Source organism: Stenella coeruleoalba, assembly GCF_951394435.1.
Source record: "Stenella coeruleoalba genome assembly, chromosome: X".
Lineage (NCBI taxonomy): Eukaryota > Metazoa > Chordata > Mammalia > Artiodactyla > Delphinidae > Stenella > Stenella coeruleoalba.
Window position 1 is genome coordinate 10,262,309 of NC_137152.1, and position 72,089 is coordinate 10,334,397.

Sequence of the window (72,089 nt, forward strand, 5' to 3'; positions counted from 1 at the left end):
CAGGAGAACTGCGGCTCATAAGAATGACATCTTGGATTACAGGTTCTGTTTAATCTTCATAAAAGCCTTTTGAAGTCTAAGAATCATTGTATCCATTTTACAAAGAGGAAACTGAAGCACAGAAAGGTCAAGTAACTTGCCTGAGGCCACAGAGCCATGGATAGCAGAGCCAAGTTCTTTCTCTTTCCCTCCCTTCCTTCCTTCTAGTCAACAGATAGAAACCAATGTCAAAGTAGACCCTATGGAATTGTTACCATTGCATGCCCTGGCTTAGATAGACAGTGTTTATTTCCGTGTTCCAAGGGAGAAGACTCTCAAGTTATACCCAATTGAATGTATAAATCCAAACTTGCCTTAGCTTCTTTATGCTTTAAGATTAAGAGACTTTTCATGTTTTTTATTTTTATGTCTCATAATTTTTACAGGATGCCGAAATAAAGGCAGAAAAGAATCACGAGGGAACTCTCTTTAAAGTTAAATCCAGTCACTTTCTCTGGCACATCCAAATTAATATGCTCCCACAGGCAGGTTGCTGTGGTCCACAGAGAGGTCTGCACTGTTTCCCTTTTCTTGTTAATGAAGGGTCATCGCTGATGTGAATGTGGGGGAATGTTGAGAATCAGGTGAGACTAAGTGTGCAGGGCAGGGTCTCAGTACACGCTGGCCACTGCTTTCCCCTGAACCCCCAGTCCCTCCAGGCTTCCAGGCACAGACGGCTCAGGACATCTTAGCATTTTGTGCCAGGCAAGAGCCTAAGACTCTCTCCAAATCTACATCATGTTGGAAATGTTTTTTTCCTTCAGATCATTTGAATGTTCCACATATCCAAATATCAAAAAAACACACAAAACAACAACAAAGAATCTTTCATTTTAAACTTTCTTGTTGACCCTAAGTGTTCTTAATAAAGCACTTTGAGAATGGGAGAAAATATTTGCAAATGAAGCAACTGAAAAAGGATTAACCTCCAAAATATACAAGTAGCTCATGCAACTCAATATCGATAAAACAAACAACCCAATCCAAAAATGGGCAGAAGACCTAAATAGACATTTCTCCAAAGAAGACATACAGATTGCCAACAAACACATAAAAGGATGCTTAATATCACTAATCATTAGAGAAATGCAAATCAAAATTACAATGAGGTATCACCGCACACCAGTCAGAAAGGCCATCATCAAAAAATCTACAAACAATAAATGCTGGAGAGGGTGTGGAGAAAAAGGAACCCTTTTGCACTGTTGGTGAGAATGTAAATTGATAACAGCCACTATGGAGAACAGTATGGAGGTTCCTTAAAAAACTAAAATTAGAGCTACCATACGACCCAGCAATCCCACTACTGGGCATATACCCTGAGAAAACCGTAATTCAAAAAGAGTCATGTACCACAATGTTCATTGCAGCAGTGTTTACAATAGCCAGGACATGGAAGCAACCTAAGTGTCCATCAACAGATGAATGGATAAAGAAGATGTGGCACATATATACAATGGCATATTACTCAGCCATAAAAAGAAACGAAACTGAGTTATTTGTAGTGAGGTGGATGGACCTAGAGTCTGTCATACAGAGTGAAGTAAGTCAGAAAGAGAAAAACAAATACCGTGTGCTAACACATATATATGGAATCTAAGGAAAAAAAAAAACCCTAGAGGTAAGACAGGAATAAAGACGCAGACATAGAGAATGGACTTGAGGACACGGGGAGGGGGAAGGGTAAGCTGTGACAAAGTGAGAGAGAGGCATGGACGTATATACACTAACAAATGTAAGGTAGATAGCTAGTGGGAAGCAGCCGCATAGCACAGGGAAATCAGCTCGGTGCTGTGTGACCGCCTGGAGGGGTGGGATAGGGAGGGTGGGAGGGAGGGAGACGCAAGAGGGAGGAGATATGGGGATATATGTATATGTAGAGCTGACTCACTTTGTTATACAGCAGAAACTAACACAACATTGTAAAGCAATTGTACTCCAATAAAGATGTTTTAAAAAAAAAGAAAAATAGCAGTTTGCTGATCATCTTTGATTCCTCAGTCTTCTCCAGATGATGAGCACCTCCTTCTTTCTAGATTATTCCTTGGGTCTTTTTGTATAGGCTTTGGAGAGGACAGGTCAGCTCTACCACTTGGAGCAAGTTACTCAACCCTTCTGAGTGTCAATTTCTTCCTCTCCAAGGGGGAAAGAATTCTAATATGTACCTCAAGGTGTTTTAGGGCTAAGCAAGGCAATACATTTAAGGGTCTCAACCAGGTAGGTGCCAAATCCAACCCACCATCTGTTTTTGTAAATGAAGCTTTCTGGAAACACAGCCCTGCTCATTCGTTTCCATGGTGCCCGTGGCTGCTTTCCTGCTGCAAGGGCAGAGAGCAGTAGCTGCAGCAGACGTTGTACGGACAGCAAACCCTCAAATATTCACCGTCTAGGCCTTCCCGGAAAATGTTTGCCGATTCCCAGTAAAACCCTACATAAAAATAAGCCCTCAGCTGTGCTCATAAGCCCCTTTGATTAATTCATTAGTTTATTTATACATCTGACAAGTGTTTATTGAGCATGTGGGCCTAGCATATGCCAGAGATTCACATATGCATCAGACATTCAAAGGAAGCTCGAGGAATTTGGGAGAGAGACTGCAATTCCTTGTGCTAAGTGCGAAGCTAGGTATATCCAGGACTCCTAGAGAGTGGGACGATGGGGCAGGGTGAGGTGGTGTGAGAGATGTGTGTGTGTGTGGAAACGGTGGCGGGGGGGGGGGGGGTTTGGAAGTTTCTAGAAATGGAAAACCTCTAAGTTGAATCCTGGGTCGGGAGTCAGTGGGAGACGGCTGGCCTGTGTGAGTTGCTATTTATTCATTCAATAAATATAGCTTGAAAAAGCCAGGCGAGATCTCTGCCCTTAGGAGAATAAATTCTCAGACAGACAATTAGCAGGTCAACCAAGGAATGAAGATAATATCAATGAATGTGATAAATAGATGGAGAAGGAAGGAATTAGAGGAGCGGTAGATTTGTTTTGAGTAGTCTGGGAAAGCCCTGCTTCGAGAAGGAAAGCTTGTGCTGGGACAAGATGACTGGAGTGAGCCAGCCATGAGATAACTGGGGGGCCAAAGTGTCCCAGACTGAAGGGCAGCAAGTGCAAAGGCCCTGGAAGTGGGAGGAGGGCAAGCGACTGCTCACTGCACTGCAGGGAAGGAGAGAAGACCTATGTGGACAGCTGGGTGGGCATGGGGTGCGAACAATGGGGAAGAAGCCCATGGGCCTTGTCTTGGCGCCGTCTGATTCTCAGGCAGTGGATGGCCAACAGCAGGGAGTGGGGTGATCTGATGCTTCGTAATAAGAATATTACAGTATAATGATTAGGATCATTTTTGAGATACCATCCTTCTAATAAGTTTGGGAAAGAGGCCTTGGGCTGGATGTCTACGTTGGGAGACAAGCTGGGAGCAGGTAGAGGTGATGGGTTAGCAAGGGAGGGTGGGGATTGAGGACCACAGATACCGCAGGCCTGGCCTGCTGGGTGAGAACATGTTCTGATAGCACGCTCTTGTGTTTGCTCTGCTTTACAGTCACCACTGCTCTGCCCTTGGCCTTGATAAAAGATAAGAGTAACTTGAAAGGAAACAGCACCCTCACCCCTCCCTGAACAACAGCTTGTTTACCTGAAATGGAAAATTCCTTGGAACAGGACTGATTCCCAGGGATTCTCAGGTTGTGAGGTCAACCTGCGTTTTAACCTGAGTAGGCTCAGGATAAAGAGACTCGGGTGCCAGTTAAGACTTGGGTGCCAGTTAAGGCTCCGATTTTCAGTGTTGATTCTTTCCAGTTTTGCTTTAGACCTTCGATAAACTGTTGCAGCTCTTGTTCTTCTCATCTCATGATTCCGTAATGGTTTGGGGATCAGATTTCCACGACCTGACTACCTACACAAATTCTGCTATGAAGCTGTTTCTACAGCAAAACCACAATGGATCGATTGAGTCAAAAACTGCTCCATAGAAGGGAATGGAAGCCAGTCAAATCAGGGATTTGGTGTCAAATAAACACAGTAACAGGTTTTTTTGGTTGCTGTGTTTTATTGGAGTAGAGTTGATTTACAATGTTGTGTTAGTTTCAGGTGTACAGCACAATGATTCAGATATATGTGTGTATGTATATGTGTGTGTGTGTATATATATATGTATACACACACACACACACACACACACACACACACACACACACACACTTTTTCAGATTCTTTTCCCATATACGTTATTACAAAATACTGAGTATAGCTCCCTATGCTATACAGTAGGTCCTTGTTGTTTATCTATTTTATATATAGTAGTGTGCATCTGTTAATCTCAAACTCTGAATTTATCCCTCCCTACCCCTTTCCCCTTTGGTAACCATAAGTTTGTTTTCTATGTCTGTGGGTCTATTTCTGTTTTGTAAGTAAGTTCATTTGTATCTTTTTTTTTTTTTTAGATTCCACATATACGTGATATCATATAACATTTGTCTTTCTCTGTCTGACTTACTTCACTTAGCATGATTATCTCTAGGTCCATCCGTGTTGCTGCAAATGGCATTGTTATGTTTTTTATGGTTGAGTAGTATTCCGTTGTATATGTACCACCTCTTCATCCATTCATCTGTCGATGGCCACTTAGGTGGCTTCCACGTCTTGGCTGTAGTGAGTAGTGCTGCTGTGTACATTGGGAGTAACAGGCTTTTAACTGAACGCATCTTTCCCTTTCTGGCCAGTCGCTTTGTTGTGTAGACAGAGCTCAGCCTGCCCAGGCAGGATTTTCCTCTTTCCCCAAGAACCCCTCTCTCTTCTCCTTCCGGATTGCTCTGCGGGCTCATCCATGCTGTGTTCCCTGGCCCCATGCCACAACCCATCTGAGATGTTGGAATTGCGGAAAATCAGAGGAAAGGGGAGTCTGGAGTACTTCTGTCAAACAGCTTTCTCACCCTATCACTGATAAAGGATGGGCCTGTGGGATCCATATGGAGAGAGGGTGTGAAGATGGTGGGGTGACAGGAAGTGACTGATAATGGCCCTTGGGTCTCCATGGTTCACTGAACAGTGCTGGGCAACTAGACAAAAGCAAATATCAAATCTCTTCAATTCGGGGGTATGAGTCAGCTGTTTACCAAGTCAGCAGATTCCCAGCTTCACACTCACCATTCTCAATGTGGGACCTTATCTTCAAGGGACGTAGCGGGTCCCTTCTAGTGCACTGTGGGCGTCCTTCCTTTTTCCTCTCCCACATTTCATCCCACCTGTTCTCTTTTCCTCCCCTCCAGAGGAGAATAGGAGGATACCCCGTGTGTTTCCAGTCTTAGAATAAGCAAGAGCCTTGGGTGCTGACACATGAAAAGGAATAGCACTCCTCAGCCTGTGCATCTGGGGGAAATGCTTGTTTTCCTTTGAATTCAATAGGCAGCTAATGAGTTTTCCATTCCTGCCCATCTCTCCGAGCTCAGCTCTTGTGTCCACTGGTGGGCGTTTGCAAATATAAAGTGGTTGAGTATACTTCCGCTGCCAAAGAAGACTTTCAGAACTTGTACATGGATGGTTGTTTCTGAAGGTTTGATTAGATTGCAAAAATAATTTAAAATTCTCTGTGTGTAAAAAGAAAACCTTATTGACGTGAAACCACGGGTGCTGGGAGTGGGTCTGGGTGCCAAATAAGGGTCTTGACTGGCCACAGTTAGGAGAGAGCCTGGGTTGGCAGGAAAGGGAGTTGGTTCCAACCTCTCTCTTTGGTCTTTTCAAGAATCTTCTTTTTTAATAGTGGAAAGGTGCACAGATTATATAGTACAGCAGGTCAAAAGAGTCACCTTTGCCATCTTCTGCAGATCATGAATGTGGGCCATTTTATTAAAAAAAAAAGACAGAGAAAGAGAGAGAGAGAGAGATTGATTTTGATGTAAGAATACATATAGGAACATAGCGAATAGACTGGTGGTTGCCAAGGAGGAGGGAGGGTGGGGGAGGGATGGAGTGGGAGGTTGGGATTAGCAGGTGTAAGCTATTATGCAGAGACTGGATAAACAGCAAGGTCCTACTGTATAGCGCAGGGAACAATATTCAACATCCTGTGATAAACCATAATGGAAAAGAATATGAAAACAAAAGGTATGTATATGTATAACTGAGTCACTTTGCTGTACAGGAGTAATACAACATTGTAATTCAACTCTACTTCAATTAAAAAATACATTTTAAAAATACATATGAGAAACCATTTTATCCGCAAAGCAATTGAATCTGGACCACAGCCATAAAGCACTAGTTAGGCTACTAGTAAGTGATTAGAGCGATGCAAAAGCGGACTTGAATGCAAGAACTTCAGTCACTTGGACACATTTGATTCCCTATAGGAAAGTTGCAGAAAACCCGTGATCTAAATCTCTGAACTTGGGTATTTCCAAGGAAACCACCAGACTTCCCCACTGTCTTAGATATAACACAAGTAATGAAGCGCCTGGCAGGCCCCAGAGGCTTTTGTGTAATTAGATCAGTAGCAGTAAAAGCCATTAGCATCTGAGATTTATCTGTCTCTCCAACCAAGACCCCCTTAGGCTTAGTAACTGTCCAAGTGGAAAGAAGTGGGGGAAACCCCAAGAAACCAAACAAAAACAAACTACTGATGAACCCAGGATTTTCCTGAAGGCAAATGGCTGAATTCACACCACCAGTGAGAAGGAAAGGAACCCATTAGTCAGCCTTTACTCAGTGTTGGGCAGAATTCATTCCTGCTGTTTTAATAAAACATGGGTTGGTAGCAGTAAAATCCTTGTACTTTAATACAATGCAGGTTAGTATTATGGCCTCATTTTACAGATAAAGAAACGGAGGCTCTGAGAGTCATCAGCAATCCTGAAGTGTCAAAGGTTACAAGGTCAGAACTCAAACCCAGGACCTGGGACTCTAGAACATTTGTTGTCTCTTTAGCAGTCACCCCTTAACTAACCCCACTGGGGAAAGATGATTTCACATAGAATTTTTTAAAAGTGAGGATGTCGCGGGCAATGGAAATGTGGCCCAAGAGTGTCTGAAAGAGAAAACAGCTCCCTGGTATGCCAGGTCATGAGATGACCAGGGCGTGAACATGAACTAGTAAACCACAATGCATATGGGAACGGCCCAGACGCAACTGACTGCACCATCTGGAAAAGTGGGGAAGCCTAGCAAGAAAGAATGCTGAGCAGAAAAGTGATAGAGGTTTGTGTCAAGCAAAGATCAACATCTCCTGTTTCTTTTCACTTTAAGTAGTTATTCCTACTTACACCATATCCCTTCTCCCTGAGCTGACGCAAGTTTATTGATTGAGTGCAAAACAAGGGAGAGCCAGTTGGGAACAGACCTTCTTTTTAGATGAAGCCTCTTCTCGTGAGACTCCAGCTTGGGGGCGAAGCTGCGCGATTTCAGTGACAGAGATTGCTTTCTTAGTAAACAACCTGGGAAATTCTTCCTCATCTTCCTGGTGTTCTGCATAGTTTTATCAATGATTTGGAGGTTGGAAGAGAAAACCCTAGATTTTAAAATCACTAGATGTTAAGGTAAGCTTTCTGGAGAGGCAGATGGCTGTGAAGATGGGTACCTAACAGCTTGGAAGACAGGCCACGAGTTCAAAACAGATCAGAGGAAATTGAAAATGAATTCATAAACAAAACAGTACAACAGATACTTGTTGAATGGGTATTAAAATGCAAGGCAGTTCTTCTGTTCGAGGTGGAGATGGAGAGGCAGGTTATAAAGCAAAAGGTCTATGGATCATAGTTATGGCACCTTTGCTTCTGAAATAGACACCTCAGATGTATCATGACAAGCATAAAGGTACTTCGTTTACACCGGTTCATTGAGTGCCTATTGGATTAATTCTGTTGGGTTACTTACTCAGTGGGTAGTTCTTGATTTTGGTACATTAGAATGTACTCTTTTTGCATTTCCAGCTTTATTGAGGAGTAATGGACATAAAATAAACTGCATGTATTTAAAATGTGCAGTATGATGAGTTTTGATTTATACACACACCTGTAAAACCATCTCCGCAGTCAAGATGCTGAACATGGCCATCATCCCTAAGTATTTCCCGATACCTGTCTGTAATCCCTCCCCCTCCACTCTCAGGATCCAGGCAACCACTGACCTGTTTTCTGTTACTATCAATTGTATTTTATATACATTAAATCATACAGTAGATACTCTTTTAAACCCAGCCTGTTTTACTCAGCATAATTATTTTGAAAGCCATGATGTTTCAAGTGTCAGTATTTCATTTCTCTTTGTTCCTGAGCGGTATTTCATATAGTTTATTTTTTGAAACTTAGTTGTTACTTCCCTGGATAGATAAGTCAGTGGACACATTCTTACTCTGTTTCTTTATATTATTTTTTTGTTTGTTTGATTCACCTCACAGACTCAATAAATACTTGTATTATTTAAGGATTTGCTGAAAAAAAATCTCTTCCAGAAGATTCTATGAGAGGTTATTAATTCATTCACGTATTCAATCATTCAGCAAAGATCGACTGAGCCTTTACTAGTGTTAAAAGATAAACTGAGATAAACTGAGTTTAACTGAGCAAAAGTTGATTTGATGGGGCAGCACCAAAACAGAAGTGGTCAGGAGCTCTCCACTGACAGCAGCTTAGGGAGAGACTTTTATAGTGAAAAGGCAGAAGCAAAATAAGGAAATGATTGATTGGTTGTAGCTTCAGGCCTAGATGGCTGTTTGGGATTGGTCGTCCTTAGGTTTCAACTTGGTAACCTTGAGGCCTTTACAGGCTGAGATTTTGTTTTGCTTATGTAGGCCACCAGGGCATTAAAGCCACCTCCATCTAAGGGCCTCCTTGTTTAATCAGTTCAACACTAGGTCTCAGGCACTGTTCTAGGCACTGGTGATACAGAAATAAAGGAAACAGACATGAATCCAGCTCTCACGCCCTTATATTCTAATGAGAGGAGATGGACATTTGGCATTTTTCAGCTTTACTGAGGAGTTATTGATTCTCGTGCTCATTTTGATTCTTATTTTCCTTTTTTATAAGCACAATTAAAACTTTTATAGTATGTTAGAAGTTAACATGTGCAAATTGGAAATAATAGAACAAGGTAAAATGTCATCAGACACCATCCTAACGATGCAGCACAGATTGGGACCGGCTTCCGTAAACTGCACGGAATGTAGACTTTGGTGTGATTTTCTCCGTCAGTCTCACAAGATTCCATGGAAATCAGCTTTCCAATAGGACTCAAAAACCAAACCAAACCAAACAAAACAAAACTAAGGCTGCCTTAAATGGCCAGGAGTCAGAGAATGTGATTTCTGCATTGCAACTGCTCGCAGGTATGCAGCTTTTGTGTCCACCTGGAGGAGAGAGGAGAGATGGGGCTCGCCGTTGTCTCCTTCCCCAACTGTGGGAATCAAGCCAGAGCATTTTAAATGGGGGGAACACTCTCCAAAAACTCAAAGTTGGTCACGCTATGTTAGTAAATGTCCCATTTCAGTTCCGGCTGTAAGTCTGGACCCGGGAATGTGTGTGCTTCGTTTATTCGGTTTGGGGGGAGGAGAGACAAGGCAGAGCAAACAAAGTTCAGCCAAGCCAGAATGTCTCGCTCGGAAATGGGTAGAACAGGGCCCCAAATCCATAACCAAAGAATGCTGGGCTCTTTCCCCAGCTGCAGAAAGGTTTTCGCATTTAAGCTCAGGAAGGTTTAAGGGAGGAATGTAAGGAGAGCGTTTCTGTAACCAGAGGAGGAGAACCTTCTATGTCTCCCTGCAGCGCTTTGATTCCAGCGCCATCTGGCACCCATCCAAGGCAACCTGAACTTTCTGAGAAACTTGACTTCCTGTTCCCACCACCTCTGGGAACTGCAGGACTGGGGTGACTAAGGTGGGGAGTAGGGCTGCAGGTTAGTTTCAAAGCAGGGGGTGGGAACTCTGCGCCAACACGCTTAGGAAGTCTCCCAGCAGCAACTGTAAAAATGAAACTTTGAGCTCTAGAAGCTTCGTTCTTTCAACAGCAAACTTCACTCACGCGATTCTTAAAGATCTTTGGGGAAGACTTTAAAACATAAAACTATGGACTTCTTAAAATCTAGAGGGGCCCTTACCAGCACCTAGCTCAACTCATGTTACAAAAGAAGCCACGCAGAGGTGAGAGCTATTAAGTGACATTGGTGGGGGGCGGGGGGGAATGGGAACAGGGTCCATGCTTCCTGACTCTGAATGTGGTGCAGTTTCCTCCAAGGATTATAGGAAAGTGCGATTCCAAATACGAGGCCTTGGTGAGTTTTACCATATGTAAGTTATACCTCACCACCTGACTTAAAAAAAAAGAAGTGTAAGTCACCCAGGCCTCCCCTGGAGCCTGAGTCTGTTTGACTCAGAGCCTGGGTGTTCCTGCGTTTTGCCTCTCAGTAGCATTGCTGTCACTATAGTGAATCCACAGTCCTTTTGTGGTTTTCGAAAGATAAGCTTGCTGAGTCCTGAGCCGGACAGGTCAAGAGCTGCTAGAGCACGTGCACATTTCACTTCCGCATGATATTAATCAGTCTTCGCCTAGAGGGGCCCTTATATCCGGGCCACTCCCTGCTTGGGGTTCAGGATAGAAAAACAAAACAGGGCTGGCCCCATGATGGGAAAGGGACATTTGGTATTCTTGTTCGCTTCCTGGCCAATTACAAAGTGTTAATGACATTCAAAGGAAACCTGTCTCCCTCAGTGATCTACAAATAAGGAAGGGCAACAGAAGGTTAGCCAAAGAAAAGACAGGGTCCTCCAGGGCAGTGCAGAGCAAAACCAGTCAGCCCCAGTAATCACCAGAGGGAAAAGCATCCTGATTTACAAAGGAAAGACATCCCAGTAAATTGGAAAAGCAGCGCAGGCTGAAATCAGGGGGGACGGAGAGCTCTTAACCTAACCATAGCTGCTTTCTAAACCTCAAGGATTTGTTACTGAGAACCATTTCTCAAACAAGGTGATAGAATGAATGGTAGTCTCCTTAACATCCATAGTAAACACGGAAACATGCAATACAAACAATGTGTGTAAGAGGAGTTAGGAAACAAGAAGAGAACAGAGACAATAAAGCTTTTTAACTTGGAATGGTAACAGAAAATGTTCTTTGATAACATTCTTTAGGAAGCTCAACATAAAATTTTGTTTTGTTCCTTATGAACACTTTTTTAAAAAGTATTTATTTATTTTGGTTGCGCTGGGTCTCATTTGTGGCAGGCGGGCTCCTTGGTTATGGCTTGAGGGTTCCTTAGTTGTGGCTCACCAGCTCCTTAGTTGTGGCACGTGGGCTCCCCAGTTGTGGCACGCAGGCTCCTTAGTTGTGGCATGCGAACTCTTAGTTGCAGCATGCATGTGGGATCCAGTTCCCTGACCAGGGATCGAACCTGGGCCCCCTGCATTGGGAGCATGGAGTCTTAGCCACTGCACCAACAGGGAAGTCCCCCTTCCGAACATTCTTGATGAATTTGGCTCTGGTGGTTAAAATGATATTAAATTCAAGATCGCAAATTTCTCCTTTGAGAGCATAGGCTTGCTGGTCAGGATCAATTAATTTTGATCCTTCCTACAGATTTTTGTTTTTTTTTTTTTAATTTATTTTTGGCTGTGTTGGGTCTTCGTTGCTGCACACGGGCTTTCTCTAGTTGAGGTGAGCGGGGGCTACTCTTCGTTGTGCTGCGCGGGCTTCTCATTGCGGTGGCTTCTCGTTGCGGAGCACGGGCTCTAGGCACATGGGCTTCAGTAGGTGGGGCACACAGGCTCAGTAGCTGTGGCTCACGGGCTCTAGAGCACAGGCTCAGTAGCTGTGGCGCACGGCTTAGTTGCTCTGCGGCATGTGGGATCTTCCCGGACCAGGGCTCAAACCCGTGTCCCCTGCATTGGCAGGCAGATTCTTAACTACTGAGCCACCAGGGAAGCCCCAGTTTTGGTTTTTATCAGCTATAAGTCTTGGCTTTCTGGGGGCTGAATCTTTTTATTCCCCAGCACTCTGAACTGACCTCCACTCCCAGCCAGTACTGCAATAGCTGAGCAGATGGGTTCAGCAACTTCTGAATTTCCCTTTTGGAAATTGCTGTGTATTTGATGACACCTATTCAATAGCTCTCCAGTTTCTTTTAAGAGTTGTTCATTTGTTTTCTCTTTTCTGCTGCTTTAGCCTTTCTCATCTCCACTTTGCTCTGTGGGCGTTTTTGCATGTTAGATGGCTTCTTTAAACACAGGATCGGGACTTCTCTGGTGGTCCAGTGGTTAAGGCTCTGTGCTCCCAATGCAGGGGGATGGGGTTCAATCCCTGGTCAGGGAACTAGGTACCACATGCCACAACTAAAAGATCCCACATGCCACAACGAAGATCCCGCACGCTGCAATTAAGACCTGGCGCAGCCAAATAAATAAATATTAAATAAATAAGTAAATAAACACAGGATCAAGATATGTTCCAGGGATGTCTTAGGCAACAATTTCTGGACATTCAAGTTCATGAAAAGAGGGGTCAAAAGATTATGAAGGGTGTTCAGCATGACAGTGGGATGAATGAAAATAATCACTTGGTTTGAGGCCTGGTTGCTTTAAGGTATCTATAAGGATATATTAATTCTCTGCTCTTAGAAATTCTCTAGTTCTAGAGATAATTCACAAATCTTGGGCGGGCTTGAGTACCAGGTTGGAGGACCTGCCACAGACTCAGGGCGCTTCATTTTGTCCTCTCCTACTTCGGTCACTCACTCCGGGCATGACATGATTCTCCAGTGAATCTGCGAAGCTGAAGAGTTGCCCAGCCAATGGCTTGCAGGAGCTTGGAGCAGGCAGAATGTTCTAGGAGACGTGCTCTCTGTCTGTTTGCAACCCGGCTTTGCTTCAGCCTGGTGATGAGTTTACCATGATATGAACTGCATTGCTTCAGGAGGAAACAAAGAACAGGAAACCACAACAGGGGCACCCAGAGCTCACCTTTTGCCCTGCCTGTCTCCTGGGCACGTCTCCTTCACCTGCTCTTCCACTGAGGAGGCCTTCCCCAACCTGTGCTGATCCTCTGCCTGCACCTTCACTGGAGCCCAGAGAGCACAGCCACAGGGCTCTGGTGGCTGAGGGTGCCCCCCACCATCTCATGTCATGCAGGAAGAAGCAACCAACCTGAGGCCCCTCAGCTGTAGACGTAAACCCATTTCTTCTGCTAAGAAACTCTCAAAATCCTTTTCCACCTTCTGGACCAGCAATGCTAAGGATAGATTTGAATCTATCCAGGCCTTTTGTACTCCATTGGGCAAAGTGTCTGTTCTGCCTAAAATGATGGGCTCGGAAATGTGAGAGTCCCTAGCCCCAGAGATCAGGAACGATCAATCATGTCTACGGCTCTTTCCCCATCTCCACGCCGGTCCCCAAGACTGCGCCTGTGCCTCCTTTGTCACTGTTCACTCCTAGCACTCGGACTCCCTTGCTCATCCCAGAAAAGCGCCACTCCCATGGCAACATAGGTTCCAGCCCTAAGCACAGGCACCCTGGGAAGTTCTGCCCCAACCTGAAACTCAACCTCTACACTTTTGTGTCAAGATTTGTCTCGACAGGATCATTTCCATTGCAGGGTTGGAAACCATCTTCCCCCTTCAAGTCAGCCTACCTTTATATCCGGGAGTTCTCAATAACCCGAAGGGAATCCCAGCCTACTGACACTAAACCCCACCAGCTCGTCCCATTTCCCCACCATCCACTTGACGCCCCAATTAGCCATTGAGACATCTTGGACAATTTTAAGCCATAATGGCCTCAGGTTTCTCTCTGTTTCAAGCTACAGATGTGGAACAGTTAAGAAAGAAGAAAAATCTTGCTGATTGCTTTGTGCAACCATTCTTACTATTTTATAGCCCATATGGAGAAATACAATTTGCAAATGCCTCATCAAGGAGTTTGGCTGAAAATGGTATTCCAGGCCTGTTCTGTAATCAGAAAAACACACACACACCAACAAGCGGTATTCAGCTAAGAATTCAATGCCAGCTCATTTCTTCTTTAAAGGAATGTCACATCAAGGAAGAATTCTCTGCCACAAAGCAGGATGAGATGTCAGGTGGAGACAAATGAGGATTACAGAGCTACTTCTCCGGCACAACCGCCTAGAAACAACCAAAAAAAGGATTCTGCAGTGTTTGACAGGCACAAAGCCTTTTTTTAAGAACTCCAAGTGTCCAAGCTAGAAAACCTTGAAGAAATTCTTCTCATTTCTCAGATGGGGCAATTTATCTCTTTTCTCAGCTGGAGTATTTGTGAGCTGTTTCTCAGAAAGAAACAACTCAATAGGAAAATCTTTAAGCCTTTGTAAAGGGAGGAAGTGTATTTGAGGCAACGCTGGCTTAAGGAAGCTAAAACACTTGCAAATGCATTTTTCACATACATTTTGTGAAGTAACCAAAGTGTTTAGGACGCACATGGTCACTTCAATTTTTTTTCCCACTACAGGTTATCTGCAAAGACCACAGGAAATGTTTAAGCAAATTTAAAGGCTATCTCTCAAGAATTATTAGAATAAGTACAGTAATTTAGTGACTTGGTTTCTAACAACTCAAGGCCTGACTCCTCCCACACCCAACATTGGTCTCCACATGGTTATGTGACTTGGCCAACAAATAATAATAATGCTGGTTAACAAATTAGGAATGGCTCTTTAAAATGTTCACTCTTTTATCACACTCATTGAGAATGAACTTAAAAAAATGTACAACTTGGATTAGTAGACGGACAGGGGGAAAGACGGGTGGATGGATAAGCAAGTATAGCAAAATGTCAATGGTGGAATCTGGGTGGTGGGAACATGGGTGTTCCCTATAGAATTCTTTCCACCTGGTATTATGTTTGAAATTTTTAATAAGAAATGTTAGACAAAACCTACCGCTCATTTTGAGAACATCTAGAAGTCTTAGATGTGCCTATGGGGCTAAAGGCTGGGAACATCCATGCTCTGTAGCCTGAATTAGTGATTTAAGCTCTGATGGCCAAGCAAACATTGCTGATTTATCATACGGGGCTGGTAGTGCAGGAGATGGAGGTTTCACTCCCAGGAGTCCTCTAGGTGCTTGAGTGTTTCATGTTCATTTAAATTTCCGCATTTTCTCCAATTCTTAGGCTCTTGGCAAAAGTTGTGGGGTTTTTTTTGTTTGTTTTTACCAAGTCTCTCTCTTCCCCCCCCCCCCCCGAAAGCAAACAACTTTTTATTGAAGTATAGTTGATTTACAGTGCTGTGTTAGTTTCAGGCATACAGCAAATTGGTTCAGTTATACATATATACGTATAACTGAGTCAATATGGTGTGTGTGTGTGTGTTCTTTTTCGGATTCTTTTCCATTATAGGTTATTACAAGATACTAAATTTACAGTTCCCTGTGCTATAAGTAGGCTCTTGTTTATTTTATTTATAGTAGTCTGTATCTGTTAATCTCAAACTCCTAATTTATGTCTCCCCACCTTGGCAAAAGTTTTTACTGGAAATGCCACGGCACATTTCAGGCTCTGACTGTTTAAGGATAATGTCTGCATTCATCTCTTTCAGAAAGCCTCCTCTCCCTGGCACCCCTCCCCGACTGATGCCCCTCTTCTGTGTGCTCCTTTGTGCAAACTCTGTCAGGGCCCTTCTCAGTGGGCTTTTCAGGAGTGTCTCCAGCTAGTAGATTAGAATTCCCTGGAGGGCAAGAACAGTCTTGGTCAACTTTGCTTCTCCAGCACTCAGTGCACGGCTGGCCCATCGTGGGCCATCAGCAAATGCTGCCTTTGTCTGTAGGTGGATGAGTGCTGTGTATTCATATAGGGGCGCAGGCCCAGGCTTTCCCATCAAATGGCAGTTAACCCACCCAGTCCTGAGAATGACACGTCTGCTTAGAGCAAGGGGTCCCCCCATCGCTGGCCCCCGGAATCACTGGGGGAATGCCAAATCACGCTGCTGCCTCCGTCCTACCTGCTGAGTTTCTGATCAACTGAGCTGGCATGTTTCCTGGGCCTCAGGACGTTAAAATCTCCCCAGGGACAGAAATGGGCCGGCTGCACCGAGAACCCCTGGGTTGGGGCTTTTGGGGCTACCAGATAGTTTCACTTACTCTCTGTCATTTGATTCTCGGGACGGTCTAACAGGTCACCAGGGCAGTGGTTCCCAACTGGGGCCGATTTTGCCCTCCGGGGACAGATGTCAGTGTCTAGAGGCTTTTTTTGGTGTCACATCTGGGAGTGAGGGCATCTAGTGGGTAGAGCCCAGGGATGCTGCTAAACATCCTACAGTGCATAGGACCGTCCCTCTCAAAGGATGACCCGGCCCAGATGCCACTAGGACTGAGATGGGGCCACCTTGGTCTGTGGTAACCTGCGTCCAGCTCAGGCATCTTAGACTCATTTCTTCGCCGTTATTCCTCCGTGCACGCCGTGCCCCTGCCCCACATAAGACAGACAACTGCGCAGCTGTTCGTTCCAAAGTATGTCTGAGTCAACTGTTGGTGTTACAGGTGGGATTGTCTCCAACGAATGAGAGAGCTGACATGTGACGCGTGTGCCCTTTGTGCCAGGCCCTTCCTCCCAGGGCCATCTGCTTCTCCTGGGAGCCAGAGGTTCTAAATGCAGAAACTCAATTCATTCCACACGTCACACATTTAATGAAGGGTGTGAGCTCCACGTTTTAAAGACAACAAGTTGCCTCCGCTCCCCAGTAGGTCTGTGTTGTCTTAGTATAAAATGAATAATCTCCCGTGTTTCAAAAACCCCTTTGTTTGAGAAGCTCGGGCCTAAAACATTCTTCATCTTCCCTGCTCTTGCGGAATGGAATTCAGGTGCCATGTAAGCCTAATCGCTAGCAAGGCACTGATGCCCCTTCCTCGTAATCCCACCTCCTCCATCCCACCAGGAATCCAAAAAAATGCCTTTTAGGGCAAAGTCTAAATCACTTTTGCATTTTCGGAGCCACTTCTTATCTTTATTATTATGGACATTTGAGGTGACTGTGCTAATGGCAACTTCTGAATAATCTGATGAGAGGTCTATTAATACAGTGTTAAATGTCACAGTTAAAATAGAAGATACAGTAGTTACGGCTGTATTGCCGGACCTAGCACAATTCCTGGCATAAGGTTTACGCTTAATAAGTGTTGGCTGGATGAAACAGTGAAGTACTTGAATGAAACAGACGCAACAAATTCAAGTGATGTATAGAATGGAATAGCCAGAGTTTTTGTTTGAGATCGATGCCTTCTCTAGTGGTTGCAGAAAGAGGTGATAGCTGGCTTTCATTTTATTATTAAAGCATGAATAAAGCGTATCAATATTTATTTTCTCAGGGAACCCTTAGTATTGTTGGTGGGAATGTAAGTTGGTGCATCCATTATGGAAACAGTCTAGAGATTCCTCAAAAAATTAAACATAGAACTAACATATGATCCAGCAATCCCATTTCTGGCTGTTTAGCCAAAGGAAATGAAATAAGGCTCTGGAAGAGGTATCTGCACCGCATGTTCATTGCAGCACAATTCAGAATAGCCGAGAAATGGAAACAATCTAAATGTCCATTGATGGATGAATGGATGACCAAAATGTGATATATATATATATATACATATATATACACGAATATATATATTCTTATATATAGAATAATATATAATTATATATATATAAATATATATAAGAATATATATATTCTTATATTCATATATATATTCTTCCTTAAAAAAGAAGGAAATTGTGCCATTTGAGACAACATGGATGCAACTAGAGGACATAATGTTAAGTGAGATAAGCCAGACACAGAAAGATAAATACTGCATGATCTCACTTATATATGGAATCTAAGAAAGTTAAACTTATAGAAGCAGAGAGTAGAATGGTGGCTGCCAGGGGATGGGTGTTAGGAGAAAGGAGGAGATGTTGGTCAAAGGGTACAAGGTTTCAGTTACGTAGGATGAATGAGTTCTGAGGATCTAATGTACAGCTTGGTGACTATACTGTATATGATCTGTATACTTATGACTTGCTGAGTAGATCTCAATTGTTTTCAACACAAAAAAACAAAGAAAAAACCCACAGTAGTAACTGTGATGTGATGGAAATATTACTTAGCTTGACGTGGCAGTCATTTCACAATGTATATGTATATCAAAACATCATATTGTATTCCTTAATATACACAATTTTTATTTGTCAGTTATAAAGCTGGAAAAAAAAGAAATGACTTACAGCATCATCAGAATGCTGATTTACTTCTATCATTCATAAATTATTTTAATATATTAAAAAAATGATTTTCTCATCCTGATATCAGTATCTCAGTGTCACCAAATATTATATGATGGGAATGAATATAATCCCGATATTCATATTAACATTTCCTGTTGGCAGACATTCATTACATTTTTCTTTAAAAGCAGGATAAACAGTTTAAAACAGTAAATATCTGACATGATTAGGTTTTCTTAAAAGAACTTTTGTGCTTTTATGAACATCTGACAAACATCCCCAGGAGCGATTTTTCCATTAGGCACGGAGCTGAGGGCCCACAAAATTATTTCAGTTTCTTCTAAAAATCAGAAGGAAAAAAATTAATATAATCCAGCCTGGACTGTACTTGCCTTCATACCAACGTAGTCATAAAATATAATTTTTAATATTTTTTGTTGTTGAGGAAAGAGTTCGTGAAGGGCCACGTGCCTACAGCCCATGAAAGTTGTCCTACAACTCCCTACACTCCAATACTCTACTCTTTTCAAGTAAAAAGTTGTTTTTCTCACTAGCTTCTAATTTCCGTTTTTCAGAGAGTTTCATTCGATTGTCTGAATAACTATCTGGGTCTTTCAGTGGAGGATGATTGCCATCTGAGGACATTTACATCCATGGACTGACTCGGAGTGGGGGAGGGGAGAGGCAATATATGAAGTGGGAATATACCAGCTTGCAGGTCAAAGGTGAGGGGTCAAAGATGACTCCATGATTCTCAGCTCAGGGATGGGGGTAGATGAAGGTGCAGTTATCTAAGAGATCTCAAATACCATGAGAGAGGAGATGGTTGATAGATGTCAGGGAGAATGCACTGGAAAATGGCTAAGGCTGACCCTGGCAGAGATGGAGGAAAAGGAAGCAGCACTACAGACCATGACGCAGCAGCCAGAGGTGGGAGGACAAGCCAGAGAGCTGGGTCCAGAGTTCTAGAGAGGACTGAGTTCTAAGAGTTATAGAGAGGTCAGGCAATTCAAAGAACTCATAGAGGTCAAGGAGGTTGAGACTTGGATGGGCACCCACAGCTTTGACCATCCGGAGGTCACCAGAGGTCTTTGCTTTGTAGTTTCTGAAGGACTGTGTAGGGAGTAGTCAGATTGCAGTGGATAGATGATACCGAGAAAGAGAGGGAAAGAGAGTTCCTCCCTCTAGGGCCAGGGCAGTTTGGAAAAGAAGCCAGTGCCAGGAAGGAAGAGAGCATGCTGGTGTTTTAACTTCTGTCTCTCAAAAGTACATTTTAACAGAGAGAATGAAGTATCAATATAATCATCTAGATCAGGGGTCAGCAAGCTATGGCTCAGAGACCAACTCCAGCCTGCTGCCACCTATGTTTGTAAATAAAGTTTTATTGGAACACAGCCGTGCCCATTTGTTTATTGTCTGTGGCTGCTTTTGTGGTACAAGGACAGAGTGGAGTAGTTGCGACAGGCCATCTGGCCAGCAAAACTGAAAACGTTTACCATCAGGCCCTTTACAGAAAGTTTGTCAACCCCTGTTCTAGGTCAACTTCCTTGATGTAAAGATGAAGAAACAGACACTCCATTATATTTCTACACCCATCTGCCGCCTTGTTCTGACAAAGCAGAAATGCCTCCTGGAATGATTGATTACCTAGTACAGCCCTCATCATCCACTGAATTTCCTCTCTCACTGAGGCAGATTTTCCTCCCCATTCTAGCGACAGATGGAAACTAGAGCTAAAGCCATGTCTGGCCTCTGTACGGGCCTCATTTCAGGAATGTTTCTTGGGTACATTAATGAGCAGAAGTGACTTAGCTTCAGAGCTGTTTCTGAAAACGTGGAGATTAAAGTGAAAAGGAAATACTTTTGTTTCTGCCTCCATCATTTAGTGTGAATCAGAGTTAACAGCTCACAGCCAGGTTGCCAGTTCACAAGAAAGGATGAGGTTGCCCGAAAATCAGTATCACACCGTTTCCTGTTTCTGAAGATGATTTCAACAATGTCACTGAGGGTTTCAAAGACAACAATGGCTGTTTGCCAGAGTCAGACCAGCTCCAAGGGCCTTTGTTTGCATAATTGTTTGATGGGTCAACGCACCCACACCATTGTGTTCCTCTGTCTGCTCCCCACCCCCACTATTCTTTTGTTATGCATTAAGTTTCCTGCTGAAAATTAAATTTCCCAATTTCCTCTTTGTTGATCCAAGCAACCGATTATAGAGAAATTAGAAACGATTTGAGACACTCGGATTTTTTGAGCTTGCAACTGGCTATACACAAAGATGGTGGAACAATAATTTTGAAAAAGGAAAGATATTTATACTGATTTTTCAATCAATATTTACACATCTTGGCATCACAATTCCTCCCATTCACCCCATTTGAACACGAAAAGGTGCCTCTTCCTGGAGCTGTAATCTACTCCCATCATCTTCCTCCCTGCTCATCCCCACACATCCCCCACACTATTTTAAAATTATGGTACTGGACCCATGTAGGCCCTGTCACGGAGGCTCCAAGGCCAAAGCCACGCTCCCAGGCTACCTAGCATGTCATTGCCATCTACACTCACACCTTCAGCTTTGGCATGGTTGAAAATTCTTCCAAGTAATGTCTAAGAGGGACCTTTTTTTTTTTTCTGGGGTGAGGCTGCTATACCAACCCAGAGGGACACGGTAGATTTTTGATGACATCTTTCAGTACAGAATGTGCGCAGGGCAGCCATGGAAGGATTGGAAGACTCGCTGACCAGAGGAGCCCCCAAGATTACTTTATGTCGACTCAAACTGCTAAAGAAACGATGAAATTTTCCCAGTGTCCTGAGCTTTGGGTTCAGATCCATGGGACCATGATAGACTTGAATGGTTGGACCTGTGACCACCGCAAATGAAAATCAGACTCGAAGAAGGTTAAGAAGTTCTAGAGTCTCTTTGGGAAGTAGGGGCTTTAGGCCTGGATCCAGTGCCTTGAAGGTTTCCCTTGGGCACCATTTTGGATATGGTGACCGCATTGTCTGAATTAAATGCAGGAGGCATGAACAAATATCCATAGACATGGACAAATATCTGTAGAGTATCTGAAGCAGTATTGTCTCCAAACCAAGATGACTTTTTCCAGGCTACATGACACTTCTGTAATTTGTCACTCTCAAGTCTCCTATGAGAGGAGTGTTTTCTTGGGCCTGGTCATCCCAGTCTAGGTTGACGATCAAGATCCATGCACCTCAGAAACAAGATCCAGGGTCTGTGATGTCACATAGGTCGCCTCAAGGGGAGGACAGAGCGCTCTAGCCATCTCGCTCTAGGGTAAAGGCATGCAACCCCCGTATTGCAATGAAGTGACCTCCTATCTGAAAGTCATTGAGCTTGAGCTGAAATAGAACGACTGCCAGAGTCATGGTGCTCTGCCTCCTCGTTCCTTGCTAAATATCCATCAACCGGAATATAAGTAATCATTTATCGGCCCCCAGTGACATTTTAGTTAAGAAAATTTGTATTTACCTAAGGCCATCCCAGAAATGGTTTTCTAAAAGCGCTTTATTCATAGACATTTGCTGTCCTCTTTATGATTTAAAATAATTGATCATTAGTCATTTAGACTTAATCAGTGTTTAGTATTGAACCATCTCTGAATCACCAGTGTGCTGTGTTCAAATTTCAGGTGAGTCGGGATTCATCAACACACTTGAACTTTGAACCTATATGAGTTCATGAATGCAAAAGGAGCTGTGACGCAGAGATAATCTTTGGCCATTAGCATTCACCATAGCAATTACTGGGATAATCTTTATTAATTTAATTTTTATTTTATATTAGAGTATAGTTGATTTACAATGTTGTGTTAGTTTCAGGTGTACAGCAAAGTGATTCAGTTATACATATGTACATATATCCATTCTTTTTTGGATTATTTTCCCATATAGGTTATTACAGAATATTGAGTAGAGTTCACTGTGCTATACAGTAGATCCTTGTTGATTATCTGTTTTATATATACTAGTGTGTATATGTTAATCCCAAATTCCTAATTTATCCCTCCCCCCAACCTTTCCCCTTTGGTATGTGAGGACCTTTGGTAGAGAGGACCTTCAAGATGGCAGAGAAGTAAGACGCGGAGATCACCTTCCTCCCCACAAATACATAAAAAATACATCTACATGTGGAACAACTCCTACAGAACACCTACTGAACGCTAGCAGAAGACCTCAGACTTCCCAAAAGGCAAGAAACTCCCCACATAACTGGGTAGGGCAAAAGAAAAAACAGAGACAAGGGCTTCCCTGGTGGTGCAGTGGTTGAGAGTCCGCCTGCCGAAGCAGGGGACACGGGTTCGTGCCCTGGTCCGGGGGGATCCCACATGCCGCAGAGCAGCTGGACCCGTGAGCCATGGCCGCTGAGTCTGCGCGTCCGGAGCGTGTGCTCCGCAACGGGAGAGGCCACAGCGGTGAGAGGCCCGCGTACCGCAAAAAAACCCACAAAAACAAAACAGAGACAAAAGAATAGGGACGGGACCTGCACCTCTGGGAGGGAGCTGTGAAGGAGGAAAAGTTTCCACACAGTAGGAAGCCCCTTCACTGGCGGAGACGGGGCGGGGGGGAGGCTTCAGAGCCGCGGAGGAGAGCACAGTAACAGGGGTGCAGAGGGCAAAGTGGAGAGATTTCTGCACAGAGGATCAGTGCCGACCAGCACTCACCAGCCCAAGAGGCTTGTCTGCTCACCCGCTAGGGCAGGTGGTGGCTGGGAGCTGAGGCTCAGGCTTCAGAGTTGAGATCCCAGGGAGAGGACTGGGGTTGGCTGCGTGAACACAGCCTGAAGGGGGCTAGTGCACCACAGCTAACCGGGAGGGAGTCCAGGAAAAAATCTGGAACTGCCTAAGAGTCAAGAGACCATTGTTTTGGGGTGCGCTAGGAGAGGAGATTCAGAACACCGCCTAAATGAGCTTCAAAGATGAGCACGGACACCAGAGATGGGCATAAAATGCTAAGGCTGCTGCTGCCGCCACCAAGAATCCTGTGTGCAAGCACAGGTCACTATCCACACCTCCCCTCCCGGGAGCCTGTGCAGCCCACCAATGCCAAGGTCCCGTGATCCAGGGACAACTTCCCCAGGGGAACACACAGTGCGCCTCAGGCTGTTGCAACGTCACTCTGGCCTCGGCCACCGCAGGCTTGCCCCGCATTCCATACCCCTCCCTCTCCCTAGCCTGAGTGAGCCAGAACCCCCTAATTAGTTGCTACTTTAACCCCCTTCTGTCTGGGTGAAGAACAGACACCAGAGGGTGACATACACGTAGAGGAGTGGCCAAATCCAAAGCTGAACCCCAGGAGCTGTGTGAACAAAGAAGACAAAGGGAGATTCCTCCATGAAGCCTCAGGAGCCTCGGATTAAATCTCCACAATCATCTCGATGTCCCCTGCATCTGTGGAATACCTGAATAGACAACGAGTCATCCCAAAATTGAGGCAGTGGACTTTGCGGGCAACTGCAGACTTGGGGTTTGCTGTATGCGACTGACTAGTTTCTGATTTTTATGTTTATCTCAGTATAGTTTTTAGCGCTTGTTATCATTGGTGGATTTTTTTTATTGGTTTGGTTGCTCTCTTCTTTTTATTTTTTATTACTTAAAATTTTTTTAAATATATTTTTTAATTTTTTATTTTAATAACTTTATTTCATTTTATTTTTCTTTCTCTCTTTTTTTTTCCTCCCTTTTCTTCTGAGCCGTGTGGCTGACAGGGTCTTGGTGCTCCGGCCGGGTGTCAGGCCTGAGACTCTGAGGTGGGAGAGCCAAGTTCAGGACATTGGACCACCAGAGACCTCTCAGCCCCACGTAATATCAATCAGCGAGAGCTCTCCCAGAGATCTCCATCCCAATGCTAAGACCCAGCTCCACTCAACGACCAGCAAACTCCAGTGCTGGACACTCCATGCCAAACAACTAGTAAGACAGGAGCACAACCCCACCCATTAGCAGAGAGGCTGCCTAAAGTCATACTAAGTTCACAGACACCCCAAAACACACCACTGGACACAGTCCTGCCCACCAGAAAGACCAGATCCAGCCTCATCCACCAGAACACAGGCACCAGTCCCCTCCACCAGGAAGCATACACAACCCACTGAACCAACCTCACCCACTGGGGGCTGACACCAAAAACAACAGGAAGTACAAACCTGCAGCCTACAAAGAGGAGACCCCAAACACAGTAAGTTAAGCAAAATGAGAAGACAGAGAAATACACAGCAGATGAAGGAGCAAGATAAAAACCCACCAGACCAAACAAATGAAGAGGAAATAGGCAGTCTACCTGAAAAAGAATTTAGAGTAATGATAGTAAAGATGATCCAAAATCTTGGAAATAGAATGGAGAAAATACAAGAAATGTTTAACAAGGACCTAGAAGAACTAAAGAGCAAACAAACAATGATGAACAGCACAATAAATGAAATTAAAAATTCTCTAGAAGAACTCAATAGCAGAATAACTGAGGCAGAAGAATGGATAAGTGACCTGGAAGATAAAATAGTGGAAATAACTACTGCAGAGCAGAATAAAGAAAAAAGAATGAAAAGAATTGAGGACAATCTTAGAGACCTCTGGGACAACATTAAATGCACCAACGTTCGAATTATAGGGGTCTCAGAAGAAGAAGAGAAAAAGAAAGGGACTGAGAAAATATTTGAAGAGATTATAGTTGAAAAATTCCCTAATGTGGGAAAGGAAGTAGTCAATCAAGTCCAGGAAGTGCAGAGAGTCCCATACAGGATAAATCCAAGGAGAAACATGCCAAGATACATTAATCAAACTATCAAAAATTAAATACAAAGAAAAAATATTAAAAGCAGCAAGGGAAAAGCAAAAATAACATACAAGGGAATCTCCATAAGGTTAACAGCTGATATCTCAGCAGAAACTCTGCAAGCCAGAAGGGAGTGGCAGGACATATTTAAAGTGATGAAAGGGGAAAACCTACAACCAAGATTACTCTACCCAGCAAGGATCTCATTCAGATTTGACAGAGAAGTTAAAACCTTTACAGACAAGCAAAAGCTAAGAGAATTCAGCACCACCAAACCAGCTTTACAACAAATGCTAAAAGAACTTCTCTAGGCAGGAAACACAGAGAAGGAAAAGACCTACATTAGACCGGATGGACTTAATTCATATTTATAGGACATTCCATCCAAAAACAACAGAATACACTTTCTTCTCAAGTGCTCATTGAACATTCTCCAGGATAGATCATATCTTGGGTCATAAATCAAGCCTTGGAAAATTTAAGAAAATTGAAATCATATTGAGTATCTTTTCCAACCACAATGCTATGAGACTAGATATCAATTACAGAAAAAAAAAAACTAAAAAATACAAACACATGGAGGCTAAACAATACGCTGCTAAACAACCAAGAGATCACTGAAGAAACCAAAGAGGAAATCAAAAAATACCTAGAAACAAATGATAATGAAAACACAACGACCCAAAACCTATGGAATGCAGCAAAGGCAGTTCTAAGAGGGAAGTTTATAGCAATACAGTCCTACCTCAAGAAACAAGAAAAATCTCAAACAACCTAACCTTACACCTAAAGCAATTAGAGAAAGAAGAACAAAAAAAGCCCAAAGTTAGCAGAAGGAAAGAAATCACAAAGATCAGAGCAGAAATAAATGAAAGGAAATGAAGAAAACAATCATAAAGATCAATAAAACTAAAAGCTGGTTCTTTGAGAAGATAAACAAAATTGATAGACCATTAGCCAGACTCATCAAGAAAAAAAGGGAGAAGACTCAAATCAACAGAATTAGAAATAAAAAAGGAGAAGTAACAACTGACACTGCAGAAATACAAAGGATCATGAGAGATTACTACAAGCAACTTTATGCCAATAAAATGGACAACCTGGAAGAAATGGACAAATTCGTAGAAAAATGCAACCTTCTGAGACTGAACCAGGAAGAAATAGAAAATATAAACAGACCAATCACAAACACTGAAATTGAAACTGTGATTAAAAATCTTCCAGCACACCAAAGCCCAGGACCAGATGGCTTCACAGGCGAATTCTGTCAAACATTTAGAGAAGAGCTATCACCTATCCTTCTCAAACTCTTCCAAAATATAGCAGAGGGAGGAACCCTCCCAAACTCATTCTACAAGGCCACCATCATCACCCTGATACCAAAACCAGACAAAGATGTCACAAAAAAAGAAAACTGTCAGGCCAATATCACTGATGAACATAGATGCAAAAATCCTCAACAAAATACTAGCAAACAGAATCCAACAGCACATTAAAAGGATCATACACCATGATCGAGTGGGGTTTATCCCAGGAATGCAAGGATTCTTCAATATACGCAAATCAATCAACATGATACACCATATTAACAAATTGAAGGATAAAAACATATGATCCTCTCAATAGATGAAGAAAAAGCTTTTGAACAAAATTCAACACCTTTTATTTATGATAAATACTCTCCAGAAAGTAGGCATAGAGGGCACTTACCTCCACATAATAAAGGCCATATATGAGAAACCCACAGCTAACATCATTCTCAATGGTGAAAAACTGAAACCATTTCCACTACAAGCAGGAAGAAGACAAGGTTGCCCACTTCTAACTCTATTATTTAACATAGGTTTGGAAGTTTTAGCCACAGCAATCAGAGAAGAAAAAGAAATAAAAGGAATACAGGGCTTCCCTGGTGGCGCAGTGGTTGAGAGTCCGCCTGCCGATGTAGGGGACATGGGTTCGTGCCCTGATCTGGGAAGATCCCACATGCCGCGGAGCGGCTGGGCCCGTGAGCCATGGCCGCTGAGCCTGCGCGTCCGGAGCCTGTGCTCCGCAACGGGAAAGGCCACAACAGTGAGAGGCCCACGTATCGCAAAAAAAAGAAAAAAAAAAAAGGAATACAAATCGGAAAAGAAGTAAAACTGTCATTGTTTGCAGATGACATGATACTATACATAGAGAATCCTAAAGATGCTACCAGAAAACTACTAGAGCTAATCAATGAATTTTGTAAAGTAGCAGGATACAAAATGAATGCACAGAAATCTCTTGCATTCCTGTACACTAATGATGAAAAATCTGAAAGTGAAATTAAGGAAACACTCCCATTTACTATTGCAACAAAAAGAATAAAATGCCTAGGAATAAACCTACCTAAGGAGACAAAAGACCTGTATGCAGAAAACTATAAGACACTGATGAAAGAAATTAAAGATGATACAAAAAAATAGATGGAGAGATATACCATGTTCTTGGATTGGAAGAATCAACAGTGTGAAAATGACTCTACTACCCAAAGCAATCTACAGATTCAATGCAATCCCTATCAAACTACCACTGGCATTTTTCACAGAACTAGAACAAAAAATTTCACAATTTGTATGGAAACACAAAAGACCCCGAATAGCCAAAGCAATCTTGAGAACGAAAAATGGAGCTGGAGGAATGAGGCTCCCTGACTTCAGACTCTACTACAAAGCTACAGTAATCAAGACAGTATGGTACTGCCACAAAAACAGAAACATAGATCAATGGAACAGGATAGAAAGCCCAGAGATAAGCCCATGCATATATGGTCACCTTATCTTTGATAAAGGAGGCAAGAATATACAGTGGAGAAAAGATAGCCTCTTCAATAAGTGGTGCTGGGAAAACTGGACAGCTACATGTAAACGAATGAAATTAGAACACTCCCTAACACCATACACAAAAATAAACTCAAAATGGATTAAAGACCTAAATGTAAGGCCAGACACTATCAAACACTTAGAGGAAAACATAGGCAGAACACTCTATGACATAAATCACAGCAAGATCCTTTTTGACCCACCTCCTAGAGTAATGGAAATAAAAACAAAAACCAGTGTGACCTAATGAAACTTAAAAGCTTTTGCACAGCAAAAGAAACCATAAACAAGAGAAAAAGACCACCCTCAGAACGGGATAATATATTTGCGGGCGAAGCAGCTGACAGATGATTTAGTCCCCAGAATGTACGGGCAGCTCATGCAGCTCAATGTTGAAGGAACGGACGACCCAATCCAGGGATGGGCGGAAGACCTGGATGGACATTTCTCCATAGAGGATACACAGATTGCCAACAAACGCCTGAAGGGATGTTCAGCATCGCTGGTCGTTGGAGAGGTGCAGATCAAGGCTGCAGTGGGGTGTCACCTCACAGTGATCAGAGTGGCCATCATCAAAAGGTCTGCAGGTGGTGAATCCTGGAGAGAGGGTGTTGGCGGGGTGGGGGGGCTCTTGCACTGTTGGTGGGAGTGTGGATTGGTGCAGCCACTGTGGGGAACAGTGTGGAGGTTCCTTAGAAAACTAGAAATGGAACTGCCATGCGACCCAGCAGTCCCACTGCCGGGCATGTTCCCTGAGAAAACCATAGTTCAGAAGGAGTCATGTACCCCAATGTTCATTGCAGCAGTATTTACAATAGCTAGGACATGGAAACAACCTAAGTGTCCATCGACAGATGGAGGGATAAAGAAGATGTGACACATATATACAATGGAGTATTACTCAGCCATAAAATGAAATGAAGTTGAGTTATTTGTGGTGAGGTGGATAGACCTGGAGTCTGTCATGCATAGTGAAGTAAGTCAGAAAGAGAAAAACAAATACCGTGTGCTAACACATACATATGGAATCTAAAAAAAAAAATGGTTCTGAAGAACTTAGGGGTAGGGCGGGAGTAAAGCCGCAGACGTAGAGAATGGACTTGAGGACACGGGGAGGGGGAAGGGTAAGCTGGGACAAAGTGAGAGAGTGGCATGGACATATATACACTACCAGCTGTAAAATAGATAGCTAGTGGGAAGCAGCCGCATAGCACAGGGAGATCAGCTCGGTGCTTTGTGACCACCTAGAGGGGTGGGATAGGGAGGGTGGGAGGGAGACACAAGAGGGAGGGGATATGCACATATACATATAGCTTGTTCACTTTGTTATAAAGCAGAAACTAACACACCATTGTGAAGCAATTATACTCTAATATAGATGTTAAAAAAAACATAAAAACCAAGAGTTTCTAGCTTAGTCCCATAAAATCAGAATTACAGTGTACTTCAAATCAGTATTGCTCTAAATCAGCATAATCCATTCATCACACTAATTATGAGTAATAATTACATAAATAATCAGAATTACAGTGTACTTCAAGTCAGTATTGCTCTAAATCAGTATAATCCATTCATCAGACTACCTATGCATAATAATTACGCATTTGGAAGAGTTTCTTGAATAGGCCACAGCCTTGCATCAGTGTTTTCTATTCAGTACAATCATGGCATTTGGGATCTTTTTTTTTTTTTTAATTCTAAAAATAATATGGACTTAGTGTAAAGAAATGACAGTTCACCTGCTTTTAGTCCCATTCCTCAGAGGGATATTAACACTGCCTTATATAAGCATATAGATTTTTTTTTTTTTACTGAATTTATATGTAAATGACATCAGTTAGTTTCCTCCTCAACAACCTTGTTAATGGAAGCATACCATCTGATATTTCTCTGTTTTCAAATAAATAGCATCACACTGCACATCTGCGCTTGCCTTTTATTTAAGCTAATGCTGAACCTTGGGTGTTCTCATGTATGATTACATGCATATTTGCTTTATTTCATGGTTGCACACTATTCCATTGTATGGAGATAGCATTTTTTCATCATTTCCCTCCTGGTGGCTATTTATGTTGTTTTTTCCTTTGCTGGTATAAACATGTGGTATTTTTATATTATTGTTTAGTTGTGCAAATCCTTGACATAAAAAAAACGGGATCAACTGGCGTGTATTTTTAAATCTAGTGATCTGTTGCATGTTTCACACTGGCATGAAAGCCAATGCTGATATTTAGGAAGGGAAGGTACCTGTATCAGGGGAGGTGTCCCTGGAATAGTTTAGAATAGAGCCTTTGCTCTTCTACAGTGTGTGAGCTGATTCACAGCCATTTTGTGTTTATAGCACTTGCTGGCGAACGACATGTTGTAATTCTACTGGATTTTATTATCCCCATCTTTGATTATGGGAAGCTCTTCACAGACACACTGAACTTTCATTGTGAAGATGGGGCTTGGTGATTTCAGGAACGTAGAGGAGACAAGATAAATGCTAACGATTGCTATTTCAAAAACTATCGTGAATTTGCTTATTTGGCATGTAGCTATGGAAGAATAAGTCTTGTTACTAGTATTACAAATACTCAGGCAAGCCTTTGCCCTAAATTATTATTATTATTATTTTTGTTTCTTGCGGTATGCGGGCCTCTCACTGCCGTGGCCTCTCCCGTTGCGGAGCACAGGCTCCGGACGCACAGGCTCAGCGGCCATGGCTCACGGGCCCAGCCGCTCCGCGGCATGTGGGATCTTCCCAGACCGGGGCACGAATCCGTGACCCCTGCATCGGCAGGTGGACTCTCAAGCACTGCGCCACCAGGGAAGCCCTGCCCTAAATTATTGATTATTCCTCAGGACTCAGGCCATTCTAAATGTCCATTGGATGGTCTTTCTGCAATGACACAGGATGTAAGAACTGTTGTTTATAAAATATCGAATTCAACTCTGGATAACTCAAGCAAAAAAGGAATTGATGAAGGACATGGGTAGTTCATTATAATCACCAGAAAATGAGAGATCAGGTACAGAAAATAAACAGCAACCAACAGTGGGCCTGATGGCCAAGGCCAAGGTCATGCTGTGCTCTGGTTAGGGCCTCACTGCTGACTCCACTACTCCTGGACCTCCCCGCACCTTTAGGCTCCCGACTTCACCGCTGCCACCAAGAATCATCTCATGCGCGCCTCCCTCAAGACTCAAAGTCCTAGGTGGGACTTTCTGATTGGCTGAGCCTAGGTCACGTGCTCAAGTGCCAGTCACAGAGGACTCTGGGAGAGGGAATTATCTGACACCCTTTGCCTTTCTGCTTGGGAAATCTACCAAGACCCACACAATGGGGAACTGTCCCTCAATAGAGAGTTCAAAGTCCCATAGCCAAATAAACAAGTAATGAGAATTGATCACTGTGAGTTTTCCAGTTCTGTTTCTGGAATGACATTATAAGGATTTATGATTCTCTTTATTGGTGCCTCTTTAAAAGCAGCAGGTTAGCTCCTTATAACCTTGTCTAACCTCCATCCCTTGGCGTATGTTGTTATTATTCTTAATGATTCCCAGCAATAGCAATGATGCTTCCTCGTCACCTAGTGCTTGTGGTTTTCTGAATGTAGGTTCCATGTAGGGTGGCATTTAATTAACTAGCCTCTATGTAGTAGGAATAATTCCTCCCCATGTTTACTTTTTTTGGCATACCTGTTTTTTTTAAAACCCTCTCCCTATCCAAACACTAACCTGCCATTCCCACTTGCGAACTCAGCAACATTCAAGAGCTCCATTTTAGTCACTGCAATGAAGACTAGGCTTTTGTCCCTATATTGCAGGACCCTCATTGATCCCACTTTTTCCTGCCCATCAAAGCACTGCTCACCAGCTCAAATCATTCATCCAGCCAGATGGGTCCCTCCTGCCCAATCCAGGGTCCTTATGCATACATTACCCATTGCCCTAAACGGAAATAAGACCCTGCATTTTGAGTGGAATAAAATAGCCATATTTGTATTATTTTTAATTTTTAGTATTCCAGAAATGTGCAAATAGCAAATTATTTCCTATATTTTATATCTTGCACATTTCTTCTAGGAACTTTTGTGAAAAAAGCTGAAATGGAATAAAAATATTTCAGTGAATTCTGTAAAAACTTACATGCAACCAGCTGTGTGTTTTTTGGGAAAGTAGAGAAGCTCTCTGGGTCTCATCTGAAAGGCTAAATGTTGGGCCAGATAATTTCTGATTTTTAATTCAACTGTACTCTTCCATGAATTTTCAGAAGTCCATGAACAGAAGTGGGGGCTGACAGAGGAGGGGACTTGAAGCAACATTATAGAGTAGCACGCCTCCTTTTACTCACTTTATCTGAAAATGAGAACCATAATTGATATTCTTGGAGTAGCTTGTGGGTAGATGAGTTCGTTGACGCCCCATGAGTTCATTGTAAGCTACTTTAAGACCTTCATATACATCTCCTGGAGATCTTTTTGCAATAAAAACCATAAGCATGAAAGGCTCAATTCTTGTTCTGGGCGCCCCATGCTTTATTAAAACATATTAGTAATTATTATTTTCAGGTGTGAAAATGGCATTGTGTTTAGGCTTTTTAAAAAGTTTTTATCTTTTAGAATAGGATTTCTGAAGCTGAGCACTGCTGACATTTGCGGATTATTCTTTGTTCGGGGAGAGGAGAGGCTGTCCTGTGCATCGTAGGATGTTTAGTGGCATCCCTGGCCTCCGCCCACTAGATGCCCGTGGGACCCCTTTCCCAGTTGTGACAACCAAACATGTCTCCAGACATTGCCAAATGTCCCCAGGGTAGGGGGAAAGGCAACTTCACCCCCAACTGAGAGCCACTATTTTAGAGATACATACCGAAATATTTTTGGATATAATACTAGAATGTCTGGTAGGGGGTGGTGGAGGATGTGGCCGTGGATGCGGTAGGATTGGCCAAGGGCTGACGGTTGTTTGGGCTGAGTGATGAGTTCTGGGGCTTCACTGTATTATTTTGACGACTACTCTTTTGTATGTTAGAAATTCTCTAAAAGAAAAGCACACAAAAACATTGTTTTGAGACATCAGTGTCATCAATTTAAAATCCATTAGCCTGCAGAGTGTCTTGCTTTGGAGAGAATATTAAGAGCTGAAAATAGAGGAGGTAGAATATCACTCACACTCTTGACTAACTGGTGTTGACCATTCTGGAGACATAACTGTGTTTTCAATGGTTACTCTGAGCTCCTTAACCAGCCTTGCCAGCGTCGGGCCACCATGACTGTGTGTTCCCTGGTCATCCTGCCAAATTGAAGCCTGGAGCTCCATGACTCGTGGAAGACTTCTGTCCTCCCGGTGGCCAGCACACTCCTCATGTAGGCCGTCTGCATCAGTGCAACTGTGTCTCAGCCCTGCCGCCTTCAGGGCTGTTGCTTAGAGACAGGTTTCCCTTATTAATAAGTCTTACAGGCATGGCCATACCAAGTGAGAAAGAGGCAGGGGAAGGTTTAGCCTGGCTGGAAATAGAGGAGTATCAGCAGGGATCCAATTAATAATGCATAATTACCATTAGGCCTGAGATATTTTTTTTAGCCTGGGAAACGTAACTGGAACTTTGCTTGAGACCAGGCACAGCAGCTTCCAGAACCCTTATTTTGAGGCTGAGAATTGGGGTGATCCAGAACAGAGCAGGAGCCTTCAAGGAGTCCTTTGGGGATGACGATGTAGGGCAGGTGGTAGAGATGAGTTTGGGCAGGCGAGCAGTAGAATATCAAAGTGATTCTTTTTCATATTTAAGGGAAATAATCAGTGATGTCTAGAGAAACTGGCAATTCATAATTCTCACCTGCAGAGAAAAAAATGCAGTTATAACTGATTTAGTAGAGTCCAGGGCTACTTCCAATCTTGAAGACAGTAGAAGGTGGAGCTAAGAGATGTAATTCCACCCCTTTGGAGGCATGCTAACCTTAGTAAGGCAGGTTACTGAACCCCACTACACCTCCGTTTCCTCATCTGTAAATCCAGGACAATAATTGTGCTCATCTCTTAGAATTGTTGTAAGGATTACATGAGTTAGTACACTAAAGGGTTTAGAATGGTGCCTGGCACAGCGTTGAAATAGGCGATGGTGACTTTCAGCTAGAACTAGCCTTTTCTGGCCAGACAGAGCAAATGTCATCTAGGCCAGACAATTTGAGAGTCTGGGAGAAAAGACCCCTTCCATAAAATGCAGTGATCATTAAGGGTTATTCCTTTGGATTGACAAATTTCTTGCTCTTCCCATTTTGGGGAGGGTTAGCATGTAGTGTGGGTGGATGTTTACTAAATTCTGTTTCCCTGACAGCAGAGCAGTTCTCAGGGGATGGGAATCTGGATGAGGTGAAGTAAGTAAGGGGGAATCTGGGTTATGGGGCTCCTGGAGGGACTGAGATTTATAAGACGGAGGCCAGGGATGCTGGGAGATGGGTGAGGGGTCCCCAATATGCTGTCTAAAAATGATTTCTGAGCTAAGAACCTCCTGACTTAAAGTAACTGTGCTAAATTGAATGTGCCCCATATCAAACTATCCATTCGGGTGCTATTTGTACTCTTCATGTATTAAAGACTCACAAAAACTTTGTCCCTTTGAGATACTTGTGTGTGTGTGTGTGTGTGTGTGTGTGTTTAAACACCATTTCCCAGATGGCATGCAGACCCTTTCTGGTGTCATTTCAAATCTGGGAGTGAATCTAGTAGCTATCTTTGTTGCCAAAATTTTATTATTAAATGAGGTTACAAGAAATTCGAATACTCCATATTTGCGTGCTCTTTATTCTGCCTTTGATGTTTCTCTTTTCAGCCAGCAAATTTTTCCGGCTTTTGTCTAAATACTGCTCCAAGTCAGAACGAGGACTCCTCACCTCCTTCCAAGGGTGACCCAAGCATTGTCTGATTTTGTTTGCTTGCTCTCTGCACTCCATTCCCAGGGTCGTCCTCAGACCTCTCCCGTCAGAAAAACCCCCAGAGTATGAATTCAAATTGCTCTTTCCTGGCTGAACCCCAGATCTTCCGAATTTGAATTTCTGAGTGGGGTTCAGGAAACTGTATTTCTACCAAACGTCCCCAGGGATTCTGAGAGTACTGATGTTTGGGAACTGTGGCCTTATACCTTCAACCCAGAGTCTGCCCACCTCCCCCCTAGCACATTCCTCGGCATTCTTATCTTCTGTCTTATCCACCCAGGGAGCTCCCTTCCCAGACATGTATCATCAAGTTTGCTTTCCTAGGAAGGTAGTCTCTTGATATGAGCTTTGTGGTGAGAAGGAGAGAAAACAGCTTTTATCTAAAGTTCAGAGTTTCTATCTTGAGCCTCAGACAGAAAATGTAAACAGGATGAGTCATCCAAGGAAAAGTTGAAAAGGTCTGCTAGCCTGAGCTGGTAGAGAGACAGCCTTGTGAGTCTGACTGTGTGAAACCATGCTCTTGGGTCAATAAAGACTGACAGAATGAAACCGATGATTTACTGATAGGGATGTGGTGAGACTGGCACTTTGATTATCTACCTGTGGACACTGTCTGACCCTGAGATTCCACTCATTACGGTAAAATAGCCTGTGTATCCTTCAAGCTGAATGGGGCTTGGCCCTGACTCAGACCTCATTGCTCTTGTGTCATGCATAATTCCAAGAAGATGAATTATCAGATTGCTTAAGCCTCTGGAAATGGCAAGCTGCTGATTAAAAGCGACTTGCAAGAACAAGGGGAGTAAGCAGACACGGGTACTTTGGCAAGAGGCAAAATTGACAGACTTTAGAATTCTGGAAAATTTGGTTATGTGGGGCTCATCATTCCATGATTATGATGTATGTTAGGTGGGAATACAATGATACTTGTAAAAATTGAGTACTCCCAACTTGAAGACTTTACCTTAAGAATCTTCCAGTACTTAAAAAAAAGGTGGGCCATTGGTGATCACATATAACGTTGCCTACTTAGTGATGGAGAAATAGGAATAAGGAGGCCTTATACAGGTCATGGAATTTTGAGTCAGTAATGATCCAGGGGCTGGGACTAGGTCCCAAACAGGTCTCCCCAAATTTATACATTTTGTTTCATTTAAAAAAAAAAATGACAGCCTAAAAACTGCTATTGAGCCTCTCTTCCATTTGATTGTCCTAAATTTCATTTAGCCTTGGCTGGTTACCAAAGCATTACATTAGCAAAATGCTTCCTATGAGTGTACGGACATTTAAGCTGGAAATACAATACTCAAGTGATTAGAATCAGTGTTCTCCATACAAGAATAAGTGACAGCTCTGGTGTTTCTCTGCATCCAGGGAAGAAATAAAATCAAGTTCTGGCGTCCTTCTGTAAATATTAGCTAATTTCAGACATTTCCAATAGTACCATTACAAAATACAGGAGGTTAACAGTCCAAATTCTAAAATAAAATTGAATAGTATTATGCCTAATTGTGTAACCCTTATATATCACGTTATGTTAAAAGAAAAAACTGAGTGTTTGTGGTTATCTGAGGAAATGAACTAAATAAGTAAGACAATAACATTGTGTTAGATCGAGGAGTGCCTCCCTTTGATTTTTGTCACAGAAAATATACAAGGCGGGAAACGTACAAGGAGGGGAAATGTACAAAGGAGGAAACATGTAGACTCACCTTGGACAACATTCTAACCTGCCCAGGTCCCAATCGCTCCATTGATAAACTGGGAATATTATTGCTCATGGAACACAGCTCTCTCGAAATTAATGATGTTGACAAATGACCCTCAAACTCCAAACGTGGTTTCTGAGATGATCGATAACGGTTGAATGGAGGACTGGGGTCTTAGATCAGGAAGGAACTTCTGTTATGCAGTGCTGTTCTCATCCGTTAGGTGAAGGACGGGGATCAGAGAGGTGAAGTGTCTTCACCGCCTCTTTTCATGTACTTTCTGTGGTGCATAATAATGGTCAGGTTGTGTTCCTCTCAGTTCTGGGAGTTCCTGCAAAGCAAGAGGTGTATCTTAATCGTCTTGATGACCCTCAATCCTAGCAGAGTGCCAAGAACACAGCAGATGTTTGCTGTTTATGAAATAAGTTGCTAAAGCAAGTCATAAAAGGAGTGTCCCTGGTAACCAGACTCCCAGGCAGCCCTTCTTTCATTAAATCTCAGCTTTGTAAACGTTCTTGACAAATATGTCAGTTCAGAACATTCTGGACTCAGTGAGGGATTTGTCTCAGCAGCATCTCTTGCTGAAGCAAGATGTTTCAATTCCTTTTATGAAGGTCCTGGCCAAGTCTGTACACATGTGATCTGTTTCATTGGGCTCTTTCTCCCTGCTGTGGGTCCCTTGAGGACGCTGACCTTGAATTAGTCATCTTTATGTCACTGGAGGCTAGCACGGTGCCCAGGGCCCACTAGTGCTTCTGCAAGTGCACATTAATGTTTTCTAACGCTTCCTGAACACTGACCAGGCACCGTGCACCTTTCCAAAGCACTTTCCCTGATGAACCCTTTAATCCTTGCAGCGGCATTGTTACTGTTATTTCAACTTTACAGATGGAGAAACAAGCACAGAGAAGTTTGGAACCTAATCCAAGGTCACACAGCTAGCCATTAGAGGAGCCAGGATTGGAACCAAAGGAATCTGGCTCCAGGGCTGACCATACTAGCAATTCCCCAAGTTTTGGTCCCAGCCCCGCTTTGTACCCTTATAATTTATCAAGGACCTCAAAGAGCCTCTCTTTATGTGGGCCAAATCTCTCCAAATTGACCATAGTAGAAATTAAACCTGAGAAATTTAAAAATATTTATTTATTAATATATTTAAATATAAGAATAAGCTCATTGTGTGTTAACATGACGTGTTCTTATTTTTAAAAAATCAGCTCTATTTTCCTAAACACAAAAGCATGTAATGAGAAGAGTGGCCATGTTTTACATTGTTGCAAATCTCTTTCATCACTGACTTCACAGCAGATGCTAGGTTCGCTCATCATCAGCTCTGCGTTCAGTCTGTTGACATACACCGTGGAGCCTCTGGGAAACTCCGCTGTTCCCTTGGAAGAGATTGAGAGAGTAAGGCACACGGTACCTTGGGTTTCAGCCATCCCCAGGGCTCCCCCTGGGTATAGTTGGGACTGTAGGTCACTTCCTTTCTGCGTGAGCCCTGGCATGTGTTGAGTCACAAAGATGAGCCTCTGCTGTCTGGGAGGCCTTCATGCTGCAGAGGTGAGCAACGATGCGTCCTCCTCTAACCTGGCACAGACCATAAAACCAGTCCGTGTGCTTTCCTGCCTCTGTGCCTGTGTTCTTGCTGTGCCCTCTTCCCAGCATGCTTTTTTCCTTCAGGCAGCTTTCTGGAGGCCCAGGCTGGACCAAGTGCCCCCGTCTTCTGGGCTCATAGCTCCCCAAATAGAGCTCCATGGTGACCATCACCATATTACATCACATCTCTCTACCCCTGACTGAGCGCTCTCCAAGAGCAGGGATTTAGAATTTTGTCCTCTTCCCATTTCCAGCGTTGAGGGCAGAGTTGCAGAGCAAAGTGCTAGGGAACATGGGGATGGAGGAGAAAAATTTGACCTGAAGGTCGAGGGAAAGTTCCTGGAGAGAGGGGATTGGACCTGGTCTGGAGGCAGCCGGGAAGGAAGGGCAATCCTGTGATTTGGATAAGTCGGAGCCTGGGCAGGTGCATCTCCTGGAGAAAGAGTGAAGTGATAGATGTGGTTGGAGGGTCTGTGGAAAAGGCGCTGGTGGAAGACAAAGCTGGGAAGGCGAGAGAGGGCACAGTGTCACCTGTGTATAGAAGTCGCAGCTCCTTGGATGAAAGGAGCTCATCTGATCTCGCCCCCTGTGAGTTCCAGAACAATTGGACGGTCAGTAATACTGATGCAGGCTCAGGGCAGGGAATGAATACTCAGATCTTTTAGAGGAGATGAAACTGCTTTTGCTGAGCCGCAGCCAACAGACATCACATTTGGGAGCCTTTTGGCCCCGGACTGGCTGTCAGACTGGTTGTATCAGAGCAAGGTCTCATGTAAAAGATGCTCACAGCCACTGGGCGGGTGAGTCTATATTTATTCTCAAGGATGTAGGCCATAGTCCTCGTACAAACACAAGAGAAGCTACATGACCAGGAATCAGAGTACTTAAGGCAGGGATTTATTTTTAGGTGACAGCAAGAAATACATTTTTCCTCTTGTGTTTCAGCTGCCGTTGTGGCTAGTTTTTATTAATCTGGAGAGAGGCAAAGCCAAGAATTTCTTGTAGACATTATTTCCCAGCAAGTGTCATGTCTTCAAATGCGTGGAAACATCTTCCCCTTGCTCTATTTATTGCCGACATTCAACGTGGCACCAGTTAATAAATTATTATTACGAACTTAACACCATTGAAAACCTACTACTATTATTATTAAAACGGTGCTCATTGAAGAATTTGCAAGTACAGAAAAACAAAATGAAGCTGGAAAATATGCCCTCACTTATAATGGCAAACACCAAGATTCTGATCCCTCTCTGGTGGTCTCCCAAGATGTCTGCCATCAGTTCCTTCTCTCCGTGTATGCACATGCTCTTCTGCCTTTCAGGAGGTGGGGTCTATCTCCCCTGGAATCTGGGCTGATGTCCTGCATCACTCTGAGCACCAGAAGTCTAAAAAGGTACTGCTGTGCTCAGACTGCAAGAGGCCTAGCAACTTTCACTTTCCCTCTGGAAACTAGCTGCCATGTAAACAGTCTGACTATGTAGAGACTCCATGCTGTGAGGAAGCCCAAGCTAGTAACGTGGAAAGGCCACACAGAGGAGGGCCAAGGTGTCTGACATGTGAGGAAAGCCTTCTCGGACCTTCCAGCCTAGCCTAGCCTAGCCACCAGTTCAGTGCAGTTGAATTTGTGACCTCAGCTGATGTCACATGGAACGGAAAACCACCCAAGACCAGCCTACCCACAGAATCATGAGAAATAATAAATAATTATTGCTGTATGACACTAAATTTTGCTGAGTTTGTTTTTAGGCAACAAGCAATAACCCCTTTATATCTTAGAATGTTTTCTTAGTATCTTTTTTCAAAGCGTTTTTAGTAGAGTCACACTCACACGATGAATACAATTGGTTTTAGCACTTTTCACTTCACATTGTAGAGTATGAATTTTCTCATTTTGTCGAAATGCTATGACTGTGTTTAATAACTATATTTGATTGTGGGGAAGTATTATCATCTGGGCCAATCAGATCCCCCCTCCTAAGAAGGTAGAATTGGAACAAAGTGATTCTGGTCGATGTTTGTGACTAGGGTAGCCACATTTGGACACTGTACAAACAGAAAGAGAAAGTCAGTTTTAGAGACAAAGAAGGAAGAAGCAGGCACAGGGAGAGAAGAGAAAAAGGAGACACTGCAGCCCACAGGGAGTCTCCCCAGAGTCTGTTGGTATTCTAGTTCTAACCCTTGTGTGCAGCCCTCTGTGTTCCATGAAATACTTGAACATGTGTTTCTAATAAATTCTTCGTTTACTTTTAAACCACTTTGAGAGACTTTGGTTCCCTACCACCAAATGACTTTTGAATGAGGCTGATGGTTTCAGAAGAAATGCAAAAGGGAATATCATCCGGGAGAGGCAGGGAGACCTTCTTTTCTGGAAGATGCAGTTGCCTTTGCAGGCTTCAGTTTCCTGATGATGAGTCAGCTTTACAACTTGGAATTGAGTAATTCACAGACAGCTTGTGCAGAGTAATTCTAGTGATGGATGTACAGTTTATCTATAGATGTCCACTGTTAAGATCCACTTCTGGTGCTGAATTCTGACTCAAAAAGAAGTAGAAGCTATATTAGTCTGTTTAAGCTACCATAACAAATACTTGTTTCAACTTAAAAAACAGAAATGTGTTTTCTCGCGGTTCTAGAGGATGGGAGGTCCAACATCAAGGTGCCAGTCAGTTTGGTTCCTGGTGAGATCCCTTCTCACTCTCCTCAAATTTGGGGGGGGATGGGAGAGATCTCTCTTCTTCTCCTTATAAGGCTACCAATGCTACTGGATTAGGGCCCCACGCTTTAGACCTCATTTAACCTTAATTTCTTCCTAAAAGCCCTATCTCCAAATACAGTCACATTGGGAGTTAGGACTTCAACATATGAATTTTGGGGGAACATAATTCAGTCCATAGCAGAAGCCAAAAACCATATGTGTCCCTGAGAGAATAGTACCAACTTACGCACTTGTAGAATGGGGACATTAATAATTGTCACCTCTGTCTGAACGCATAAAGCAAAACTGTCCAAAAGGAAAAAAAAAATTGTCACCTTAGTACACTGAAGCTTTGACAAAGATTATTGCTTCAGTTTTCCAAAATCAGTTATGGTTTGTGAAATTCAGGACATCTGAACATTGTGTGTGTGTACATATATGTCCATAATTAATATGGTATTTCTAGGGTAAGCGCCCAGAAACTATTTTATATAAGCATGCACAGATGTACCTCATATGTTAAAGATAGTTAATTTATTTGTAGGCAATTTTCTTCTTTTTTAAAAAATTTATTTTATTCTTGGCTGCGTCAGGTCTTAGTGGTGGCATGTGGGATCTTCACTGCAACATGCGGGATCTTTCCTTGTGGTGTGCGGACTTTCTCTCTCTAGATGAGGTGCGCAGGCTCAGTAGTTGTGGCACATGGGCTGAGTTGCCCTGCAGCATGTGGGATGTTAGTTCCCCAAACAGGGATTGAACACGTGTCCTCTACATTGGAAGGCGGTTTCTTTACCACTGGACCACCAGGGAAGTCCTGGCAATTTTCTTCCTGAATAAATTACTTGATTGTTTTCTTCCATGAAAGACCATGAAGAATGTTCCAGATTTACTCTCTAGTGTTTTAGATGTTCAGCACCCTTGCCAATGTGTGGTCTTAAACATGCCGTATCGAGCCGGAGATCTATTAGAACCATTGTCTATAGCTGCCGTTTTCTATACAGTATACACATGTGGCTATTAAGAAACTGAAATGTGTCAAATCCAAGTTCAGATATTCCGTAAGTGTAACATACATACCTAACTGAAGATTTAGTACAAAAAAGAATATAAAACGTCTAGTAATTTTTATGTTGATTTCATGTTGAAGTGATAATATTTTAGATATATTGAGTTAAAGAAAATGTAGTGTATTAATGTCACCTGTTTCTTTATACTTTTAAAAAATGTGGCTCCTGGGGCTTCCCTGGTGGCGCAGTGGTTGAGAGTCCGCCTGCCGATGCAGGGGACGCAGGTTCGTGCCCCGGTCCGGGAGGATCCCACATGCCGTGGAGCGGCTGGGCCCACGAGCCATGGCCACTGAGCCTGCGCGTCCGGAGCCTGTGCTTCACAATGGGAGAGGCCACAGCAGTGAGAGGCCCGTGTAACAGGAAAAAAAAAAAAAAAGTGGCTCCTGGAAAATTTTAATTATATATATGGTTCGCTTTTGTGGCTCACGTTATATTTCCAATGGAGAGCACTACTCTACAGAGTTGAATTCAGCTTTTTGTGAGTTTAATCAGCTGGTAACTTTAAAGCCCTACAGTGTTTCTCCTCAGGGGCTCTAAGAACTAGAGCAAGAATGGAAGAGCTGGGGTGCGTTCTTTGATGCCTTCCTTGGTGCCTCTCTCAGCTCCTGGACACTATTTGCTGTTCTTAAGCATCTCAGCAATGCCCTTCCCAAGACATCTCCCTGAGCTCTGCGGCTGCTCATTATTCTTTTTCATCTCCCCCAAACTAACACCCCCTCAGCCTAGGGATCTCACACAGTTAAGCAGAATGGGGGCTTTCAAAACTTTCCCACAAGAGTGTAAAAGACAGTCTCTCCATTACCCCGTTAGAGGTGAGATCGTGAAGCGCTCCAGTGGGATAACTTCTGGCAAAGTGTCTCAGTAAAAAGATGTATTTCCAAAAGTCAGGAGGGAGGTATTTGGGAGTAATGTATTGAAACCAAGCTTTGGCGATGCACAGCTATTCTGTAAATAGATCAACCTTCTCTCTGCTGAAGGCAGAGTTGGGAGTCTTCCAATCAATATTATATGGCTCAAACAGACATCCCCTAAAATAATCTCTACTTGTTTCCGTATCAGCCCCTCCACCCCTGACCCCATATCCTCTTCCACTATTAAAAATCTTTAAAATTCAGAAGGAGCTGTTACTGACCCAATCACTTCTGTTGCACAACCACCCATCCGATGTTTTTAGCTGTGCTCCATTATTGATGGCTCGCTCTCCTTTGGAGGGATGTGTTTCTCATCCGCTCATTGTGTATTTATATACGAGCCCATCCCCAAAGTTCTTGAAGTTGCGAGGTACCTTTCGTAGGTATACAAACGGGCTCTCCCCGCTGTTGTTCTGTCAAACTTGGACTTCTCCCGAAGGAAAATAATTCCACGAGCACATCAGTCCTGCTGTGAACAAATAGCGGCGCAGGCCCTTTCTGGATTTTTCAAGTAGATTCAGATAGGGAAGTGGGCTTTTCAAAAAAAGTCCCCCTCAATTAACCCTTAGTCTATAAAAATTAGCCGAGACTAAAAGAGATTTTTAAAGTAATTTCCCCAGCTACAGCATTATATTTCAGGGAGTGTATGAGGATAAGTAGATCTTTATTGGGAATCACCATTATTAACATGGTCATTAGCTTTCACATTCTTAAATACCCCATTTCAAGGACAATTACGTTGAACTCCATACTCATCAGAAAATAATTGCAGAAGAATGTGCCGTACATGCCAATTTCTTTTCGGAGGCATCAGCATTATAAAAGGTGGAAATCAAAAGTAACATTTCTTTTTTTATGTAGTATTTGAAAATCGTGCCATGCAGGTTGGCAGGACTAGGTCTTAGATTGGTTTATTTATGTCTAATGTTATTTGAGTATCAAATTATCCAACTTCTCTACTATTTGTTTAATCTATTCCTTGTAAATGGATACACGCTTCTTGCTGCCATATATATATATATATATATATATATATATATATATATATATATATGGTAATTGGTGGCTTACTGTTGGAAGCCTCAACCCATTAAAATAGGATGATCTGTAGATGGGTGCAGTGGACACACCCTAAGGTGACCTCCAATGAGTGATATTCTTATATAATCCTCTCCCCTTGAGTGCCAGGGAAAACTGTGATCCGCTTCCAGCCAATAAAATATGGTAAAGGTGATGGGATGGCACTCACTCTCTTTTTTTTACTTGGCATGTAGTTGATTTACAATATTGTGTTAGTGTCAGGCGTACAGCAAAGTGATTCGGTTATACGTATATACCTATCTTGTGTTTTTTTTATTCTTTTCCATTATAGGTTATTGCAAGATATTGAATATTGTTCCCTGTGCTGTGTGCTATATAGTAAATCCTTATTGTTTATCTATTTTATATATGGTAGTGTGCATATGTTAATCCCAAACTCCTAATTTATCCCTCCCCCCCTTTCCCGTTTGATAACCGTAAGTTTGTTTTCTATGTCTCTGGGTCTATTTCTGTTTTGTAAACAGTTCATTTGTATCTTTTTTTTAGATTCCACATGTAAGTGCTATCACATGATATTTGTCTTTTTCCATCTGACTTACTTCACTTAGTGTGATCATCTCTAGGTCCATCCATGTTGCTGCAAATGGCATTATTTCATTCTTCTTTATGCCTGAGTAGTATTCCATTGTATATATGTACCATATCTTCTTTATCCACTCATCTGTTGATGGCCATTTAGGCTGCTTTCATGTCCTGGCTATTGTAAATAGTGCTGCTGTGAACGTTGGGGTGCGTGTGTCTTTTCAAATTAGGGTTTTCATCTTTTCCGGATATATGGGGATGGCACTCTCTTGATTACATTGCCTGAGACTCTGTGTTAGGGGACTGAAGTGAGAGACTCTCCCTTGCTGGTCTTGAAGAAGTAAGCTGCCATGTTGGGAGAGGGTCTGTGAGAAGACCATGTGGCGAGGAACTGTGGGCAACCTCTAGGGGCTGAGAGCAGCCCCTGGCCGACAACTAGGAGGAAAACAGCGATCCCAGTCCTATAGCTTCAAGGAACCAAACTCTGACTGAAGGCCAGCTGTCACCTTTATTGCAGCCTTGTGAGACCCTAAGCCGAGAGCCTAGTCATGCTGAGCCCAGGTTCCTGACCCAAGAAAACTGTGAGCTAATAAGTGGGTGTTATTTTGAGCCGGTAAAGATGTGATAGTTTGTTATACAGTATAGAAAACAAATGCAGTGGGTTTTCCATTAATTTCTATGACACAGTATTTATAAATTTATTTTTATTTTTATTTTTATGTTTTTTTTTCTTCTCTACCTCCTTCGCTCCCTCGCTCCCGCCTATCTCTATAAATTTATTTTTAAACCAATTATTCTCAAACTCTCTGTGAAGAACCAGTGTTTTAATCTCCAGTCTATCTACGGAAAAATACTTTCATAAAATGAAATAAAAATGAATGACTAGAAAAATTAAATCAAAAGACATACAAAATACCAGCCCACAGAGCAATACTTTCCTAAAGTGAAATAAAAATGATTTACAAACATTCAATAAAAGGACATACAAAATGCAAGCCTAAGAGTTTCATTATTAGATTTAATAGACATATAATTTCTCTGCCAAATTAGTATAAAAGTTTCTCAACATCTACTCTCAATTTACATATCTAATTAAGGAGAGTAATAAATAATCCACACACCAGCACCAGTCTATGACTCATGCATTTGAATGAGAACAAATCAACTTATAAAAATAGCTGGCATTTATGGAGGGCTTACTAGGCCCTGGACACTGTGAACAGTCCTTTTCACGAACTTCCTTCTATTCATGTTCCTCACGACTCTATGAACTTTACAGAGTCCTATGTGTGAACAAATTAGGATTCGTGGGGTGAAGTAACTTGCTCAAATTGGTCACACAGCTGGTAAATACAGAAAGCTGTGACCCAAACCCAGACATCTTCACTGAACAGCATATGATCCTGCAGAATTCCTGTATCATTCATAATAATGGAGATAATGTCATCCTCAAGTTGTCAGAAATATGAGCTATCATTAATTTCACCCCAGTCAAGTATCCTCCAAAGTCCCCGATAGGGAATTTTGTGCTCAGATTCCCTAAAAATGAGAACATTGGTGCTAACATGAGCTCTAGAGAGATGAGACGTGGTGATTTCTAGGAGGAAATGAACCATGCTTCTGTTGGTCTCTATTCTCAAAACCTGGTGGTTCTTAGTAGCAGAATCAGAGGTGTGAAAGAGGGGAAAGTGTGTGTACTTGGGTGATTTATGCTCTGTCTGCACTCTGCGATGCCTTTCACTTCCTTCACCGAGGTCTGTCGGAGGCTTAAGGGTAACAGTTCCCATCAGCATCACTGGGGGGATTTTTACAACTACTGATGCGTGGGCCCTGCCCCAAGGGATTCCTAGTCTACTGGTCTGGAAGAGCCCGGGCAATCAAGAGTATTTTCAAAGCTTCTCCATTGATTCTAAAGTGTAGCCAAGGTTGAAATTGGATTCTTAAGGAAGATAAGCATGGGAGGAAGTGCAGCTGAGTCCTTTCTGCTCCACTGCTGATGATGCCCTGTTGCCCAGGGCTGTGTGAAAGCCAGAAACAGCTTTCTGTCCATGGAGCTAATCTATGGGGAATGCCCAGTTCGGATTAGGGTGGCTCAAGTTCCCCATTTCATTTGAAACTCAGGAAATCTTCCACCAGCAGCTTAGCCTCTGTCAGTTCAGGCCTTCATTAGCTTAGGTCTCATCTGTTTCTCAAAATCACATTCACTTGGTTTTAGTGTTTGTTGGTTATCATTTATGGCAAAATTAGCATTTCATTGCTCTTCAGCCCTCATTCATGATTTTTACCTACAATGTAGGAAATACTTCTGTCATGTTAGGCCTTCCTAGGAATTCTAGTATTTTTACATTTTACATTTATTCAGCTTCGAGTGACCCGAATTACAAATCATTGAGAGGTTGCTTTTGAGAATTTTTTGTGGGTTCCCCCCACCCATATTAGATAGGACACAATAGCAGAGCTACAGCATGTTTGGTAGAATCCAGTCTTGTGAGAAGTTCCTGAAAAAGAGAGTTTCCCAGCCCCTCATGACTCAAGGTGTGGTCTTCCATGAGCTAAAACACCCACATCTCCTGGGAGTCTCTCAGAGATACAGAGGCTCGGGCCTCACCCCAGATCTAAATGCAGAATCAGAATCTGCAGGCCACCTTGTCAACTTGCAAATCAGACCATTCACAGTTCTTGGTAATCATATGGGATCAACTTGATAGATTTTTACATACTGTACATAACCATGGAACCAGTTACCAGCTCAGGAAAGATTATATCAGCACCCAGAACGCCTTCTCATGACCGTTTCCCATCACTACTCTCCTCAGCTCAGGTGAACTACCGGTGACTCCATGTATATGCAGTGAGCTGTTTTCTAAACCAAGATGATTTAAGCTGACATTTACTAGCACTTAGTATGAGTCAGGCACTCTCCTAATCACTTTACATGTAGTAAATAATTTAATCTTCACAGCAACCCTCTCTGATGAGAACCATTATACTCATTTTACAGGTGATAAATAAGCACAGAGAGGCTAAGTGATTTGTCAGAGGTCACACAGCTAGAATTTGAACCCAGGTAATCTGACCTCAGAGCTAACTCTTAACTCTGTCACCACACTGGACCCTGCGCTCTGAAACTGGCATAGGAGTTCTGCAACAGGAATCATTCTGGGAGGTCTGGGTATGTGTGGTTTTATAAACACAGCAGGCCCAAGTATAAATACGCTGTGTTCAAAGAATTTGTTCATAACCAATCGTCTTTGTTGTATGGTAGGAAAAGTACTGAATTTAGCATCTGAAAAGTCTAGATTCCATTCCCACCTCTTGTCTAGCAGCTCTGTGACTTTGGACAAGTCTCTTAATCTCTTTGGCCTTCAATTCCCTCATTTGTAAAATGATGGAGTTGGCCCAGATGAGCATGCAAGCTTCTTCTAACTTTACAATTCTGTATTTTTATATTCAATATATATTCTCCATAGGATTAATGTTATTAATTCCAAGGCTAGCAGCATAATATTTATTTCAAGTAAAATGAACCTGAAAATTATAAATATACGTATAGTAATATACAGAATATTATCCCCATGAATTAGAACTTGACTTTATCACTTGTGACTTGGGCAAATCATTTACAGGTGTGAGGCCTGCTGGTAAAATGAAAACTTTGAATACTTGTTCTGAGGGAGATCATGAACTCCAATCAGAGGTCTATTTAACTCGACCTATCTATCATCCATATAGCTCTGTGTTTTGTAAGGGGATATGTATTGTGCCCACTAAGATACTTACTGTTGATAACTTCATTCATCCATTCATTCAAAAAAACATTTATTGACTACCTGCCCGCTTCTTGCCAGGTACCATGTCACTGGCGGAGCTATAACACTAGAACAGACTGTGATCAAGTTTCCGAGAAAGGCAAATGCAGGGGGCTCAGAATGGGCGCCTAATCTAATTAGCAGGCTTTGTTTGTTTGTGGATGGGGGGGAACAGGGAAGAGGAACTGATTTAAGAGCTGAGACTTGCCAGCCAACACTGGCTGGGCTGCTGGAAGCCAGGATGGAGTGTGGGTAGGTGACACTGTTCCAGGCACAGGACACGGCAGGGGCCAAGGATGGGAGGCAAGAGAAAACCGGAGTCTTTATTTGTCAGTGAGGTCAATGCATTTGGACTTCTCAGCGCCGCGTTTCCCCCAACAAGTGGCCTTGGGCATGGTACAGGGGACCCCAGAATATAGGATGGCGCAGACTGCTATATTTTGCAAACTTTCAACACATCCTTAGAAAAGAATCCTTTCTTAAGCAGCCCTTCCCCTTTCAAATTGGGGAAATTAGGGAGGGGACCCCTGAAGCAAGCTCTGGATGATTTCCAATTCCTCTGAGAGTCACTTTTTCCATCAGAGGTTATGTGGACAGAGTCAGAAGCCAGGGATGCCCTAAACTTCACGTTGGCCTGTTTCTCCCGCCTCCCCCCTCCCTCTCCCCTCCCCCCTCCCCCCAGCCAAGACGGTGCAGAGGCTGGAAATTGTGTTTAGGGGTGTTCTTTCCTCCTCAAGGCTGGATGCTTTTAACCTGACTGTGCCTGGCTAAAAACGTGGGGGGGCGTTCTCTCTCTCTCTGCCCCCCCACTATCCCTCTCGTCCCTGGCCCAACCTGTTCTGGGAATCACACAGGCACACGCTGCTTCTCTGGGGGTGATGGAGAGGCGCCGCTGGGCGCGCAGTAAGTGCCGCAGCCTCGGCTTCTTCACAGCACTCACAGGGCGGAATCTGGGGGAGGCTCCCTGCTGGAAAAGGAAAGAGCTTCCAATTTGGGCTTTTACTTCAGAGATCAGCCGAGCCCACCACTGCCTTTCCAGCCACACCAAGGCGCACACACAGGGGAAGATGGTGTCACCGGAACACCGTTCATTTTCCTTATCAGAATGATTTCTGTGACTCAAAACAGGTTGGCAGATGGAGAGCCAGGGAGCCGGAAGCGCGTTCTAAACTCGGGAAGAGACTTGATGCCTGGGGCTTGGCTTCCCGGGGCTCCAGGTACTTGCCTCTGGGCCCCATTGTGTTTTCACAGCTGCTTTGTGACAGAGGGGGAAAATGTGTCATTGTTCTTTGCTCTCTGCCACCTAGCAATGTCTGGCGGGTCATAGACACGTGAACTATTTGGTGGAGGAGGGAAGGTGAGCCCAACTGATGAAGACTTCCTCTGAGTCAGGCACTGCCTTGCCCTCAGGAGCTCAGGGACACCAAGGCTGTCCTTTTTTTCCGTTTCAGAATCCATTTCCAGACACCATGATGCATTTGGTTCATTTTTATTTTCAAGCAAGAATGATTTTCCCTTTCGGCTGGAGAATTTTCATTTTTCATCATCATTGTTTGTCCTTCTTAAAAATTCCTGTCAATTTTGGAAAACATTAATTCTTTGGATAATGAGAGGATTCTTGTATTTAACAGTCAATCGGCCTTTAATTGCCAATGGTAGGGAAAAATTATTTTAAAAAATATGGTTCTGGAGGGATTAGATGACATTTTAAGAAGCCAAGCAGTCGGTAGCACATGGCAGAAGGATGAATCTAATGAATACGGTGGGAGAAACACTCATTCACTTATTTACTTTTACCATTTAACATCGAATTTACGAATAAAATAGCCTTGCATGTATTGTATAAAATGGAAGTGAGATCATGTCCCTTTGTTACTTAACAACCTACAGTGTTTATAGCAGCGTACTCACAATAGCCAAAAGGTGGAAATGGCCCAAATGTCTATTAGCTGATGGGTGGCTAAACAAATTGTGGTCTCCCTGTACAATGGAATATTACTCAGCCATAAAAAGGGAGGAAGTACTGACATATACTACAATATGGATGAACCTCCAAAATGTCATGCCAGGTGAAAGAAGCTGGTCACTAAAGACCACGTACTGTATGATTCCATTTATGTAAAACACCCAGAAGAGGCAAGTCCATAGAGATATAATATAGATTGGTGGTTGCTAGGAGCTGAAGGGGAGGGTGAAGTGGGGAATGACTGCTAATGCAGAGGGGGGTTTCCATTTGAGATGATGAGACGTTCTGGAACTAGATAGAAGTGAGGTGAGAACAACATTTTGAATGTACTAAATGCCACTGAGTGGGTCACTTTCTCTTACGTGAATTTCACCTCAGTGAGGAAAAAAGAAAGAACTGTTAATTAAAACCTGCAATGGCTCCTTATTTCCTTGAGAGCAGAGGCCAAGTCTTTACAGTGGTCTGCCAAGGCCTGCAGGATCTGCTGCCCCCTGGTGTCATCCCCCGCCCCCCCGCTGCCCCTACTCCCTTACTGGGTGCGCTGGCCTCAGTGCACGCTGCGTCTCTGTGTCAGCCGTCTGCCACCCTCCCAGCCTTGGCGCTGGCTGTTCCCTCTGCCTGGACGGTGCTTCTCCCCAGCACCCACGGCGCTCCCTCCCTCACCCCCTTCATGTCTCTGCTCAGATGTCTCAAGGAGGCCTGTCCTGACCATCCTGTTTCCAGTTACACCAGCACCAAGTGCCCTTCCCTTTATTCTGCTCCACTTATTACCTTCGAACAAACTATGGACTCTGACTGGTTGATTCCGTTTGTGGCTTTTGTTCTCTTTCTCTCCTTCTTCCCCCCCGCCATTGGAATGTAGTTCCACTAAGGATTTTCGCCTGCTTCTGCATTCTGGGCCCACTTTGTGTTGATTTTTCAAAAAAGGTCCACAGAATCAAATAACAAAGAATTACATGTTCAGGGCTTCCTTGGTGGCGCAGTGGTTGAGAGTCTGCCTGCCGATGCGGGGGACACAGGTTCGAGCCCCGGTCCGGGAGGATCCCACATGCCACGGGGCGGCTGGGCCCGTGAGCCATGGCCGCTGAGCCTGCGCGTCCGGAGCCTGTGCTCCGCAACGGGAGAGGCCACAACAGTGAGAGGCCCGCGTACCGAAAAAAAAAAAAAAAAGAATTACATGTTCAAACAGATTCAGTTAGGTGGATTCTGAAGGAAACATCCACAGAAAATGAAGCATTTTCTAATAGTAAAGCACCCTTATGGCTTTTTCTTCTCTGCCAGTATTTATACTTCATGAAGGCATAAAAGAATTTCGGTTGAAGTGAAAACTTCCAGAAACTCCTCTTTCCCTCTAGTCTCTTCTCTCTTTTGTCACAAGCCACTTGAGTTTTGAACCTGAAGGAGGTCCTTTGGATTAAAAGTTATTAACTATAGAAAGTGGTAGAACTGGAAGACATTTTCTACTGGGTAAAGTTAACAAATAGCATTTTTCAACAAATAGCATTATCCCCTTTCTCAGGGCCAGTTGGGGTTGTTACAGCTTATATGTGGGGGAGGGACAGGGGAGAATATAAAACCTCTTTGTGTTTGCATTTATTTATCACATTTGTGCCAGGCCTGGGTGATTGTGGGAGGTCCAAAGAACACGCATATTAGCATTTCAAGTCAGACAACTGGATTTGTCACAAGGGGAGTGAAAGTTTGAGAAAAAAAAAAAAAAAGGAAGAGAGAGAAAAGAAAGGACAAGAATTTAGAAATAGATCTCTGCCTGAAATATTTTTGTCCCTGAGCAGGAAGTTGCTTTTGGAAAGCCAGGTCGCAGACTCGTGCACACAGGCCTTGCACAAGGAGATCTATGATTAGAAAATAGCACCGTGAGCTTCCAGCGATTACATTTTACAGCTGGGACGTCTCTATTAATTTAGATCTGTATGGTGGCTGGTATTGCTGCTGTCTGATGCAAAAGCAAACAAGAAATCCTACCTCTCCTTCTCTCAATACTGACATTGAAGCCAAAACATATTTTTGTGTGCATCTGTTTATCTCAAGCATAATAAAATTGAGGAGGATCCGAGTACCAGAATATGTCAGGTAGATAAGACTTAGTGTGGAATTCTGGTAGGAGAGCTCTTGAACACAAAGTTTCAGCTTTGGACACGGGAGGATTTCTCCCCATCAGTTACCATACTCTCATTGGGCTTAGGGGAATGCTTCACCAATCCACATTCCATTGTCCTGGCACTGACTTGGACACACCACCCATATGGATTCCATTTGAGGGGAAAAAAAAAAAAAAAGCTCAAAAAGCAGAGGGGAGGTGGGATTTTTTGTGAATGTTGTAATTTCAGAGAATGCAAAAATAGCATGACCCAATATTAGCGACTCCTGTACTGCAGAGGGCTCTGACCAGAGCCACGTAGGAAACGCTGCATTTCTGAGGCAGAACTGGCCGGTTCAGAGACCAGCAAAGACGCAGGAGCTAAAAACCACATGCATACCCACATCTTGTAACCAAGAGCAGAAACGTGCCTGATGGTGAAAGAAAAATGACTTCTCTTTATTTGATGTAAAGCAAGTTGATAGGAACGCGTTCCTTGATTAGCTGAAACCTCTCCTCAAATAATAGCGGGCGTCTGTTTTCACAGGGAGAGTTGGATGGAGGATTAGTGATGCTGTGAGGCAGACAGCGTCACTTAGAATTTTTCATATGTCCTTGGAGCATAAACCAAGCAAAAAATATCCAGAGAAGCCAATTCCTCTTAGAGCTCTTATGATGTACGGCAAAAGCTGCCTGGGAGACTCCAAAACTTGCCCAACTCAGTGGTTCTCAACCAGGGGCAAATCGGCAGGGGCACCTTTGGCAATATCTGGAAACATTTTCGGTTGTCATAACACGTGGAGGTGGGCATTACTACTGTCATCTAATAGACAGAGGCCAGGGATGCTGCTAAACATTTTGTCAAACACAGGGCAGCCCCGTAACGAATAATGACCTGACTCAAAATGTCACTAGTTCCAAGGCTGAGAAACCCCCATCCCAACCCACATCCTAAATATAAACCCGTTTGAAACATCCCTCAGTTGGTGGAATCAACCAGGACAACAGTCTGATAAAACAAAAAACCAAGCAACCTAGTTAGTAATGTTTCCTCCTTCCTCTTTCCCACCCCGCAGAAAATCATTGAATAAATGTAAACCTGACCTTTTTGAAAAAACAACTCTGTAAGCAATCTCCTTAAATACGTCTCGCTGCAATTTCTGCCATTCTCTAGAGGCTATTATGTTCCCAATAAAATTATCGAAACCACTGGAATAATAAACATTTATAACTGCATTAGCATCTCTTGGCTAAATTTGTTGAAATGGCAAGTGAGGGTGAAACATTAAAAAGATTTTTTAAAAAGAAATCTAGCTTGTTTGATCATTCTCCCCAGTTTAAGGAGAAAGGCTGAAATTTATGCTAAAACTGTTTTTAGATGCAGGGCAATAAGTGACATATATATACATGCAAGGCCAACAAAGCACTGCCTGCTTCAGTCGGCCTGAACCCTTGGTTCTTCTAATTTGTTGGCCAGAAGAGGGAAACCACTATGGGTTTTTTCCTCGACAGGAAGTCTCTGTCCGGAAGTCTGCCTGCAGGGAGCGAAGCAAGCCACCTGGGCTGGGGGCGGGTGGGCCCTGCAGGACCCCGGGGAAAGCGGGGCTTGTTTGTTTCTCTGCCAGTTTCACTCCCGGCCTACACCCTCCCACCCAGAACACTTGGCTATGTGGGTTGTTCTTCCTAGTTAGGAAACTTAATGACTGTTATTGAAATATGAAGTCCACGATCCTTTGAGAATGTGAATACAGAAAGTCCTGCCCATGGTTTGGAGAGTTTTGTGCAAAGCGCAGTAATTGGGAGATTGGGGCTTTTAAGACAATTGGGGTCACCATTTATCTGTGTGACCTTGGTCTTCCGTTTTCTCTTCTGTAAAACACAGGTTATGACCTCCAAGGTCACGGTTAAACTAAAGAAACAATAGGAGAAAAATAGTTTAGTACAGCCTAACCTTGAGATTTTCACCATACCACCAAAAGTCTCTATTTAGTTATTTTTACCAATTTAGAAGCAGTCAAGTGACAGCTCATCAACTCTTGGACTTGTGCTTTAATCCAACAGAGAAAGGAATCAGTATCTGCTATAGAAAGATTGTAAATAATTAAGACCTTCTTTCCTTCACCAGATAAATGAAACCAGGACATCTGTGATGGAGAACTGATTATTCCTCCAGCATCTAAACCTATTTGTTATTCTGAAATGGTTGGGATTGGGCGTTTATCTAACTGTAGTCTACTTCTAGGTCCAAGTAGGCCTTGCAGACCCTGCTCAGACAGTAATATGTCTATCTTAATATCAGTCTGAATGTTAATAAATTTAGAATTTTCCAAGCAAATCTGTATGCAAAATAGAGTAGTGTTTCAGTGTGTAGTGCCTTCTCTATGACAGGCTCTTGAAAGCTGAAAACAGAATACACAGGGCAAGAACTCAGAAACCACCACGGGTTTTTTCCTCGACAGGAAGTCTCTCACCGGAAGTCAGCCTGTAGGGAGTGAGGCAACCCACCTGGGCTGTGGGGGGGCCTGCAGGACCCCCGGGGAGGGCGGGGTTGGTTTGTTTCTCCATCAGTTTCACTCCCCGGCCCACACCCTCCCACCCAGAACACGTGGCTATCTAGGTTACTCCTTCTGCAGCTGCTTTCAGGAATAGTTTTACAGTCTCTCTTTTACTCAGGACTTTGTCTTGCCTTTTCCTTCGTTTTGGGGCTTGAATTTGGATCAGACATGAGGGCAAAAGGCACTGAATCCCAAACCCACATCCCATTTGATGTATTCATTCATTTGTTTGTTTATTTTCATCTTAGCAACAGTTGAGCAAGAAAGAATGTTAATAGGAGGACGGGAATGTGGGTTTAGGAAACCATTAGTGACTTTTAAGAAGACAGGCCACCACCTCGACTGTTAACTAGACAGTAGAGCATTGGCTGTTCAGGGGAATTGTTAAAAGCTGAGCATTATCAATTTACAAATGTCTCTTGGGTTGTTTATCAAAGTGTGTGACTTTTAGAGTGAGGAATGGAGAAATCAGAAGGGGAGGGAGAGAAACCATCCTCCATTTGAGATTTTGTGCACCAGCTGTTCCCTTTGCTAACTCTGTCTAAAGTTTAGGAATAAACAAAAACCCTCAGTGGAGAAATATATAAATATTTACAAAAGCTCCCCTCTATCTTCGGTACCCTTGTGCAAGGTCCATCATCTTGCAGTCTTGCAGTGTGGTTGTATTTGAAATCAGTGGTGCAAGAGGGGTTTTTTTGTTTGGTTGGTTTTTTTCTTCATAATGGAAGTGTAACCTGCTTGCAAAGCTTGTGAGCCTGTCTCCTAAATTATGGACTTCATCTTTCTCGGAAGGGGAAAACCTGACCAAATGCCACTGGGATCTGAACATGTGGTTCCTAGGAGTCTGATCATCTTTGGGCCTCTCAGGCTCACCATTAATACGTCTTCAGTAGTGATAAATAACAACGATTGGCATTAAGACCAGATTCCTAAGAGCAGGCGGCTAAAAGGTACTCTCTTTTAGCTTCATTTCCCAGGAGGGCTCACTCAGCTGCCTTAGTAGAGTGGGGCTCTTCCTTCTCTAAGTGGTCTCTTTAGAAGTTTTTGAGGGATTGTGGCTCAAGGAAAAATGACTCAATCTGAGGAGCTGGGAAAAGGCCCCAGACCCAGGCCTCTCCTCAGCTGGATCCAGTTTGCCGTCCTTTTCATGGCTGCAATCAGAAAAAATAAATACAGTGTGAGAAATCAAATGACTTTTGTCCAAGTAGCAAAAGGACAGTGTCTAACTTAACACTAGAGTTAGACAGAAGCCAGAAAGGGTGTCTGGTGTGAACGTTTCCGGCTGCCAGATCTACCTGACTGTTGCCCTCAAACCACGACTATCTCTCACATGCTTGCAGGAACCCCCACCCCACCCCAGAAGCTTCGTGTTTCATGTGGCTCCTGAGTAGGGTTGCACAGTAGAGTACAAGTTGCATTGCCTGTGTGCTGTTTCCAAGCAAGGAGAAAGAAGAACTTGTACTTTGTATTTTAAGATATTTGTGAATACTTTCCATCAGTCAGTCTCCCCATCAGCACACAGATAACACAGGACAATAGAGAGGAGATTGTAGATCCAGCGGAGCCGGTCCATCGAGGCCTTAGGGAGGAGTTGGGACATCTCTGGGGCTAAAAGCAGTGCACTTTGGCAGGGGGACCTCCAAGGAAGCATGGGGCTGAGATAAGGGAACATGACTGACCGATGGTGAGATAGTTGTCCAAGATGGAGTCGATGGGACTGGCATGGGCAGGTTGGTTTGTGAGGCCAGAAGGTTGGCAGCTTCTCCTGCTGAGTCCGGTACCCACCAAAGACTAATCAGAGAGCACGGAGGAGAGCATGGCTTTGTGTAACGTTCTCATTAGACCTCCCAAGTCAGCTCAGCATATCCCCCAAGGAGTGGCAGAGACTTCTCTTCTTGTGAACGACAATGGACACGTATTCAGTGCCGTTAAGGACAAGCATCTGGCGACCAGTGACCAGTGGTGTCAAAGTTCTGAGCTCAGGGTGAGCAGTTTCCTGAAGATAAGAGAGCACTGTAGCCACGGCTACAGGTCCCCAAATCGGGGTTCTCTGGGGCCTCTGGGGCCCCTCCTTGCGCTCTGCACAGAGTTTGCTTCACTGTGCTCTGCGGTCGATGAAGGCTTCCTCTTCGCCTGTGTGAACTCAAGGAAACAGAAGACTGTCTCAGCCGGATACCAGCTGCCCTGGCCTTGTTTCTTAGCCCTCTCTGCTAGTCAGCTTGGAACTCCTGCATTTTCTCAGTCAGCTGGGAGGATGCTCACAGCCCACTGCCCCTCAGTTCACATGCAAGAGCAGCTACCTCCTTCTCCACAGGCCTGGGCGAGCTTTCAGTCTCCATATCTGAGTGTGAAAGGAGGGCCTCCCCCCTCCCCCTGCAGAGGTTCTATGGAATCAGGGTAACCCTGTTCTAAGCAGCGGAGTGGAGAGTACACATGGCCTCAGGACCTCCATCATGTCCACTGGCCTATTAGTACCTTGCTTTTCTCTCATTTTCATGTTATTAATTAATTAACTAAGGATATTCTTTTCCTAATTCCTCCCCAGCCAAGCTGAAGCCGCTGTTAATATTGTGATGTATTTCCTTGTAGTGTTTTTCTCTACCTCTGCATATTTCCATAAACACGTGTCCTTTTTTTTTTTTACAAACCTAGGTCATTCTGGATATTCAATTTTGTTTCCCATCTTTCTTCATGTTATGTGGTAATTTAGCTACATTACCCCCATTCTCCTACAACGTGGTTTATTAATGGCTATGTTCACTGTAAGAACATGCCATATATATTTAAAAATTACTACTGAGGGACGCTTCAAAGGTCTACAATTTTTCTCCAGGATAAAAAACACTGTACTGGACATTTCTTTTCGTAGACTTTAGACTGTATCTCTGAATATTGGCCAAACGTAGGACCCTGGAAGTAAAAACTTCAAGATCAAAAGGTGTAAATACTTTTGAGGCTGTCGATGCCCATTGTCAGGCTGCCCTCCAAAATGGCTATACCAGTTTACAGTCACATAAGGTTTTCTTGCTCTTTATTATGAAAGGATCCTTGGTACTGAGGACTAATAGTGCCTGTGCAGTGTCTCAAGCGAGAATGAAAAGCACAGACCAGCTCCCTATCAGGAATTTCAACATCCAGGAGGAAAACTGATCAGAGGTGCAGCTGAGGGTGCTTCCCAAGGTTGCTCTAGAAGGAAATGACCCCTCCAGGACTGTGTTGGCAGAATGACTGACCTTTCCCAAAGTGACCAGCACAAAATGCCCTCAACTTGAACATGAAAAAGACATATACCTCATCCAAAAGTTCCCTTAGGTCCTCCAAACCCACACTTGTTTATTCAAGTCAGGGTTCGTGACAGGGTAGCCAAGGAGGGTTTGAGGTTTCAGTAAGGGGAGCGCGCCTGCGTAAGTGATTAGCTCTTGCACAGAGGGAAGCGAATGTATAAGCTGACCTTTGAGGTCACTCAGTCAGTGGGCACTGTGCAGTGGGCAGCTCGAGGTGAACCGATCCTGGCCCTCTTCTGCTTCTGGCCGGAACTGACAGCGTCATTGTTTGCTTTTCCCCTGGGGATAATAATATCCATCGCCTTCCCAAGGGATACTTGTGGTTGAATTGGTGCTTATCAAAGGTTTGGGAGAGAGGACTGACAGTGTGTGCAAATGATTGATAGGGAGCCCCAGCCCACAGTGTAGCTATCTAAGGAGGCCTTGGGTTGCTCACAGAACGAGGCTGGGGTTAATAGCTTTCATCCTTCCAGAGTTCCTGGGGTGATTGTGCAAGAGACTCGTGATCTGATCACAAGAGCAAAGAGAGTGCCTGTGTTGCCGATAACAAAGAATTACACAAGGCCTGGAACAAACGCCAGAGTTTTAAAACACTTGGCGGCAATTCAAGCTGCAAAGCATTTTATCGTGTCAGGCCATCGCTGAGAGGGGCCAGCTGAAGCTACCCCGTCCACATCCTTTTACAAGCACCGGCCTTTTGATGGGGCTCTGAAAATCCTCTGAACTGTAGCTGCCTTTGCAGAGTGTTTAAGCTGGTCGGCTTACAGCAGGACAAACTGGCAGCGTGGCAAGAAAGGAAAGTGAAATTCAACCCAATGCTGGGATCGAAAGCTCTTGAGACTCAAATGTCTCCGACACTGGGGTGTGGCTTCTTCGCTAATTAAGTTCTGTCAAACAGGAGTTGGAAATGTCAGCCCCTATTCAGGGCTTGGCTCTTCCAGCAGCCAATAGTGGTGGGCCTGGGGCTCTGGTTGAAATAATGACGGTCAAGTTTGAAACACCATTCGTTCGGTTGATTTCAAGATTTCCTGGGACCACCATTGAAAACACAATGTTCTCTTTTGGGGGCAACGTGAAGAGCCAATCACAAGTGAGGTTTCGCAGTATGTCCTGCCCATATTTGGTAGTTATCTTACCTCATTCAACTAGATTGATAATATATGCACTTGAAAAGCAAGGCTTTGAGAAGTATGTGTCTTTCTCCCAGTTATGAAAGACGTCTTATCTTAATGCCTTTGGGGCATTTTTTTGTTTGTTTTAAAGCTTCAATTGCAGCTTCTGGCTTGTTAGCATTTACCTGAAAATACATAGAAAACAGAAACTAGTTTTGTTTAAGTAAATAACCAGGGGTGGCTCAGGAGGTTATGGGGATGGTGAAGGCATGGCGCAGGCTTTACTGCATTTTATCTATGATGTGTAGGAGACCCGTTCCTCAGAGCCTCTGGGAAATAAATGCATCCTTTAAAGTTTCTCCTTAAGGGGTGCTTAAAAAGGATCATCAAATCTTGTAGAGAGAGACAACACAAATACGATCAACTTCATTCTACATTTTTCCAGTGAATATTTATCAGCTGCTTTAGATGCACCGTCCGTTTCATTCTCACCATGATCCCACAAAGGAAATCCTATTCTTATCCACGTTTTACAGATGAAGTTACTGACGCAGGGAGTTACATAACTTTCCAAGGGGCCCGAGCTTAGAAGTAGTGGACCTAAGAAGCCGCCCCAGCAGTCAGATGCCCAAGCCCCTCACTCCATTGAGATGTTTTCCTATGTTTACAGGCAAGAACAGAGAGGCCTTAAGTAGTACACAATGGCGCCAGGAACTCCAATCTCTAAGACATCGACTGTCTCCGACTCTCAGGACCCTATGGAAAGAAAGTTGTGAGGTTGTTTGGCTTGTCTCAGGCCTGAGGATGGGAAAGTTCCCAGTGACCCCCTAGGAGATCGCATCCAGAACTGTCTGGTCAGAGAGGAGCCTGCAATCCAGCAGCTGAGCCCCTCACTCAGGGCCCCAGTCTCAGGAAACCCAGCTCTAGAAGGTCCTCCTTCCTCAGTGAGACTAAAGACGTGTGGGCTACAGCAGAGACCCGGTACACGGTCGGCTGTGTCTTCAAAACTGAGGAGACCTTGAGAAACAGGAGGGAGATGGCTACGCAACCCAGCCTCCCCTGAGACCACAGAGAGGCCCCATGTCCTCCGTGCAGAGCAGCGGTGCTCAGCCAGGGCAGTTTGGGCCCCCAGGGGACATTTGGCAATGTCTGGAGACATTTTTGGTTGTCGCAGCTGGAGAGAGGGCGCTCCTGGCATCTAGTGGGTGGTGGCCAGGGAGGCAGCCCAACACCCTGCCGTGCACACGGCGGCCCCCGGCCCCACCACAAAGAATGATGCAGCGCCACGTGTCACTAGTGCTGTGGTGAGAAACCCCACCTGCGGCTCTGAGGAAGCTCTGTCTGGGGCTTCTTCAAAGCGACAGTCTGCAACCAGGAAGCCAGCAGCGCCTACAGCTAGGCAGAAGGCGGGACAGAGAAAAGGTGGAACTATGCCTACGGGTTTTAATTCACTGCATCTTTCTTCCTGACAGCGAGAGGTCAGTGTTGGCCTCTGTTTACAGGGGTCAGGACCAAGGTATGGGCTGGCCCTATGTAGTAGGCTGAATAATGGCCCCCAAAGACCAGGTCGTAATCCCTGGAGCCTGTAAATGTTACCTTATATGAAGAAAAAGAATGGTCTTTGCAGATGTGATTAAGGTAAGGATCTTGAAACGGGGAGACGATCCTGCATTATCTGTGTGGGCCCTGCATGCCACTGGGAGTATCCTTATAAGCGGGAGGCAGAGGGAGGTATGACACATGCACAGTGGAGAAGGTAATGTGATAAAAGAGGTAGAAAGTGGAGCTATGGGGCCACCAGCCAAGGAATGAGAGCAGTAACCAGAAGCTGGAAAAGGCAGAGAATAGATTCTCCCTTAGAGCCTCCAAGGGGAGAGTGACCCTGCCACACCTTGATTTTGGCCCAGTGATACGGATTAGAAACTTCTGGCCTCCAGAACCATGCAAATAAATCTCTCGTTTTAAGCCACCAAGTTTATGGTAATTTGTTACAGCAGCCCTAGGAAACTAAAATACCCTACCACTCCTTGAGCCCCCATGTTGATCGGTTGAGGCCGAGGGACAAACTCTTACAACACAGACAAAGCCACAGCCTTTATGGGGTAGAATTTGAGGAGAGGATGTCCATTTTCTTTGCACCACGCTCCCTCTGAATCACCCTTGCCTGTGGAAACATGGCGCCTACCTTCCCTCTGCCTCTGTCAGGCAACAATTCCCGGTGACTGCTGGGCAAACCACCTGCTCATCTCAGTGCCTGGTTCCACCGTAGCTGGAGCCACCTGTCACTTTCTACCTTGATTTCCTGTCAGTGTACATGCGGTATGTTCTACACTAGACTGTAAGCTCCCAGGAGGCAGGAACGCTGTTGGATTGATTGTTAAGCCTCCCAAGGCCCCCAGCACAGTACCAAGCACGTGGTGCTCAACCCATGGTGAATGTGTGCCTCCTCCGTCCTATAACTATGAGAAATGTTACTTTGTTCTCTTTATTGCCTGGTGGTCAAGCAGCACAAAGCCAAGTCTGATGCTTATAAGCAAGAAATCCCCGCACGTTCTGTCAGGCCTGCAGCAACTGGACATGGACACCTGATGGTCCTTTGTTTTTCAACTGGGGTATAATTTACATACAGTAAAATGCATGCATCTTAAGTGTACAGCTTGATTATTTACCTACATATACCTCCTGGTAACCACTTCCTGGATCAAGATATAGAATCTTTCCAATCACCCCAGAAACAAGTTCCCTTGTTTCCCCACCGTCCTCACACCGCAGTGACCCTCATGAACTAGGTTTGCTTACTCTTGAACGTCATATAACTGAACTCATACAGAACATACTCTGGCGTCTGGCTTTTTTCTCTCCACATAATGTTTTTGAGATTTATCTGTGTGGTTGCGTGTATCGGTAGTTTTTTTCTTTTTTTCCAAAAACTGTGTATTATTCCACTGTAAGGGTATGCCACAATTTGTTTAGCCATTCTTCTGTTGATGAGCGTTTGAACGCTTTCCAGTTTGGACCTATTGGGAATAAAGCTGCTACGAGCGTTGTATTTTCGGCCCTGTGTTTCCATCTCTCGTGGTTATGTACCTAGGAAGAAAACTGCTGGGCCACAGGGAAGGTGGCTGGTTAACTTTACAGAAATTAGCATCGCTAGTTGTGATTTAGATATAAGAAAACAAATTTTTAGAGAAGTAGCAACAATCTTTCTATACTTATTTTCCCAATTCCATCCATTATAGTAATTTCTTAAAGAAATACAGTGCTTCGTGCGTGGCTAATTGGATCAGTGGTAGAGAAGGTTGGGGAGTCAGGAAGAATGAAAATTAGAACAAATGCCCAGCCACTTAAAACATCCTCATGTCATGTTCTACTCACTCACACCAACCTGTATCTTTACAGCTGGTCTTCCCTGGCATTGGGGTTGAACACAGTGCTCATACAGACAGGATTCCTATGAAAGAAAATACTTTAAGAGGAAAATTTGCTCTGTAATGAAGCCCTGATTGAAATGGCAGCTGCAGGCAGCGAGGAGTATGTGGCATCTGTAGACCAAGGGCAATCAGATCCTTCTGTGGTGTCTGTTCTGAGTATTTGAAGACATCTTCTTCCCCTGCCAGATTCACAGCTCTCCTGATCCCTGGGCACAAAGAGAGCTGCCCTGCTTTCCCAGCTGCCACCTTTCTTCAGAAGTGCATTCCTGAGCGTCAGCTGCTCCCCACTTGAGTGCCATTGAATTCTAGAAACCTGAAGCAGCTTTGCAAAAGTGACTAGAAAAAAAAAAAGAAAAAAAAAGTGACTAGAGAAGGGGAAACTATTTTAAGACCCTGTAGTGTTGTCATGACACTAGAGAATGAAGGCTGCGATGCCGAAGGAAAGAAGAGAAATGTCCAAACTTGTCTTTCCACGAGGTGTAGTTTACAACAGCCATTATTCATGACAAGTCAGATTCCTTTCACCCAAGTAGGTGTTTCACCAATTTTTCTAATGATGCACCAGGTTTAACTGTTTTCAGATTAACTTCATCCCATCCTTCTTGCTATTTAAAACTTTTATCTTTAACCATGAGGTGCATCTTATTCTTCCTCGAATGGCAGCTTGGTGCAATTATATGTTCCTTGGTTCTTTCTTTCAGAATCTGAGATGCCACTTCTGGGATCTAATCTACTTCATCTGTATCTCATAATTTCCTTGGTTTCCCTAAAATCCTCATACTGTCCTTTGCCCCTTTCTTCCCGTTTATGGGGAAAAAATTGGCCATGTCTTTGTGGCACCAGTCAGACCGAGTCAGCAAGTAAGAAATGTCAATCACCCAGGCTGCGTATTTGACACTAGGAAATTAAAACAATGGGAGTGATTCAATATCTTCTTTTTTTTCTTATTTTGTTGTCGTTGTTATACATTTATTTTTCCATTGCTCTTCTGCTGTGTAGATAGGTGTTTTCTGGATCAAAAAAATCACCTGAACTGAAGTTCATATTCAAAAAAAGAGGGTGGGCCAGAGAGCCCTCTTATAAGGGCACAAATCCTATTCATGACAGCTCCATCCTCATGACCCAATCACCTCCCAAAGCCCCAATTCCAAATGCTGTCCCATTGGGGGTTAAGATTTTGACACATGAATTTTGAGAGGACAGCAACATTCAGTCCATTGCATGAGTAAATCCTAGAAGTGGGAATGCTGAGTTGTATGCTAAGTGCGTGTTCAACCTAAAGGAAACTGCCAGTCTTCTAAAGTGGCAGTACCATTTTATTCCCACTGGTGACGTATGATTCCCAATTGCTTCACATCCTTGGCAGTATAGTCAGTTTTTAGAAAAAATTGCAGACACTTTTATGGGTTTGTAGTGGCATCTCCTTGTGGGTTTAGTTCACATTTCCCTGATGACTAATGATGTTGAACATCTCTTCCTGTGCTCATTTGCGATCTGCATCTCTTTAGTGAAGTGTGTGATCAAATCTTTTGGTTCTTTTTATACTGAGTTGTTTGTTTTGTTTTTCTTACTGGAATGTGAGAGTTCTTTAGATATTTCTGGATGTGAGTCCTTTATCAGACAGATGATGTGTAAATATTTTCTCCCAATCTTGTCTTGACTTTTCATTTTTCTTACTGGGGTCCTATTGGACACTCACATTTTCAGTGACTAGGGTTGTTTCTTGCCCCACTCTTAATCCCTCCAGCATCTTGGACAGCAAGGCAGGGAGCTAGGAGGTGCCACTGGCTTTGGTCTAATTCATAGGACTCTGGCTGTGGGTTAACGTCAGTCTCCTGAAAGAAGAATATTGGCCTAAACAGTGGACACTTCAGTCTGTAACTATAGTGTGCATAGAATAATCTGGAAAATTTGATGAACATGCAGATTTCCAAGCTCTGCTCCTAGAAATGTTTATTCAGTAAGTGTGAGGTGAGGTGCAGCTTGTTGCAGTATTCAACAAGCAGCCAGATTATCCTGATAGAGGCGGCTTCGGGATGACATTTGGAGAAACCTTGAAACTCTAAGGCCACTGACCATGTGTGGTGTCTACTGTGGTCACAATGCAAAGTCTACGTCCACACTACACAAAATCGCGTGGGGTAAGTCAGAAGAGGGAGACGTTACCACACAGCTCGACGAAAAGGAGAAGAAACACCAAGAATGCAGGAATATTAGGACATTTTCACTGAACATTTGCCCATTGCTTCATCCTTTGCTCTCTGCTATTATAGGCATGTCTTCATTTGGGAAGACATCTTTTAAAAGTGCCTTTCAAGGGCTTCCCTGGTGGCGCAGTGGTTGAGAGTCTGCCTGCCGATGCAGGGGACACGGGTTCATGCCCCGGTCCAGGAAGATCCTACATGCCGCGGAGCGGCTGGGCCCGTGAGCCATGGCCGCTGAGCCTGCGCGTCCGGAGCCTGTGCTCCGCAACGGGAGAGGTCACAACAGTGAGAGGCCCGCGTACCGCAAAAAAAAAAAAAAAAAAAAAAGTGCCTTTCAGGCGTGATACTTCATTTGAATAGACACTGGAGGGAAAAGGTGGCTGATAAACAAGTAAATTATTGCACAGTAAGAAATGTCAAATTTTCCACCTTGATCCTGAATACTAACATTTTCTCCTTACGTCAAGTCCTGGGCTGCCAGCAGTGGTGCTGTGGTAGATTCCAGTCCATGATTTTCAGACCCTCTGGACTTACTGGAAGTCACCCTGAACTTTTCACCAGGGACGTGTGGAACTTTTCACCAGGGACGTGTGGAATGTCTTTGGTTTTACAATAAACATTTTTTTTTGGACAAAGGCAGAACTTATTCAAACAAATCCATGGAGGATGCTGGGGTTTGCATCATTACCATTCTTTACAGGAAAGGAAACACAGACAGTAGCAACAAAACAGCCAGCTTCATAGAATCCAGGCATCCAGATGTTTGGACTGTATAATACCAAACAATCAGTCGGTCTGAGGTTTTTCCTGAATTGGACAAACTATTCTCACGTTGCAAAATTACAACCAGCGTGATGTAAGTTTTAGCTACAGACAGAAACCAGTTGGGGCTGACCTTTCTGTCTCAATCAAATGTTATTGTTCAAACTTGTTGGTACCTCTCAGCTGAAATCATTTTAAAGGCCTGTTGTTTCAATACTGTGGTGGGATGTTTCTTTAAATCACAACTAGTTAACGAATCTTCTAGGGTAATTAGGGCACCTGTGCTCTAGCAAACACAAGTGATCAATGATCTTTAATTAAAGATGGTGGAGTAGGAAAAAGCCTGGAACCCGGAGGCAAAAAGTGTGGATTTTACTGCTTGCTTGAGCTGAACTGTGCCTCCTTAAGCTTTCACGGGAGGAGATAACTTATGGAAACATAAATATGTAAGAAGACTAAAGCCAAAGTGGTTAACCGCTCTCTCTAAATATAATCCATCCCCTGCAGGGCTAGCCAACAAAACAATCCTAACAATAGAATTGTTTATGTACCTCGCGTACAAAGAGGACCTGAAACCAGGAAGCCACAGGATTCAATGAGGTAAGCAGAGAATTCTTTTTTTTATTCTGAAACATTATTCAAGTTATACATAATTAATGTCGAAAATGAGAACATATGGAAAAGACCGATCAATAAATAAAATCAATTAAAATTCTACTACTCAGTAAAAACTACCGTTAGCCTCGGTATATATTCTAACGTGGCCCCACACATGTATGATATATGCATATTCCAAATGGCTGCTGTCCTAACATCTGCTTTGAGTTAGTGCTATACTGTAAAGCTTCTTGCGCGCCAGTAAATACGCATCTTCGTCATCCATTTAAATGGTCAAACTGTATTCCACGGTAGACTTGTAAATATTAACAACTAACACGGAATGCTTCCTATGTGCTTGGCTCTGTTCTAAGCACTATAACACCATCTCTGTGAGGTAGGTACTATGAGTACTCTTGTTTTACAGACCGGGAAACTGAGTTAAGAAGACGTTCATTAACTTGGTATCTGGGGTTCAACCCCAGATGGTCTGGCTTTCGAGTCCAAGTTCGTAACACCCGGCCATATTGCTTCTCACCTCATTCCCTTGAGTTATTTAGGTTATTTATAATATTTGTCATTCTTTTAAAAAATTTTTTATTGAAGTAGTTGATTTACAATGTGTTAATTTCTGCTGTACGGCACAGTGATTCAGTTATACATATATATATTCTTTTTCATATTCTTTTCCATTATGGTTTATCACAGGATACTGGATATTTCATTGTTTTAAACAGTGCAGATCAATTTAAACCTGTTTCCTCACGAGACAGGTGGTGAAGGTAGAGTGGGGAGCACTGATAATGGATGACTGTTCAGTAAGAAAGTACTAGGCAGACATTCCTTGGGGTAAGATCAGGTTAGAAGGTGTTCACTCTCATAGTAAAAATGAGGGAAGTCTATAAAATCAGCCTGGTTACTCCAGGGAGGGGGGAGGCATATTTGCTGTGCTGCGGGAGAGAAGGACTCCCCCTGTGTCCTTAGATCTATGTAGGAGAAAATAGTAACTGCCTTAGGAGAAGAGACTAGCCCTGGGGATCAAAATACAGAATTAATATTCTGCAGGCTGAACTTTAACCTACTGCAAAGAGAGAGAGAGGGGGGTCTTCAGCAATTAGAGTAGCAGCTTTAAGACAAGAAGTGAGTATTCATTTGGGACTGGGTGTGTCGGGATGCGAGCAAAGGATGACTCACATTAGATCAGCAGATGGGGGGCAGGCAGGGCCGGAAAGAGGGAGGGGATCTGAGGGAGCTAGGCGTGCGCTTCTCTGCCAGGGTCACAGGCATTACTGGCTCACTGTGGACACAGGGTTTTCTTTACTTATGTCTGCATATTAAGTTACACAACTGACAGAGGGAGGTGAAGTGGGGAGGTCGCTAGTAAACAAGTGAATAGGTAGATAAATACATTCGTAATAAAGAGTAATGAGACTCCCCATAGACCTTTCTCCAAAGAAGCTATTCAGATGGTGAATATCCACAGGAAAAGATGCTCAACATGATTAGGTGTTAGGGAAATGCAAATCAAAACCACAATGAGATATTCCCACTCATGAAGGTGGCTGGAATCAACAAACAAACCTTGTAAACAAATGTTCATAGCAGCATTATTGATAATAGCCAAGAAATGGAAACAGCCCAGATAGCCATCAATGGATAAATAAACAAAATGTGGTCTGTTCATACAGTGGAAGATTTTTCAGCCATAAAAAGCAATGACGGGCTTCCCTGGTGGAGCAGTGGTTGAGAGTCCGCCTGCCGATGCAGGGGACACGGGTTCGTGCCCCGGTCCGGGAGGATCCCACATGCCGCAGAGCGGCTGGGCCCGTGAGCCACGGCCGCTGAGCCTGCGCGTCCGGAGCCTGTGCTCCGCAATGGGAGAGGCCACAACAGTGAGAGGCCCGCGCACCGCAAAAAAAAAAAAAAAAAAAAAAAAAGCAATGAAGTACTGATACATACAGCATCCACGGCTGGGCATGGATGAACCTTGAAAACATGATGCTGAGTGAAAGGACGCTGTCACCACAGGCCATGTATTGTGATTTCATTTATATGAAATGTCCAGAATAGGTAAACCCATAAAGACAGAGAGTAGATTAGGGGTTACCAGGAGCTAGGGCTATGGAGGAGTGAGGAGGGGTTACCAGGAGCTAGGGCTATGGAGGAGTGAGGAGGGATTACTAATTGGTGTGGAGGTTCCTTTTGGGGAGATAAAAATGTTCCATAATTGATGGCTGTGATGGTCGCACCCTGCTGTGAGTATACTGACAACCACAGAGCTGTACACTTCAAAATGATGGATTATATGGTTTGTGAATTATATCTTAATGGAAGGCACTATGCTAAGTGAAATAAGTCAGAGAAAGACAGATGCCGTGTGATCCCACTTATATGTGGAATCCCAAAAAGCTGAACTCATAGAAACAGAGAGTGGAATGGTGGTTACCAGGGGCTGGTGGTCAAAGCATACAGACTTCCAGTTATGAGATGAGTAAGTACTGAGGATCTCATGTACAGCATGGTGAGTATAGTTATCAATACTGTATACGCATACACTTGAAATTTGCTAAGAGAGTAGATCTTAAATTTCTCACCACCAAAAAAAAAAAAATGGTAATTAGGTGATGGAGCTGTTGGCTAACCCTATTGTGGTAATCATTTCACAATATATACGTGTATCAAATCAGCCCATTGGACACCTTAAACTAACACAATGTTAGATGTCAATGATACCTCAATAAAAGCAGGGAAAAGAAAAGTGATGGAGTGGAGAGAACAGAAACACAGCCCCTCAGGCATGAAAGGCCGTGTGTGGTCCAGGGATGAGAGAAGACCTGGAGGACTGAGTGTGCCAAGAGGCCGAAGGGATCTCCGAGAGAGTGGAGGGTGAGAGGTCTGGCAGTCAACACTGGTAATTACAGGCACTTTGGGATTATGTTCAAAGGACAATGGGAAATCTTTGAAGGTTGCAAAACCCAGCAGTTATGTAATCCAACTTGTATTTTAAATAGTGTTCTCTTCTTGAACTCTTAGGGCAGAAATAGATTGCTATTATAGCTAATAAAACCAGATAGACATCACTAACTTAAAATTTTAAAGTTAAAATTAGCACACAGTTTTTTTCTTTGGATTTATTATGCATGCTCGGAAAATGAGGCCAGCAAAATACGTATTCACTAATACTACAAAAGGAATGCATTATCATGTAAATAATAATGTAAGCTTTTGACGTTTTACCCAGACCGCATTCTGTTGCTTCTAGGAATTAACAGCTATCGGACACAAGTAAAGATTACACTCTTTTATCACTGTTCAGGAGAATATTAATATCAAACACAGATTTGGTTTAATTGCATTTAATGGAGGGAGCGAGTGCAAGCATATCTAGCAAAGGTCATGATGTGGTGGGCCAAAGCTTAGCTGCATGTTGAACGCAGAATCCTTTTGGCCTCTTGTTTGAAACTGTGAACAAGTTATTGGGAGTAATGATTGAATTTCAGAGATTCTGAGATGCACACTCCCAAATGAGAAGAGATGGGCTTTCCTGGCCTCAGGGAGGGCAAGAGATCTCAGGCAACAGGGAGCACAGCTGTGCGGAAAGACAGCTAAGGATGTGCTTACATCCTGGGACATCAACTCAGGACCCAGGCAGTGGTAAAGGTCGATCTCAGGGGTGGCATATGCCAGGGTCCCAAAGATGCCCAGGTTTTTGTGCATTCATTCCTAGTTTCTTGAGAGTGCAAGGCCCATGAAACTTCCGGAAAACCCAGGTTCTCTTTGGCAGATGGCAGCATCATGGGGAAGAAACTTCCCTTTAAGGCTCCTGGCAGTGACATTAGCAAAACAAGAAACAAAATAGGAGCAGCAGTTGAAAATAATTACAGTAGAAGATTCTGGTACACACACACGCACGCACGCATGCACAAGCACCATTCTAGGGAGCTTCAAATATATTAAAACCTGGTGAAAAGAATCCTTGGTTGGGGGTGGTGCAGAGAAGATGACAGAGCCTGAATTCTTCGTAACTTAATTCCCATTATCTTTGAATGCATTCCATTGTTTGGCTGTGTCGCAACTGATTTAGTCTTGTAATGATAAACCTTTTCACCATTTTAGCATTACAAGCAATGCTGCAGTAAACTTTCTCTTATGTATGTATCTCCCTCTCTGCTGGGACAAAAATTATGTGCCATATAAACTGTGACAGATGTCACCAAATTGTTCTCCAAAAATGTTGAAAAAATGTACATGTCTACCAAAACGTATATACCCATGTATATACTTATCCCAACATCCTTACCACTACTGGGTGTTGTAAAATTTTAACTAACTTTACCATAGCTTAAAAACGGTATCTCGTTGTTGTTTTGCTTTTATAATTATTAAATTATAAGTGAGAGTGTCTTTTCAGAAGTTCACTGGTTATTTGTTTTCTTCCCCTCCCTTCCCCTCCTCTCCAGAAACTTCCTGTTTACCTGTTTTCTATTGGATTATCTATCTTGTTCTTATTGAGTTGCGTGAGCTCACTATCATATGTGTTGCAATATTTTCCTCGGTCTTTTGGCTTTAGAAATGAGATTTTCTGAAATAAAGAAGTTTATATTTTTTATGTAGTTATATCTATAATTTCCTTTATGGCTTCTGGATTTTATGTCTTGTCTAGAAGGCCCTACTTTCCACTAAGATTAAAACTACATTCACTTTATAGAACGATCATATGATCTAGGAATTCCACTCCTAGATACATACCCTAAAGAACTGACAACAGAAAATCAAACAGATATTTGCACACCAGCGTTCATAGCAGCATTATTCAGAAGAGCCCAAAGGTGGAAACAAGTCAAGTGTCCATCAACAGGTGAAAGGATGAACAAAATGTGGTCTCTTCATACAGTGGAATAGTATTCAGCCATAAAAAAATGGGTGGAATTCTTATATATGCTATAACATAGATGAACACTGATAACATTGTGTCAAGTGAAATAACCCAGACACAAAGGACAAATACTGTAGGATTCCCTACAGTTCCTAGAATAGGCAAATTCATAAAGACAGGAAGTAGAATCATGGTTGCCTGGGGCTGAGGAGAGGGAAGGATGGGGAATTATTGTTTAATGGGTACAGAGTTTCTATTTAGGATGATGAGCAAGTTCTGGAAATGGATAGTGGCGATGGTTGTACAACATTGTGACTATAATATCATGAGTCCCTTCCTTCCTCCTTCCCTTCCTTCCTTCCTTCCTTCCTTATTTCCTTCCTTCCTTCCTTCCTTCCCTCCTTCCTTCCTTCCTTCCCTCAATTTATTTATCTTTCACTTTTAGAGTCACTTTGGTTTAAATGCATCTCCTATAAATATCACAGAGTTCAAAGTTGGTTTTTTTCTTTATTATTCAATCTGGGAGTTGCTTTTTAAAAAAAATATGTTACATTTATCTCTATTGTTATAAATTTCCCTGTATGTTTGGTCTTAATTCTGTTCCCTTAAGTTATTTTTCCTAATTTTAAAATATATGAACATGTGAGTTTTCCATCTGATAATTTAGAAGATATATATTCAAGTTTTAGTACCTCAAGGGGTCACCTCACAAACTGAAATAATTACTTGCTAAACATTTTAATGACTGAATAATAGTCCATGATATGATCATATTCTAATTTACTTCAATCATTTCCTTTTGTTGTAAATTGAGATCACTTACAGTGTTGTACTAATATGTGGTAGTGCTGTGATAAACATATTTGGGCTTACATTTTCTTTCTTTTTTTTAAACAAATGTATTTATTTATTTGGCTGCATTGGGTCTTTTTTGCTGCACACGGGCTTTCTCTAGTTGCAGTGAGCCGGGGCTACTCTTCGTTGCAGTGCGAGGGCTTGTCATTGTGGTGGCTTCTCTT